Raw genomic sequence first — 72,089 nt, 5'->3', positions numbered from 1 at the left:
ATGGGTTAGTACATTACTGTCTGGCACACCTATATACTTGTTTCTGGAGTACCAATTTCCTCCCCAAAGTGTTACCTTTGTTTAATCTCGTATGTATTCCTTCAAAATATTTCTAATATAAACATTTAAATTCACAAAGTATAAAAACGTTTGATATATGAGTGAAAAAAATCACTGAAGTAATATTACAAGGCCTGACATAACAATAAAACATTGAAAGAATTGGAGAATTCTCAGAGGTTTTACATGCAAAAAAAAAACTTTGCAGGTTATCTCATCAAATTCAACAAATTATAGATTGTTTCAGTGGTGTAAGCCAAAGGCCACACAGTAGCTAAAAGGAAGGTCTTCCCTTGCCTTTCTCTGTAATATTTTGTATAAGTTCAAATGTACATATTTATTTCTTAAATGATGTCAATTATAAGTGCAAGTTTATTACTTTTTATGACTTCCTATTTAAATATATTCTAATTAGCTATCAGTTGTATGACTTGATGGTATCAGAAAAATCATCATTTACTAGACTGGCTTCTACATTAATCATATTTTTAAGAAGAAGTTTCATATTTGACCTTCTACTGTTTATATCAAAGACCTATCTTCTACAAAAGCTTGTTAATTTTCAAAGTAGTAAAAACAGATGATATTTACTAATCTTTTTTAATAGATCATACTCAAACAAAATTGAAAGTATTTTTAGAAAATTTAATGCAGATCTTTGATGGCAAATATGTAGCAGTATTAGTATTTGAGCTTTACTTTATTAATGATTCAAGGGTATGTGACAGTGTTTCTGTCTTTGTGTACATATACACAAAGGTATGTGTGGTATACCACAAGTATGTGTGAGTAACTCATGGAGGCCAGATGATGGGGTCAGATCTTCCAGCACTGGAGATACAGGAGGCTGTAAACCATTAGATAAGAGTGCTGGGAACTGAGTTCAGAACCTCTGGAAATGTGAAGGTGCTCTGAATCACCGGGACACCGCTCTGTTTCCAGCAGTGTTTATTTTCATTGCAGATTTTAAGAAAGATTTTACATTCTTAATTCAGAATTTCTCATTTTAATTTATGTATCATTGAACATTTTTCTCTTTAACATACATCTAGTCATGATCCTCCTGCAGCCTTTAGTCAACTATACCCCAACCTTTAGACTCCCCTGTCCTTCTTTTCAGAATACAGTTTTATCATGAATCCTTATGGTTAGTATAGTGAGAATGCTCTGCCTTTGATATTTGACCATAGATAAATAACTTAGTATGGTGGTCAAATATCACATCATTACCAAGGAAACTTATAAAGAGAAGGGTTTATTTTGGCCTTACTGTTGCAGAGGGGAACGTCTCCCTAGCTTCTGGAGATGGAAGTTGAGAGCAGAGTACCCACATCTCTAACCACAAAGGAAGAAGAGAATTAACTCAAGTGGTGAAAGTGTTTTAGAGACTCAAAGCCTGGCCCCACAAACATACTTCCTCCAGCATCCAGCACAGCCATACCTCTTAAACCTACCCAAACAAGACAACCTCCTTGGGACCGAGTAGTCAAATATATGAGCCTACTGAAGATAGATTCAGTCCATTACTTTTATTTTGGTTTTGGCAAATTCTTAGGACATAGGCAGAAAACATTATAGTAATAATAACAATAATAACTATTATTATTATTATTATTTCAAAATATCACAAGGATTGTCTCTAGCATAGCTGTTAAAATTTTTCCATTCTGAAGTTCTTGAGTCAGACCTCCACAGTTCATATAGCTGTCAACACTCCTGTCTTACAAGCTCTTCCTAGGATGGCCCAGTAAGTTCTAATAATAGCATTCAACTGATTTTCTACTTCAAAGTTCGATATTATCCGCCCTCCTCCAAAATCAGCACACTCAGATTCTTTATAGCAATAGCATCTCTCCTTGCACCAACTTCTGTAACAATTATTTTTCCTTTGCTACAATAAAACTCCACAACCAAGGCAATGTACATAAGTAAGGGTTCAACTGAGGGTCATGGTTCTAGATGGCTAAGATAGAATCACCATCATTGTTGGGAAGTGGGAAATCAACAGGCATGGACACTGGAGTTGGAAGCTAAGACAACTTACAACTTGAGCCAAAAACAGGAAGTGAGAGCAAATTCAAATAGCATGAGTCTTTTAGACTCTCCAGGCCTGCCTCCAGTGATGTACTTATTTCAGCAAGTCTAGAACTTCTAAACCTAGCAAGACAGGGCCACCAACTTGTGACTGAGTAATCAAATATATGAGCCTATGGGGCTATTCTCATCCGAACCACCATAACCACCTTAAATAGCTGTTCATATGCTTCACCCTATTACTTTCACCTTGTCACCTATGATTACGTGTGAGTCAAGAATTATCTTGAATCTCTTCTTGCTCTTAGGTTTCATCCTTTCACTAGTCCTTCCTGCTATCTGTTGGTTATAAATTCCAATTTATCTTTGTGGTATTTAGCAGTAAGGTCACTATCTTATTGTATCCCCCATGAATTTCTTTTTAACTTTAACCCTTCTTTCTCAGAATGTCCCAAATTTTCCCTTCTCCCCTACAAAGATATACACTGTCCACTAATATTATCTCTACTTTAAACTCCATGAGAAATTTCTCCTGGATAGTTATTAGGATCTTAAGAATGGTTTTAATCTTAATTAGGATATACTATATATACTAATTATGTACTGTGTATAATGTATAATATTATACATAATGAGTATATAATGAGTACATATATATGACTATATGTGTATTTATATATATACTAATTATATAATGACTGTGTATAACTTATCTTTGGGCATAAATATCTGAGCATGAGGCCATAATATTTTTGTGAGCAATTAGAAAAAATAATTAGACTCTGGTAGATTGAATGAGTATAGCCTTTATAGGGTCATATATTTGAATGCTTAGTCACCAGGAAGTAGAATTGTTTGGATAGGATTTGGTGGTGTGATCTTGTTAGAGTAGGTGTGACCTTGTTGGAGGAAGTACTTCACTTGGGGTATGCTTTGAGGTTTCAAAAGCCCATGCCTAGCTCCGTCTCCCTCTCTCTGAATGCTGCCTGTAGAACAGGATGTTGAGCTCTCAGTCATTTCTCCAGTATCCTGCCTGCCTGTGAGCTGCTACAGTCCCTGTCATGATGATCATGGACTAACTCTCTCAAACTGTAAGCAAGCCCTCAATTAAATGTTTTACGTAGATATAACCAACCGTCTTATTAAATAAGAAACACAGAACCAATGTAAAAGAGAAAGCCAAGAGGTCAGAGCTCAGAGCTAAAATCTTACCCTTCCTCCTGTGGTGCTCCTAGCTCTCCAAAAGAGAGCTACTTCCTATGTGTTTGTCTTTACATAGTCTTTCTGTTCTGCCTTCTCATTGGTTGTAAACCCAAACACACGACTGCCTTGTCACAGCCTGTAAGTACAGCCCTCCAAGTCTTAAAGGCGTATGTCTCCAATGTTGGCTGTATCCCTGAACACACAGAGATCTATCTAGCTCTGTCTACCAAGCCCTGGGATTAAAGGCGTGCGCCACCACTGCCACGCTCTTGCTATTAAAATACCACCATAGTTTTACTTTGCAAGAGTTACTTTGGTCATAGTGTCTCATCTCAGCAATAGGACAGAGACAAATACAGACTATTTGAAACACAATGAAATGCTTAACATTTTAAAACCTCTTTTAAGAAGAAACACAATCAATTAAGGGTAATAGAGAACTAAGGCTTCATAATCAGTATTTTACTCATTATTGGTAAATAGACTATTTCTGGACTGTTAATATATTTCTCTGATTGTTATCTCATAAGAAGGAAATTTTCTGTTAAAGGCAGATGAAATCAGACACTGGATAACATGGAAAGAATATGTTGTAATCAATAGTAATAATTCTGTAGGGAAAAGAGTGCATTGTGAACTTAACTTTGATTTATACATAAAGAATTATACATTTAAAAGAGAGAATGAGGAAATAAGAATGGGCTCAGTACAGGATGGAAAACCTTTCAGTCGAAAAGTAACTAGGGAAATCCAGGAGATGGCAGGTTGGGATGTTGATATTCCCAGAGACTGGGGGACAGGCATCCCATCTCCTGCTGTTAGCTGGACCACATAGTAAATGCTTCCAGAAGCCTTAAGTTTCCTCAAGCAGGCTTCTTAAGGATGGACAGAGATGAGGCCTGGGGTGGTAGGGACTCTGTGGAAGTGTTTATTGAAAGTCGTTACAGAGTAAGATTAAGGTCTCATCAAGAACAGGGCCCAGAAAACCCCGACAATAGTTTTGTGAAGGGGTTATGATATCTTTCTTGATATCAATTAAATCACTTCTAGTTAAGAGCTCTTTCAGAGATTTATATAGTTTTTTAATTTTGATGAAGCGGCCATTGTATTCTACTTCAAAACCTCTTTGTATTTATAAACAGAGCCCATTATAACAATTTCCCCTTTAATTTTTATTTTTACTAAAAAGTTTTGAAAGTTTAACCACTAGAATTAAATTGAAAAATGTAAAGGATTAAAAAAATGTATTGTTAGTTCTTTGACAAGTTCATACATCTAATATTGCAGTATAATTCCTCTTCCCTATCCTCTTTTCTTTTCCATCTTTATAACTGAAACCCCTCCACACTTGTTCCTCCTGGATTCATGACTTTTGAGTTTGTTGTGTTTACTTTACTTTACAATTACTTTGCTTACTTTACCTGGGGCTCTCTGTGTGACCATTGCATTTCGGACTGTTGAGCCTGTTAAGGTCACCAGTGGGCACACAACTGAAAGTAATAACTTATTCTCTATCTCACTGTATCTGTAGCAAATAGTCCAGCAGTGAGCATTTAGGGGCCATGAGTGTCTCTGTCCATGCCTGGCTGGCGATGTGTTCATTCTTGAGCAGACCCAGTGCAGGCATCCAGAGTTGTTGTGAGTCCACGCTTATAACAGTGATGCCTCGTCCAGAGGATGACATTTTCCATTTCTTCTCCCTGTCTTCCATATCTTAAATTCTTTTGCTCCCCTCTTCTATAATGTTTCCTGGGTCTTAAAAGAGACCAGATAAATAGCTTGTTTAGCGATGGGTTCCATTTCATGCATTGGTTACCCCCATAACTGTCATGCCATTATTGTATATGTCTTCTCAGTCATATCAGTTTGAAGCGCTCACAGCTGGGTAATACCACTGTTACTTTTTATACCAAAACAGCCTGTATAGCTCCTTCTGAAACTATGGAACAGTAGCTGGAAGTAGGAAATTTCTGCTCAGTTTCAGCTTGGTGTCTCTACAGTGCACAACCAAAGTGTATGGTGTCTTCAGCAATTGGGTCTTATCACCTAGCTCTGGCAGGTAACCGAGTGGAATGGCATTGGTTTGGAGGCCTCTATGGCTTCCCTGACTAAAGTCTCCAATTGACACTGGAATTTTTATTAACTTACATTTTCTAGAAATAGCTGGATTTCCAGCCACTCAGGGTATCTTCCTTCAAAGTCTATTCACATATTTTACTTTGATTGGATTATAAGATATTAGGTTTCCACATGGCTCTGGCAGATCACTTTAAATTTGGTTAACTAATACCCCACTTTACCTTTCATCTCTACTAGTTCCCCATCCTTCTTTGCTTAAATATTTCACACAGTATCTTCCTTCTCTAATTTCATATCACCTCTTTTCTGCTATTTTCTCTTCCCTAAAGGACATCTTCCCAATGGCAATGGCATTGATATGTATTGTTTGGAATGTCATGTCCTGCTTTGTCCCTGAACCAATCACAGTGGATTCAATGACAAGAATGAACAATGTAGATACATACTCTACTTAAAAATCTTCAGAATTATCTCTCATATATTAGTCAATATGTGCACAAAAAAGATTCAGAAGTTTGACTTGAGTTGAAATAATTTATAGATTTTGTAATTAATAAATTGTAAATTTATAAATTTTAAAGTTGAGTCATGTCTACATTGTCAAAATTAACAAGCTTTATAAATATCTAAATAGCTTTTTACTAGATGGGATTTAACCTGGATCTAATTTAATTCCAAATAGCATATCAAAACTACCTTTGTAAAGAGAAAATCAAAAAAAGTAGGTAAGTAGAAAAGCATCCAGCTATGTCATGGTAGGAATTTTTTTTTTATATGGATATATGTAAATGTGCCTCCTGAAACAGGTCTCACTTCTGGAGTGTGGAAAACTGGTGCTGATGCTATAGGCTTTATAGTCACAAATTTAAGAGTGATAGATCATCAGATCTGTAAACTAAAGCTACAGTCCAAGGTGTGGGATTCTGTTCACATCTTTCTGCATTTGCTCTTTTGCCACCATGTATGAAAAATTACAAGAGTCCGTAAAATATTCTTCCTTTGCTTCCAAAGGTGCACACAACACCTCAACAGTCAAAGCAAATTGGCCCTGGAAGCAAGGAAAGAAAGCTCTGTGTGCCACAGCTGTTTTCACTTATAGAAGTGTTCATTTGATGTTAGTGAAAATAACAAGGCATGATTTAATGGCCAGACCAGGTTTGACCCAGAAAGGAGCAACTTCATTGGACTATGACTAATATTACCCCTTATTTACTTAATAACAAACAAATAATATTCTACAGAAGTGATCATAATTTTTCAGCTGTTTGAGTGTGATTAAAAATGTGGTTTTCTTTTTGTATAATTTGGCATAACACCAAAATGGTCTGCTTAGAATCATGATAGTCAGTTAAGGCTACTATAACAAAACTACCAGGAGTGTGGAGGGAGCTGTGGGTCTTAGACAACAAATATTTATTTATTACGTTGCTAGAGCCCAAGAAGATAAATGACTCAGAACCAGACGGAGTCTCATTTTATTGTTCAGAGAAGGGCGTCTTCTTAATGTGTTCTCATCCTTCCCAAAACAAGAAATCAATTAGAATATCTGATGTTGCTTTTATAAGAATCTTATTCATGTAGCATGAACTAATTATCTCCTAGAGTCCCTAATTTTAAATACTGTTATATTTGGGGGTTTATATTTCAATATATGTATTTTGGTGGGCCATACATGTCTAGGGGTGGGACAAAAGCACTATGCACATAAAAAAGTTGCAGCAAAGTTCTTTATAAAAAGTGTGTATAACTCATCTGTCCCAAAAATCTTTGAAAAATTATCATCTTTTGTAGATGTAACCAACCATCTTATTAAATAAGAAACACAGAATCAATATAAAAGAGAAAGCCAAGAGGTCAGAGCTCAGAGCTAAAATCTCACCCTTCCTCCTGTGGTGCTCTTAGCTCTCCGAAAGAGATCTACTTCCTGTGTATATGTCTTTAAATATCTTTCTGTTCTGCCTTCTCATTGGTTGTAAACCCAAACACATGACTGCTTCGTCACTGCCTGTAAGTACAGCCCTACAGGTCTTAAAGGCATATGTCTCCAATGCTGACTGTATCCCTGAACACAGAGAGATCTGTGGGGTAAAGGCGTGCACCACCACCGCCATGCCCTTTCTATGGCTCTAATAGCTCTGACCCCCGGGGAACTTTATTTATTAACATACAATTAAAATCACATTTCAGTACAAATAAAATACCATCATATTCTTTACTTCACAGATATGTATAATAAGTATGAGCCAATGAGACTCCATTGCCTGGAGATGCTCATACTTTGACTATTAAACAGTATATGTCATTTTTCATTGATTAAGTACAATTTAATTTTCAGGTCATGACTGCTAATGCTGTTAATTGCTTTTCTAAGATGTTTGTTCATCAATATTTTGTTAATATGAATAGATTTCAGAATGATTAAAGATTGCATATGGTTTGTTTTCTAAGATTCTGTATTGTATCTGATGTTTTTAAGCATAAGGGGAGAATGTTAAGTAATAAATGCATTCAATATAATATGGTATGTAATCCTTTTCAGCCTTGAAAGATAGATTTATTGTCCTTGTATTTGTTGATTGATTATTCCTCTTGATACATAGCATTGCTTCCATTTTCCAAATTATATAGGTTTTAATTCCAGATTTGCTGAATTGCTGCTGTTACTATACAGCAACTGGGTGTTAATTAAAGTTAGTGGAAAAACACATTTTAGAATTTGACAATATCTACAAACTTAATATGAATATACTTATATCTTCCTATCTAAAATCCAGAACTCAGGTCAGGGTCACATGGATTGATTGAGGTGGTAGGGCTGGATTTGCTAAGCTTGCTAGGATTCATCAGGTGGCTATTAGTGGAAATACTCTTTGTAAAAAACGGGAATGATGACTTTATATTTCCATATGTACAAATATACTGTATAACAAAAGATATTTTCTGAAAATTACATGTGTCTTCTAGACACATGTGAAACCATATGGATATTTATTGGTCTCTGTAATTGTACAGACTTTCTTGTTATTTTAGTTCAATTAAATTATTTTCATTCAACCTTGACTCTGTGTCTTCATATGTACTAACTGAACATCAGAAACAGAAAGGATTTTACTGCTGCATTTACTGATAGATAAAGGAGATGTGAAGGGTATCTGCTGTGTCCTAGGCATGGGAGTACATAGGCTAATCCAGCTGACCTACTTGAACTCAAGACCAGATGTTTTCATGGTTGGGCCAAGGACTGGTTTTGCTGTGTGTTCAAAAGACTTAAGAAACAGAGTGTTCTAACTTAGTTTTATAGATGAATGATTTCAAGACAGTTATGTTACTTGCCTTGCCCATCTGATTAGAAAATGACAGAGCCTATTAGCATGTATATCCTTTAGTTAGTGGAAAACAACAATGACAAAACCCCCACAAAATCTGAAAGGACACCATGTCAGGTCAAGCCATTGAAGAAACAGAATTCTAATGAAATGACTATTTTTCTGACTTTTAAAATATATATTTCTTTTATGCCCTGGTTACTTCCCATGTCTTTAATAAATGACTAATCTAGATTCAGAATGTCACACATAGATATTCTGCGTTTTAACTATAAATCTTGGGAAGGATTCTGGGTCATTCAGAAACCACTAACTCCAGCATCAAAACCCAAGCAATAGAAGTCACACAAAGAGTGTCAACAAGGAAATGCTGAAGTCAAATGATGTCAACAAGTTAGAGAACTTCTTACTCACAGACAATGAGCATCTTTGTGAAAAATAATAATTCATGTTCTAACTCTTTGTAAAGTCACAAAAGTCATGTAAATATGTGGAATAAAACTTCAGTTTGTTTTAACCCATTTTTCACTAGTTCTGTTCATTTTATTTGAGGCATTGCATTTTTTTGTATCAGTTGAAAATTGTAGATTTACAGTTTATATTGTGAGGGACAATGACAATGATCATGAGCATAGGTTCAGCATGGGTGTTCAAGCTGTAATCAAATCTGGGAAGGACTGATGTTGAGGGTGATTCCACAAACATTTCTCTTAAGCATTGTGTGAACTGGCCATTCAAAGCAATCATTATCTGGTATAATGAATAAAATAGATATCACCTTACATACAGAAAATTATTTCATGGTCAAATTCAGTTTACTTTTCTTTTAAAACTAGTACTTTGAAAAGGTGTATTGCAGATGGAATAAAATGTTGCATTGTAATGGAGATAGGGCTATGAGAGGGAAATACATCTAAGCTGACCTTTCTCCTCCACAACACAGATTACATATATAGTTTTTGACATATGTAATCATAGAGTCAACATATAGAGTAAGGGGTTAAAAAGTTAGTGGATAGATGCTCCATTTACTTCTAAATATATGTTTATGTATTGGTACTCTCAATATTAATAGATTTTGGTATTACTTATCAAGTAAAATTTAAGATCATTTTAAAATGGCTTACTATGTAATCCACAATAAGCACGCTGCTAAGAACACATGAGTGTTACACAAATGCCTCTCAACAAAACCAAATGCCTTCATTTATAATATTCTGAGCAGATTTAGAAGGTGCGCAAAGAGGTCAATTAGATGTCGATGTTATTTGGAATAATAAGTGAACAGGATCAATTGAATTGATTGAGAAAGAAAAGAATGAGGACAGTAAGATTATTCACTTCAAGGTAGAAGTAATAGCTATTTAACACTGTGAGTAAATAGAAAAAAAACTCTTTAAAATGCGTAGAATAAAACTATAAAGGGAATTTATGGTCAATATAATTTATCTATCATCTACTTTATTTATTTCATAAATACCTAAAAAACAATACCCATGTTTCACGCACTTTTTTGAGGATCTATGGATACAGAAATAAACAAAGAAAAATTAGACAATACTATATATTCTTATTCTTCCCACCAAAGTTACAAGCAGTGGGAATCCAGCAATATAAAAAAAAAAGCAACAATATAATGTGATATTTTTCCTATTAGGAAAATAAAACCAGACCACAATTTAAATAAAATTTGGAAGGAGGGTTAAACTTGATTTGTTTATTTTAATATTATTTTTCTACTACAACAAATTACCAACAAATTTAGTTGCTTCAGGTAATACACAATATCTTAACTTTTGTTAGACTTATATTTCACCCTGTATGAAGTGGATCCCCTTAAGCTAAAAGCATAGGAAGCTTGCAGTCTCATATGAAATCTTTAGTGGAAGATTAATTTTTTAGCCCTTCCTAACTCATTGGTTATAATCCCCTTTCATCATCTTCAAAACTACAAGGTTCCATTTCTTGGATTCTTTTGTTGATAGGCCCACAAACCTCTTCTTCTTCATTCTCATACTCATACAGACTCCTATAATTAAATAAGTATAACAGGGATAATACGAGGCACTTCCTTATTTTTAGGATAAATGGGAGTGAATATAATTCCTTTTAGAATTCAGCATGCTTTGTTATGTGATCCAATAGATTTCCAGTTTCTGGAGACAGAGTTGAATAGAGGATTTTTTTTTTTTTGTACTTATAAACTGTATGGCCGTGGCAGGCTTCTTGCTAACTGTTCTTATATCTTTATTTATTTATTTATTTATTTATTTATTTATTTATTAATTATTTTATTTTACAATACTATTCTGTTCTACATAACAGCCACAGATTCCCTTGTTCTCCCCCTTCCTGCCCCTCTCCCCTTCCCCCCAGCACACCCCCATTCCCATCTCCTCCAGAGCAAGGCCTCCCCCAAGGACTGAGATCGACCTGATAGACTCAGTCCAGGCAGGTCCAGTCCCCTCCTCCCAGATTAAGTCAAGTGTGCCTGCATAAGTCCCAGGTTTCAAACAGCTAACTCACGAAATGAGCCCAGGACCTGGTACCACTGCCTAGATGCCTCTCAAACAGATCAAGCCAATCAACTGTCTCACCTATTCAGAGGGCCTGATCCAGTTGGGGGCCCCTCAGCCTTTGGTTCATAGTTCATGTGTTTTCATTCGTTTGGCTATTTGTCCCTGTGCTTTATCCAACCTTAGTTTCATCAATTCTCGTTCGTGACTTTGATGGCTTTAGTGTTTTTTTTGACTGATGAAACTCTTTCTTTTACTGTATCTTCAATGCCAGAGATCCTCTGTTTCATCTCTTGCATTCTGTTGGTTATATTTGCATCTGAAGTTCCCAATCTTTTACTCAGATTTTCTATTTCCAGCATTCCCTCTGTTTGTGTCTTCTTCATTTTTTCTATTTCCCTTTTCAGGTCTTGGACTGTTTCCTTTGTTTGTTTCATTGCTTTTTCATGATTTTCTTTCAGTACTTTATTGTTTTCTTCCAGTACTTTATTGATGAATAGAGGAGGTTTTAATTTTTCTATGACAATGGCTAGCCAAGACAAGTCTTACTAACATTTGAATGAATATTGTGATGAATGAAATGATCAGGAAAGCTCTGGAGGAAGAATAGTCTACACAGAGGGGAAGAATTGGAAAAAAGGCCTGAGAAAAAGACGTGTCAACATGTTTTATGGAAATTTAAAATGATGATGTATCTGAAATAAAGCTCAAGACAAGGAAATAGGTCACATGGAAGTTAGATAAACTACTAGCAGAATTTGGAGGGAAGACACTGCCTTTGACCCACCATTGGGTAAGCTCACCTTTGGGTTTACCTTCAAAGGAGACAAAAGCAGTGTATTTAGGAGATATTGGTCTTCCATACACTTTACAGCATTATTTGTAGTAATGAAGAAATGAAAACAGCAAACTAAGCCTTCATTATGCTAAGTGAAATAAACCAGTTACAGAGAGACAACCACTACATGACCTCTACGTACAAAGGCTGATCTGATAGGGGTCAAGAGTGTGCTGTTCAGTAGAGCATAGTGTGAAAGGATGGATAAGAGACATTTGCCTAGTGATCAGTAAATACTACGTTTTAGTTTCAGATGAGTAGGAAGCTCCAGTCTGTTATTAACAGCAGGAGAGCTATGGCTAATTACCATGGCTTTTGTATTTCAAAAATGACAAAAAAACATTTTAATTGTCACAAAAAATTATAAACGTTAGAGGACATGTATTTTTACTCTGATGCAAAAAATGTACAATGTATTCATACATCAGAACATCATGTTGTATCTTATAAATATGAGTGCTTTTTATGTTTTATGTATCAAAAATTAAATAAACATAAGAAACAAGTAATTAAATCTAGATAGTATTGGTGCTTTCTTTCTATTATTTCAGCTGCTTACATTATTATTTAACAGCAAAAAATCAGTCAAGGATTTTCTAATGGATGCTAAATTTCCAAATACAAAATTTAGTACAACACAAAAGTAAACCAAAAAGAAAGAACAAAGAAAACTTTATTAGTGACCAAGATTTGTGTAAAGTCATGAATATCTTAAGATAACAAATTTCAAGTAAAGATATAAATTTTTATACAGTTATAAAATATGAACCAGAAATAAATTTACAAATTATTGTATTTATTTCTTGATCTGTGCTTCATTAAACATATGTTGCTGCTTTATAATAGAAGAAGGTGGCTAGCATACTTATGCATAGCAGTATTTCAGTATAACCTAACTACCAATACTTTCAAGGCCTGGGTTTCTCTTTGAATTTTTGTTTGTTTGTTTTTGTTTATCTATTTTTTTTGTTTTTACATCCTGACCAGCATTTTTCTATGGTGATATTTTATTTGTGCTGACATGTGATTTTATCTGTATGTTAATGAATAAAAGTGCCTGGGGGTCAGAGCTAATAGCAAGCCTGTGGTGGTATTCTAATTGTACTGAAATGTGATTTTGATTATATGTTAATAAATAAAGTTGCCCGGGGGTCAGAGCTATTAGAGCCATAGCAAGAGTGTGGCGGTGGTGGCACACGCCTTTAATCCCAGCACTTGGTAGAAGAGCTAGGTAGATCTCTGTGTGTTCAGGTATATAGCCAGCATTGGAGACATATGCTTTTAAGACCTGCAGGGCTGTACATACAGACAGTGACGAGGCAGTCACGTGTTTGGGTTTACAACCAATGAGAAGGCAGAACAAAAGACTATGAAAAGACATACACACAAGGAAATAGCTCACTTTCGGGAAGCTAGAACCATTGCAGGAGGAAGGGTGAGATTTTAGCGCTGAGCTCTGACCTCTTGACTTTCTCTTTTACATTGGTTCTGTGTTTCTTATTTAATAATAAGACGGTTGGTTACATCTACACAAGCCATTTAGCAGAAGACTGGCAGTGGTAGCACATGCCCTTAATTCCAGTCACATGACAGGCAGATCTCTGTGTGTTTAAGGACACCACCAGCATGGAGACACACGCCTTTAATCTCAGTACCAACCATAGAGACCTGGAGTTCTGTATAGACAGGCAGTGACAAGGAGGTTATGTGGTTGGGTTTACAACCAATGAGAAGGCAGAACAGAAAGTCAATAAAAAGACAGACACACAGGAAGTAGGTCTTTTTCTGAGGGGAAGGACGACAGCGACAGTGAGGGGTAAGAAGACTGTCTTGGTCTTAGCTCTTGGCTGCTGCTCTGACCTCTTGGGCTTTTAACTCTGCATTTGGCTCTGTGTTTCTTATTTAATAAAACCGTTCAGAATTGCATCTACATTTTCCCCTCTGTCCTCTCCTCCTATTTCCTCTTCCCTACTTTCCTCTTTCTTCTCCCCATCCACCCCTCCTCCTCTGTTTCTCTTTCCAAAAGGGAGGGCCCAGCAGGGGTAGGTGTGAGGAGCAGTGAAGTTTTGGGCTGTTCCTGCTTGTGTGGTCTACACCTTTTTAATGTGCTCTTTTCGAATGTTCACAACTACTTGATCTTCCAACATGTGTGCCTCTTGTCTCAAAATCTAGCACAAAATTTAGTTATCTAACACAGAATTAATATAAATGTGTATGTGTGTGTGTGTGTGTGCATGTGCAAACACATATGTGTGAGTCTATGTGTGGTGTATAAATCTACATTCATGTATGAGAAAGAAGAATTTTTCACGTTGTGATCTCATCATCATAGATTTAACAGCAGCCCCTTGAAAGACTAATAGAAATTTCAGAAAAATTAAAGTAGTATTCCTAGCTTGGTTTCTGTTGCTGGGACAATGCTATGATCAAAAGAAATTGTTTATTTGGCTTAAAGGTTATAGTCTATCATTAAAGGACTCCATGGTAGAAGCTCAAATCACAATACTGAGGCAGTAACCTTGGAAGAACCTGGCTTACTGGCTTACTCTGCATATTTTTCTCAGCTTGCTTACCTGTAAACTCAGAACCACCCGTCTAGGAGTGATATCTCATACAGTGGAACTCCCAAATCAACCATTAATCAAAGAAAATGCCCTCAGATGTGTTCACAAACCAAAGTGATGGAGGTAACACCTCATATGACATTCTTTCTTCTTAGATAACCCTCTTGTCCAGCTGACAAAAACTAACCAGAACAATTCATCCCTTATCAATTTAATATGCGGTCGTATCACTATTAAACTATAGGTTTCCTTTCTTGTTTATCTCCAGTTTGTCTTGTTAATGTTACAATATAAAACCCAGTACAACTTTAAGAATCCTATGAACTTTAACATTTTAAAAACTTTAATAGTTTAATGTCATTTTAAAATATCCAAATCACTTAACTGTTGAATCATTTTGTTGCATATTTTCTTATTCCAAAAGTGAAGAACCAGGGTACAGTTATAATCAAATCAAAGCAAAATCAAGATCCAACTGTGTGGAAAACTCAATGTCCAGCCTTTTGGACTCTTCATGATCTATTGGGATCCAAATGGCTCACACTTTCCCTGTTCTTGGGAGCTGTCATCTACAGTGGTCGCTGCTTGTTCCATAGGCTCAGGCAGACATGAATGCACATGTACTGCCACCCTGTGTGGTTGTCTCATGTCCTTGCACCTCTAATATGCTAGGTTCTCCACTGCAAAGGAGGCTTCCTCTTTACCAGTGGCCCCTCCTAGCCTCTCAGTATGGAGCCTCAGTTGATCTCCTTGGCCCCTTACTGCCTTCAAAACCACTATCACGTGGGTGAATTTTACACATCATTTGCCAAGTTTTGCTTTCAGCTTGATGTAAAGCCTTGCTGCCCACCCAGAACTACAGCTTCTGTGTGTTGACCCTGAGGAAATATCTCTCAGAAGATTTCACTTTTGTGATGGCGGTCTCTTACTAGTCACAACTGATCCTTTAGCACCAGCTGACAAGCATCTATTGTCCTAGTGAATCACAGATTTCACTTCCAAAGATTCTTAATATTCCAATATATCAACAAATTCCAATATATCAACAAATGACTCTGAAGCAGTCTTTGCTTCCCTTTGAAACTTCACAAGCCAACCCTCCATCATTTGCATTTCTCTCAACAGTATCATCCAAGGTCCAACAACAGTTTAAGCTCTGAGCACTCAATGGCTTTTCCAATCAAAGGCTCAAAAATATTTCCACAATCCTTCCATAAAACAATATAGCCAGGTCCATCACAGCAAGACTCCAATCTCTGGTACCAGAATTTGTATTTGTCAGACTTTTCTAATGGAATAGAATTGATGGGATAAATATATACATGAACATATATGAACAAATATAAGGATATATGTAATATTCTTTGTATATTTCATATATGATACATATATGTAATCTATGTATATTACATAGAATAATTTATTAAATCATCATTGTTAAAATAGTAAGGACAATTGCTTCACACCTGAGAGCCTGCGAACTCAGTAACTGCTCAGTGCTTGAAGCTGTGTGACTCAGGCATTGGAATAGTTCCACCATGTCAGTCTTACACCAGAGAGGCAAACAACCTAGCACTTCCTCAGTCTATAGCTGGTATTTCAGGGGAGCCAATCAGGGGCTAAGAACCTGGAAGGGTCCTACAGAGCCATTGATCCTTCGTCAATGATGGAAGCCTGGAAAGGCTGTTTATGATATCAGTGAAGCAATCAGCAGCCCCAACAACAGAAAAAAATCAACCTGATAGCAAAAGGGAAGCTGAGCAGGGCAAGGGAGAAAGAAAATCCAGCAAGAAACAAATACTGCTAGCTCATTTTCTAATGTGGGCTGCCAGCAGAAGATGCTGCCCACTCTTGGGTGGGTCTTCCCACATTAGTTAAGGCAACCGGGACAGTTCTTCAGCTGAGGCTCCCTATTCAGGTAAGTATAATTTGTGGTAAGTTTACAGTAAATCCGGCCATCACAACATTTGTAGCACATTAAAAATGTGTACTATGTGATAAAGACCTATAAATTTTACAGAAAAATTAGCATTGTACCAAATATTTTTAAAAGATTACTATGGTGGGTAATGAGAAATTATGATGGAGACAAATAAGAAGACTATATCAAATATTTGCATTGAAAAGTATTGGTTCCTCTTACACAGCACCAGTAGTAGTGAGTACTTGGATACTAACAGTCCAGAAATCCTTATTTGAAGCACAGGAAATATTTTAGACCAGCTACAGTTGGATTCTTAAAACCTTAGATAGTATTAATTCTTATTATAAGTTATTTCTCTTCCTATATTACATATATTTAATAAGGTTTAATTTAATATTAAGCACAGTAAGAAATTAACAATAATTAATAATAGAATACAAAAATACAATATACATCAATGAAATTTCATGACACTCATTCCTTGGGACCAATATTGAAATAAGTGTAGCACGAATCTTAGCAGGTCTTGTTAGTAAAATCAAGCCTGAAGCCAGGTATTGGGGTGAATGTTGGAAGATCAGAGAAGCAGAACAAGCACAGCTACCTCGCCTTGCCAATTCCTCAGCTGATTCTGTTTCCTCAAACTAGATGCCTCTCAGCTGAACTGTGCTGCTCAAAAGCCTAAAAACTTAACCAGCTCTAGTTCCTGGTCCTCATGCCTTATATACCTTTCTGGTTTCTGCCATCACTTCCTGGGATTAAAGGCTCACTTCCTGGGATTAAAGGTGTGAGTCACCATGCCTGGCTGTGTCCAGTGTGGCTTTGAACTCATAAAGATCCAGACAGATCTCTGCCTTCGAAATGCTAGGATTAAAGGTGTGTGTGCCACCATTTTCTGGCCTCTATGTCTATCTAGAGGCTGTTCTGTTCTCTGACCCCAGATATGTTTATTAGTGTGCAAGATATTCTTAGGGAACATAAAATATCACCACAAATAAGGGTACATAATTACTACAGTGTTGTACCAATAGGTATCCATAATATATAATGTAATTACAAGTGTGTAGCATATATAGCATGAATACTCTGGACAACAGAGTGATCCAGATACCAGGCAGGTCACAAAAAATTGGCATAAGATTTCATCACACTTACTATATCTATGATCTGCTTATTTCTGGAATATTCTTTCCAGTTTTTTAGATCATAGTTAATCATGACCCTAGCCATGGCCTTTGGTTGCTCACCACAATTTTAGGATACAATTATAAAGACCCATTTCCTGAAGAAAATATACATTTTAGCTGAATGATGTATAGAAATCAAGGTGGAACTGAATTGGAAGTATTCTCCATGTCATTAGTTTTCATAGTGCTATAAGGTGCTGTGCAGGCTCCTGGCAGGAAAGTTAAATTAATGGTCTTACCTAGCTATGAACTCTATGAACTACGGTACCAAAATGCTTGGCAAGATATACCCACTTGTGAAATAGTCACATGGCTGGTATTTGATTGGGTTTAAGGTCCACTTCACAATAGGGTGTCCATGTTGGTCAAAACAAAATTCAAGGAAGGTCATAAGCCCTAGAGGGGCTTATTTAATACTGCCATTTATTAAAATGACATCATTTTAAAACTACCTTCTAATATATATGTTTATGTATCCTTAGACAATTGTAGCTCTCAGCATTAATTAGAGAACATCTCTCCAATGCATTGTGGTGAATAAAGAGGATATGATTGAATAGACATTCAAAATGAATGATGTATGATAAGTCCTCAGTCTTTTTTTTTTTTTTTTTTCCAGTGACAGGGTTTCTCTGTGTAGCTCTGTGCCTTTCCTGGAACTCGCTTTGGAGACCAGGCTGGCCTCGAACTTACAGAGATCCACCTGCCTCTGCCTCCCGAGTGCTGGGATTAAAAGCATACACCACCACTGCCTGGCAAGTCCTCAGTCTTAAACAAGTCATTGATACCATTCTTTCTAATGCTTGGCAAACATTTTGTAAGATGGGGCAGAAAGAAAGTAAGAACCTGCAGATGGGGAGAAGGGCCACAAAATGCCATCTTCTGCACTATTCACAGCCATTGTAATGACAAACTCTCCACAATTGTGGGTGGCTGCAATAACATGCGCAACAATGGGCCAACCAGAGCACGGAGGGAGGGGAGGATCAGGGTGCCCTACCTTTCACTGATGTACTATGTGCTGCTGATAGATTCAGAGAAAAGGAAAGTTACTGTCTTCAGTTGTGTATTCCTTCAAGACCCCAGAGGGGTTCCAAAAAAATGGTCACAAAAAAACTAAAAAGTCATGTGACTATGAGAAAAGGATAGGTAGGAAAGATGTGGAACTGATAGTGATTGGAGAGAGATATGAGTGGGTAGGAGAATGGAGTAACCAGACACAATAAATACACACATATCCATATGTACAAGTATATGTATGTAGATGTTTGTGTGCTCTATTGTCAAAGGACTAACTCAATAAATAAAACATGCACAAATAAAAGTGATGTTGGATGTTTCCCATATAATGGATTTCTTTAATACTGTACAGCCTCTTGACAACTTATTATCTAAGCAGATTTCATACATCACATTAAGGAGATCACTTTATGACTTTGCTATTTGTATGTTATGATAACTCTGTTTTAATGTTGAGATTGTTATTTCTGAGATAGTTTACTGTTATTCTATACTCAGTTGACTCTAAAGCAAATGCTGAATCTGTGAGAGCATTTCTGATTACCGCTTTTTCTTCTCTGTTAGATCTTAATTTGTGTTCATGTTCTGAACTTTAGAGTTTCATTGTTGCTGTTGAAATCTGTACTTAATATGATCCCAGACTGCCTGCATTTCATTAATGATTGATTTTGGGTAGGGCCTGGAGAGTGAAATATGATATGATATTTTTATATAATAAGTACAATACACCAGATTTATAAACCACAAACTATATGATTTTTGTGCATCTGAGATGTGAAAGTTTAATTTCTTAAAGCTTTTATTTGTATGTATATTCATACAGAACCCTGAAATACAGTAGATTTAGATGAATGTCAAAACTATATTCTTATTGATAGCTTTGTCTTAAATAAAGATGAATAAAATATTGGAAAAAAGAAAGTGAATCTGTGAATAAGTGGGTCTATTACTGTATGTCAAGGCTGAGCCAGCAGAATTTGCACATATCTCTAAATGCAAATGCAGTATTAAGGATGTCTCCAGGGCATTTGGCTTCAGTACTCAAGAAGATTAATTTTCTGTTTACTGAGATGTGTGAGATTACAGGCGAAGCAGTGGGGTTTTGCTGGGAGGTAATATTAGGAGTTGCCATAAACCATGTAAAACTTAAGATGACTTTTAGGAAACTGAATTTGAATACATGTATGTATCTAGAGCTAAGGAAGTTATGATTACAATGATAAATGATGAATTATGTATGGTTTACAAAGCCATGAAAATAGTTGAGGTCCTCAACAGTGTGTGTGTTTCCTCAAGAGTGAGAACCAGTGAAATATCATAGGTCTAGTCTTGAGGTAAATATTTGGGAATGGTTAACTCAGAAACATAACTGAACTTGTTAAAGGTACTTGGAACTTTAACTGGCACTAGAACCTTTGAGAATCACTTGCAATCTTTTCTAAGACTGCAAGCAGTTTCTTATAACCTTGTGTGATGGTTTGGATGGGAATAGCCCCCATTGTCTCATGTTTAATGCCTAGTCCCCAGTTAGTCCACTGTCTGGGAAAGATTAGAAGATGGGACTTGTAGTGGGTGTGGCCTTGTTGCAGTGGGTGTGGCCTTGTTGGAGGAGGTGTGTCACTGGGAGTGAGCTTTGAAGTTTTAAAAGCCCGCTCCAGGCCTAGTTTCTCTCTTGGCCTGCTACTTATGAATCAGAAGTGAGCTCTCAGCTACTTTTCCAGCACCATGTCTGCCTGGCTGCTGCCATGCTCCCTACCATGATGTTCATGGGTTAAGCCTCTGAAACTGTAATGAAGCCCTTAGTTAAATGCTTCCTTGAAAAGATGGCTTGGTCATAGCGTCTCCTCACAGCAACAGAACAGTGACTAAGACACCTTCTGGTGCTCATTGTCTCTCTGCAGCAAATGTTACCTAGTCGCTCATTCTGCAAATGATCCACTGTGGCTGCACCTTCTGTCTCTGCCAACCAGCAGAGTTTCTAAACTAGTCACTCACAAGCCATCTGAGGACATTTTATCTCTCCATTTCTCTCTTCACTATCACTATGTTGATTAAATTCATTTTACCTCTTCCCCCCAATCAGTCTAACAATGGCAGTTTTCTACTAGATTATATACTACTCAATTAGTAGAAACCACATTTACCCTACCTTTAACAAATTATCATGCTTTTTTAGGGGATGGAATCATGGAAATTGAAGATTTTAAGAAAACAACAGTAGAACTGTGGGGCAATTGCTTACTGGATAAGTGTGACATCACTCTTGCCCATTGTTTAGTTATAACTTAAATCTTTTATTAACCATTGGAGATATTAGGAGACTACCCTTGATATAGTGAGTTCTCTGTATTTCTGTTCCACAGGCTTCAAAAATTTCCATTCAAATCATTGCTCTATGGGTATGGAAATCTAAATACTTACAGGAATTTTGGGAGAGTTCTATATAATTAAAAAATAGCTAATTTCGTAACTTAATTCTGGAATATAATAGGATTTTTAGACATTGTTTTGCAACGTAATTGCAGCATTGCTAATCAGTGATGTAGATAGTGTATTTTGAGGCAGCATCATGCTTTTTACACTTTATATTTTCTCTTGACCGTTTCCACAGCCTCATATCCTCTCACCTCATGTATACAAATGGATAGACTTTGTTGCTCTTTTTGGAATATGATAGCATAGAGAAGATCCTGTAAGTTTTCCCCCTAGCCATACAGGAAGGTTTAGACATAGAAAAGATATCTAAAATATGAAAACAGGAAGTGAAAGTGGAATTCCAACTTGTCATGAAAACAGTGACGATAGAGATATTTTGAGATTTTAGAGAATACAATACATGCCTATGTTTCCAGTTTGGAAACCAGTTGTCATGCTCCTTGTCCAGATGTGAAATGACTACAGAAACCCTTCTTGTAAGAGATACAGTGGCCAAGCTCTCAGAGGTTAGAGTGTGGAGCCAGCTAAGTACCTTCTGGTCCTCAGAGTGATGCTGAAAAGAGAAAGGGCTCTCTACCTGCCAGGAGAACCACAATTGGGTATCTCCCCAGGACTTTAAATTGTGTCATAAATTTTGAAGAAGAGATCCAGAGCTGGAGAAATGGCTAAGCAGTTAAGAGCACTGGCAGCTCTTCCAGAGGACCTGGGTTCAATTTCCTTCACCCACATAACAAGTAAAAAATGTCTGTAACTCTAGTTTCAGGGTATCTGATACCCCTACAGAGACATACATACAGGCAAAACACCAACACACATAGAATAAATAAATCATTGAAGGAGAGATAGGATGTACATACAATTGCATTGATCCCTATTGCTACTTTCAAAAGACAGAATAAATTAGGATGGGTCTAGCTTAGTACAAAAATCCTTTGTGTTTCTTGAAAATACAAAGGAAAATTGCTAAAAATACAAAAGATGTTTAGAGGATATATTTAATTGTAATGCATTTTAAAATGGAAATAGTCATGAGATTGAATAACTCATTCTCATATAACAATACCCAGTAGCTATGAATGTATTTGTTTTTCAGGCATTATGTCCTTTGTGAATCCTGACAATTCAAAAACTCTTTTTCTAATTGAAAATATAGTGGAGTTAGATAATGTAAAGAAATGGAATTTCTTTTTGTCATGAATTTAGTGAGTAAAGTTTGTTTTGCATTTTATGGAATGCAATTGCCATGGCTGACACCCATTACATTTCATTCTATGCATAAGTTATGGTGTGACTATAAATTTCCATCCTAATGTATTTCTATTGTTACATTTTGCTTACAAAGTTTTTAGTGTCACATCATTTAATTGAAGTCAAATGATGTTATTTACCTTTTAGTGATGCAGAAAAAATTGCTTTTATAAGCTATTATTATTCAAGTTGAATTTTCTCAGAGAATGGAAGAAGTCCTTAGTGCAGAACATTTTACATACAAATTTAAAACAAGTACTAAACCATGACATCCCCTCTGCCATACCAGTAATGAAGACAGTGTAATAGCTGAGATTGTAATGATTATGTGCAAGACACTGTTGAGTCATCAGATGACACAAGAGTCCAACAAATTACCTCAATGTGAAAGAGCACTATCTGATATCTATGGACATTACTATCAATTTGTATAATATATTCAGTAATATATTTCATGACTTCTGAGTAACTGATGAATAACAGGACTTGTGCCTTTAGTAACTTCTGGATTTGAAAAATTAACTCAGAAATGCACCTATAAATTGTTTTTCCTGAGTGTGTACTTTATACTTATAAATGATCCTGTTTGTGATAGTCTAAGTTTCAAGCAAAACCCAGGAAAATCAATGGATTGTGGATTCTATATGTCACTTCCATATGTTTAATCATCTGCCATTAAGCTCCAGTCCACCCATTTCTTTGACTCCAAACACCCATATCAGAATTACCAAAACTGAATCCCAGATGAAAGTCTCAAGCAATTCATTATTCGCTGACATTGCCTCAGTCCCTAAATGTCAGTTTCTGAGCTCATATCAACATCCTATTTCCATAGGGTAAGCACTTGTGTTTTACATAGAAATAGTGTCTTTCCTGGATTTATTTCCAGTGAACATATACTCCAGGATGTCTTTAAGCATATTAGTTAAGACTTCTTTTCTCACTTAAGGCTTTTTAAATATACAGTCTATCATGTAGTAAGTCTGTGAAAGGTGAGTTGAACATGAGTCCGCTTAGGTATTTGTCAAGGTTCTTACTGGCTGGCTATGATTTTATCATCTTTTCTTTTTTGTTGGTGCTATGGATAATAGTTTCTAATATAATTTGCAGAAAAACATTAGAAAGAAAAGAATATAGTTTCAGAATACTACAAAGAAACTATGCCAAAGAGGCAAATATCAAGAGAGAGAAGGAAAATAAAAAACCCAAGAGACATAAACAATTCACATTCACTAGAGACAATTACAGTGTAATTAATAATCTTTGGAGGATTTAAGTTGTTTTGGCTTTTCTTGTTAGTTGTATATTCATATAGAGAGCTAGGCCTTTTATTGAAATCATGCATTTATTATTTGTTTTAAAAACTTTCCCTTATTGTTTCAGAAAGAGTATGGGTGCTCTTTGAGATATGTGAGGCTATTATTCACTAATGGGATGGGTGAGGCTGGGACTTCAGTGGACATAATAGAATATTCTGGGAAATAGGGTGGAATGGGCAGTGCTGAAATATCACCAATGCACTGAGCTCACCAGGGTAGCAAGAGGACATGTTGAAGTTTGAGATTGCTGTAGTCACCAGGGTGATGAGGTGACAATCTCAAATCTTGTAAATTCACTGCCTGCACTGAAGTGATTAGCAGGGTTAGAGACATAAGGCACATTGACATTACCAGGATGATATGCGAGCAAGAGCATCCCAGGTATGCTATGCTCACTAGGATGATGAGAAGGGAGTCTTCAGTGTGTAAATAAGTGAATGAGTGCCTAGAGATTAACAGAAAAAGAATCAATAAAACTGTATTTTTAAAAGTTAAACAAAAGTTAAAGGAAATTATAAAACACTGAAATCTATTTACTTATTTTACTCAGAAAAGAAGAGTCCAATGAATGATATTATTCCATAAAAGAAAAGACATTGGAATTGGCTACCAGAAAATTATGGTGGATCATAAAATGATTACTATAGTCATCAATTATTTACCAAAAAGTTGACTAACCTGAAGAAAATTGGTATTTTCTGTAAATATATAATTTGTTGATTGAATCAAAGAGAAATTGGAAAGCTAATAAGACAACTGGGAATAAAAGGATTTATACAATAATCAGAAAGTCTCAAACAAAGACATTAATGGGGTCAGTGTAGCTGAATATTTTCCTGTGTCTGCCTAGTCTGCAGCCACTCAGACACAAATAAACACATAGAGGCTTATATTAATTATGAACTGTATAGCCTAATATCTCAGGCTTCTCTCTAGCTAGCTCTTATGTCTTAAATTAACCCATTTCTATGAATCTATACTTTGCCAAGTGGCTTGTGGATTACACAAGCAGTCTCTCTCTCTCTCTCTCTCTCTCTCTCTCTCTCTCTCTCTCTCTCTCTCTCTCCTTTTTCTCCTTTCTCCCTCTCTAGTTAGAATGTCCTGCCTAACCTTATTCTGCCTCACAATTGGCCAAACAGCTTTATTTAATCAACCAATCAGAGCAACACATATTCATAGCATACAAAAGACATCACCCCCCATAGGTGAATTTTATCAAATATTAAAGAATTAAAGCCTATCCTCAAGTTTTTACAAAAAAAATCATCACTACAAAATGCTTCCAAATGTATAATATAATGCTGCCATTTCTCTCAAAGCTAACAACAGGACACTACAAGAATAGATAATTATAAGCCTCTATCCACATTAAACATAGAAGCAACAATTTCCAATAAAATCTTAGTAAAATGGTCTCAGAATCATATTGATATGACCACGAGTTATGGTCAAATAAAATTTCTAGGATAAAGGATGTTTTAAAATAGTCCAATCCAATAGCCCAACTAAATATAACTCACCACATTAAAAGAATAAATGGCAATAGAATGACAATGCTCCCCATAGACTCATCTACTTGAATACATTGTCACCAGTTGGTGGAACTGTTTGGAAAGGATTAAGAGGTGTGGCCTTGTTGGAGGACTCCTCCAACATGGACTCTAAGTATGTGAAACCACAGCTCCAAATGCAAAGTTTGCTTCTATGAGTTGCCTTTGGTCATGATATTTTATCACGGCAATAGGAAAGCTACTAAAATACTTTATATAATGCATATATTAATATTTGTGTATTTTAAATATTCATTAGAGAAGTAATGGAAAATGACTTTAGAAAAACTTAAGGAATATGTTATAATATTTTCATTTCTGATGGTGATATGAATGAATACTGTTTCATTTTTATAATTTTGTTTTCAGATATACTACAGATGTCATGAGATATTTTTATTATTTATAAAAAGCATACATCAATGTATATTCATCACTTTTAAATTTTCTGCATGATCTATTTATTTTTGTTAAAGTTGTTCACCTGGGTTTTCTTTATTCATCAGTTTAATTCATTCTGATATATATATATATATATATATATATATATATATATATATATTTCAAACAGGAAAAGTTGTATACGTGTGTGTTGCAATCTGTAGAACAGTGAGAGAGAAAATGATTTTGTAATGTAATTGAGAAGCCATTTAACAAAAATAAGTTTCTGATAGATTTGGATTTATATTGCTATCCAAAAGACGAGTTACAGTGCTATAAATAATGTTCAGCATGATGATGAAACCGATGTTTTTTGACTAGTTATCACTACAATGTATCAACAAAGCCTCATCACTTTGATACACTACTCAGATAGATATTATGTGTTTTTAACACAAGTAGTTTGAACATTCATTAAACTAAATGCTGATATACTGCTTTAGAACCACTCAACAACACCAGCAAAATTCCCTGGAGGATTACCTAATTTTTAGTTAGGAACTCATTAAAATGTAAAATCTATATTCCTCTTCCATTTTAAGCCTTCAAGTGCCAACTTCCTGAAATGTTCAGTGAAGCAGAATAATCATCTTCCTCTTACATGGTTTTGAGTTTTATTCTTCTTAATTTATAAAAATATACAGTGAAATAATACAAGTAGAAGTTTCTTATGTATAATATATTTTCATTAATTCTTTGAAGATTTCTATGGTATATTTTGATTTGACCCTATTGCCCCTTACTGCTCTCTCTAACCCCTCCCAGATTCATTCCCCACCTCCTCTCCTTCTAACAATTTTTTACCTTCTTTCTTTTTTCCAGTAACTTCCTGAGTCCAGTTTGAGCAGCCATGTACTCAGAGGTGTGGGGCCATCAACTAGACTTTGGTCAACCTACCATGGACCACACCCTTTATGAACACTGACCATCCTTCCCTAAGAATTCATCTACCATGAACTGATGTTAAGTCAGAAGTGGGGGATTCTGAGCTTCCTAATCCATGCTAGACTTTTGACTGGTCATGTGAAGGCAATGAGCTCATGAGTATAACAACCCTTTCATGTCCAGAAGACACTATTTTAGTCTGCTTCTCTTAGATCTCTGGTTCTTTAAATCTTTCTGTTTCCTCTTCTCCATATATCCCTGAGTATTGGTGGGGAGGTTAATATAGATGTCCCATTTGTATCTGAGTACTAAATTGAAGTTTATTCTCTATTCTTTGACCAGTTACATGTTTCTGTGTTCACCTCCATAAATTCCATGAAGAAAATTCTCTGATTATGTTTGAGAACTGCTCTAACCTGTGGGTGTAGAGATAGATATAAGTTAACATCTTATACAGTTTGATACTGTATCCTTTTAGAAGGTGTGTATTGCCAAATAAAGCCCAGTACCAGGTGTAGGATACCTACTCTGAATTACTGGTCAGGTGTGTACTGGATACCTCCTCTACAGTACAGGATGCTGACACTGCTTTTGGTTACCATTGAAAACACAAGGGTAAGACTCTATTGCTAGGGATGCTTTGGCCACAGGACACTAAGAAAAGAGTTTGCTACTGACAAGAAAGTTTCTTCCTATGGGCTTTAATAGTACTAGAATGTGCCATATAGGCTGCTGCTGGTGTGTGTGTGTGTGTGTGTGTGTGTGTGTGTGTGTGTGTGTGTGTGATCATCAATAATTTTACTCAGCTGTGAATCATGTGAACTACAAGACTGGTATGGAAAGATATGTCCAGTGGCATGAGTTATGGGAGTAACCAACTACTTTCTGATTTGATTTAAGGCCTGCTCCACAGGAGGAAACATGCCTGGTAATGTAAATCTGGCCAGGAACATGTAGTTATGGAGCTCAGAGGCCCCAGGTGGAAGTCTACTATTATTTTGTTAAATGTTTGGCAGGTTTATATTTTTAAAAGTGCCAGTTTTGCCTTTATTTTAAAAAAACAAACTTGTTTTTCTTAAAAACATATAAGACTTTACAAATCAATTTTTGTTGTGGGTAAGCATATAAAGAAATGTAATCATGTCAGAACTGATGACTGATGCTGTGGCTGTGCTTCATTTCCCAACCCTAATGATGCATATGAATATGCAGATTCTTGCTTCTTTACTACACTTTTAGTGTAGCTTCAAAAATATATGAAAATGCTGTATGTAGATGTTTGGCTAGATTCCTATTTTTTGTCTTTTGCTACATTTTTCTGAAGTACAAGAGTATTATAGATTCATTTTGATACATATACTGTTCTTTTTCAGTAAACTTAGAGTGCATCCTTTCAAATGTCTAAATCACTAACAGAATCATAAAGCAATCTGAGTTTTTTTTACTTCTGATTTCCTCAGTAATATAGTTAATACATCATATATTTATATATTCATAACATCATTTGTTTTTCTCTTGTGATCAATGCTAAATATAAATAACCTTTTCTGAATATATTTGTGGCACAAATAATTATGACTACTTTACTCATGGTCATTCTATGAAGTGATTACATTTCTTTTTCTGTTTTTGTGTGTGAAAAATGAAAGTTACACAGAGGGTAGATATCAAGTTATTCAGTGGGTTTCAACCTTGGGGGTGTCAAATGACCCTTTCACAGGCCTAAGACATTCAGAAACACAAATATTTACATTACCATTCATAGCAGTTGCAAAATTAGAGTTATGAAGTATAAATTAAAACAACTTTTTGGTTGGGGCATATTAAAGGAACATTGAGAAACACTTTAGTCATTAAAGTCATTGACTTTAAAGCTTTCAGAACCCTCAAAGAATCGTCACAGTTTCTTTACCTCTAATTTCTACTATACACAGAAACGGCAATGTGTGTTTACTGCTTTTACCTCTAACTGCCTCTGTGTCTCCAGTGATATTTAAGAAACACTGCCTGAAGGATTCCAGCACTGGTAGAGCATAAATATTACAGATAAGGTTCCTACTCTAAGTGTGCTGTTCTTATAGGATAAGACATTGAACATTAGGCTAACCAATGATAACAAGATTTGAGAAAGTGATGAATGCTTCAAAGATAGGTTAAAGACTAATAGATAGTAGTTTGATAAGAAAACCATGGAAAATATATGTAACATTTATAACTCTGAAGGTTGAGAGAGAGACAGACTTCCCTCTCCAAAAAAAGTTCAGCGAATGAGTACTCCAAGGTAAATCCTAGATAATTAAGCTTAAAGTTCAAATGATTTCAGAGCAGCTCAAGGATCTCTTTTGATAACCCATATGAAATCATACATGATTTGCAGACTGGATTCTAGAAATCACTCAGGCAACAGCTACATGCAGGAAGGGAGAACAGTCCCTATGGATTTTATAGGGATAGCATCCATCATCTTTTGCACTTGCAATACAAATAAGAAAACATTTAGGCAAGTTTAGAAGTATTTTACTTAATGGAGCTAAGAAAGTTAATTTGAATATTATGCTTTGATTGCTTGGCTCCTTTGAGGTCTTACTAAGGAACAAGATAAAGTAGCAGAACCATTCATGCATTTCCAATCTGAGCACCAAACAGACAAGGACCAACCCCTGGGCCAATCCACCCTATTGTGCTTGCCCTGGTGTAAGAGTGACAAGGTTTGATTTCTCCCAGTGCCTCTGCTCTCCCTGACTTTCCTGATACATTTCCCCTTTACTTATCCTTGAACTCACTATTTAAGGATAACAGAATAAGAGACTTTCCAGTTTTATTTTCAGTTTTTACCACAGACATATGAAATACAAAAATTCCCTTCTTTTGTACTATAAATGTGACTTGCCCCCGAATGTTACTGATGTATTGCCTTCCATGACAGGCTGTGACTTTAAATTGTGAGACAAAAAAATTTCCTTGGTTAATTTACTTGCTTTGGTTAGAAATTTTTAGCAGCAAGTGAAAAGTAACTGATACAGACAGGTAGCTAGTATTTAATATGCTGCTTCATATGAAAAAACATGTTACCTATTACATGCCTGGATAGTCTGTATCCTATAGAAGTAATGGAAGCATAAAAAATAATGAGGTGGTTATATACTATGAAAGAAGATGAAAACTTGCTCTTGTTAAAAAAAGTAGAATTTTCTTAACATAGTGTTAGAGTTCTGAGCATTTTAAATAAAAGTATATAAAATACATATTTTTTATTTTTATGATTTATCATATACTGGGAGGCTTATTAGGTTCATAATTAGACAACTTTCTTGACACTAACTAGATTTTCATTTGTTGTCCAATTATTGCTTCTGTGCCTTTCTACTGAGAAGTTGATGTTACGATGTCACCAGAAAAATACACTGCATATTGAGAAAGGAGGAGTCAATGATTTCACACTATTAATATGCACACTATTAACTTGTCCTTCAAGTCTTACTGGTATCCAGTTTGTTGTTATACTGATCGTTGTTAAATCTGAACATAGTGGAGATTTTAATGAGGGTAGTTTTGTGATTCTCTTGGGTAAGATCAATTCTAAGCCTGTAGGCTGGGAAGCTATGTTTGGTCTGCAGTGAGCTCATGAAGGAAGAGGTATAGGAAAGGGTAGAAAACACTGCAAAAACAAAATCAAATACATGAGCTTTGGCAATCTTTGAGAATGTGTTATAATTATAAGTGCAATATTAAATATAAAATTAATGTTATCACATACAAAGTATTGTTATCTATTAAATATACAGTAATAAAATATAGTATTTGATATATTCCAGACTTATGGTTGAATATCAACTGAAAAAATACCATCTGTGTCTGTTCTAGGCACTGGTCCTCTTGAGTGATTCTGATATCTGCAGAGGTTAAGACTGGGATGGTTGAATAAGAAAGGAAACACTAGGATTGTGTGTAGCACAAATTTTTAAAAGTCTTATTAATAGAAAACTAAGCACCAGGTATTGATTGAACACTGAAAGATTAGAGAAACAGAACAAGCCACATCCAATCTCACCTGCCTGCCCAACTTCTAAGCTGATCTTGTTTCCTCAGACTGGAAGCCTCTGACTCCTCATCTGAATGGATCTCAGGTAAACTGCGGCTAAAAGCCTAAAAGCTTAACCAGGCTCTAGTTCCTGGTCTTCATGCCTTATATACCTTTCTGCTTCCTGCCATCACTTCCTGGGATTATAGGCGTGTGTCACCATGTCTGGCTGTCTCCAGTGTGGCTTTAAACTCACAGCTGAATGCTAGGATTAAATGCATGTGCTACCACTGCCTAAACCTATGTTTAATATAGTGGCTATTCTGTTCTCTGACCCCCAGATAAGTTTATTGGTGTTCACAATATATCAACCACAATTATGGGCCTTTTGATATATTTCATACATTATTGTAGATGCCCTAAGACAAGGATTCTTAATCTTTTTCTGCTCATGACCCCTGAGGAAGTTTTGCACAGTTTCAGAGATATATACCTATAAACCAGACATATCAATTTATTTATGGTAAATCACAAAGATACTTATTGCCAAATAATCCTTTGGTGTAAATATATTTTTACTACTCATTAAAGATGAAAACAAATTCTCATTTAGAGATTGACATTTATTTCCAAACAAAGAGTTAAAAATTTGACTGGATATTTGATAATGGAGGACACGCACCATCTCAAACCTTTTCCAGAGTCAATTTATGTTTTGATTTCATAATTGTCAAAGAAAATAGACAATGCCACTTCACCTGAACCCTGAGTGCAACATTGCAAAATCATGTTTAGGGCCATTTCAGAAACTGCAAGAAATCCCAAAGCAAAACTCATTTTATATTGTTTATGAAACTCAAGTCAGAAACCCCAAGACTATTTTGAAGTTAAACATTCTAACAAAGTAAAACCCGAAGTTGCATTAATTCGACAGCTACATGCTGAGGAATGCAGATGGGAAAATGTTAAGCATCATGTCACGCCATGACATCTGTCATTAAACCATTATGATTCTGTAAGGGCAGAAGACTGTTATGTAAAGCGATGTCACTGCAGTCCATGACATGTGACAGTCTCCAGTGAGAAGAGGTGTCTCATGGAATGCTCACTGCATTACATGTCTCAACAGCCCACACACTGAGAAGTGAAGTTGTATCTTTAGAACCAAGGTAGTGGTGTAGTCACATGATGCAATCTGGCTGAGTGCTGCCAGGGACATCTCATATTCATTAGCTGTTTGATTTTAAACTAATGGTTAGCCAATGTGTATTCAGAAACATTTCACCATGGCCCAAATTCGCAAGACCCTCACATTCAGTTATATGAGCTCCATATGGTAGTGACCAACAGCTTAATGAGCTAGATGTTAAAACACATTAGCTCTCCTTTAGTGCAGTGCATTTTGCTTAAGAAAAAGAGAAGCACACAAAGCTACCTTAATGTTTTATAATAAAATCTGCCACTTCTTTTTTTTAACTTCACCTTTCAACTCAAACATGTTGTGGCAGTTCTTACCAATGATGATGTAAAACTTTTAGCCATCAGATGGGCCTAGAATCAAACAATCCAACCTGATTGGACTAGTTCTCAGTGCACTAACCCAGTCCAATGCATTTGAAGTATGCATTACGTGAGTTTGATGTTTCCTTCTACTTTCTCACTGGAAATGGAGTACAGCTCTGTGAGTCTGTGAGCAGGGACAGGGCTCTCACTCAGCAGCACCCACAGCCTGACCTCTGTATTAGGTAGGGCCGAGGAATTCAGAAATCAGACCTCTGGAAGCCCAGTTATTTCCAGACTCTGATTGTGAAGCCTCGAGACCTGAAGCACTATATAAAAAGTTTCAAAAATACATTCCTTGCTTGCTTGAGGCCCCCATATTAGTCTTCATAGCAAGAAATGGTTAATATATCCCTCAGAGCTCTATAAATTATAGAATTGTTAAATCACAGAAGTACCAAACACATTGAGGATAATTCAGACTAATAAGATTAATCTAGATCTGGTTCTTATTTATAAATTTAGAAATATGTAGAACTTCTAGGCACAGGGCACACATCTTTTTGGCTGTGGTTCCCCCATGCCATCAAGGTTTCACATGACAATAAGGTTTTGCACTGCATACATCAGGGAAATAATAATTGAGTCTGTACTTAGTGCTGACAAAGTTTCTTTCTTAGTGTTGATACATCTTTTGTATTTTGGTATGAAAATTTTTTCACCCACTTTTTTCTTCATATTGTTTCCAGTTTTTTGTTTGTTTAGGCATGATGTAGTCTAGAATACTACTTTTGACTAAAATACTTGCTTTTGGCTACAGTATAAGATAAAAAGTTTTCTCTCCCTAGATATGAGCCCAAGGACCACAGTGCTTCCTGGGCAAACTCAAATGCTTTCCCAGTCTGGCTGTAATACTATATTATTATTATTATTATTATTATTATTATTATTATTATCATATAACACAATAATAGTTCTTTATGGCCATTTTCTACCCAGCACTCATTTAACTGTATTTGAGCACAAGATGTTTTTATTTTAAAATTCATAATTATTTCATCTAGTTCAGATTGTTGATTTGTTTGTTTTATGTGTCTGAGAGGAAACTATGGAATTCATGCATTTACACAGGACACACCCTATATTTGACATGTTTAAAGGACATTTGGAATATACCCCTCCTCAGCCTCTCTCTTGCTTTGCAGACTTATTCCTCTGTCATACACATAACTGTAATACTCATAGCATGCTGTTTTATGCTGTATAGCAATATTCCAAATTACATTAGGAAACAAATCATAGAACATCAATGGCTTAAGCAGGGAGTTATTTATTGATGGTTGTTTCTATAAAACCTGGGTTGACAGCCAGAAAGTAAGTATGCCTTTTACTCTGCTCCATTCTTTCACCCACAGACCAAGGTTAACAAACTCTATCTTTCTTCTTGACTGTGACTAAGGTTCAAGTCTTCTCAACTGCAGATCAGATGTATAGGATGAGCAGCTACACCAGTATATATTGTATGTTCACAGTTTACTACTCATACATGATTATAATTCCATTACATACTCTAAAACATCGGTTGCATATGATAGATATGTATCATGGGTGTGGTGTCATGCATCAATAATCCCAGCACTTGGGAGGTCTAGGTGGTCCCATGAGTTTGAGGCCCCCGAGATACAATGGAAATGAACCTGGTACGGTCTTAGCTTTACTATCAAACAAATGAAATTATATGCTCTTGTTAGACATAATTTCTGGTCACATGATACTAAAGTGAAATTGTAGTCTTCCATAAGTCCAGAAAGCAAATGTAGTAAGTACAAATCTACCAAATAGATATTTGACTGTTTTTACTTTTAATTTTAACCTGACCGGTCTGTCTAATCATTTACCTGTCATCTCTTAGAGCTTGTTCAATGTTAGTATATAAAACTGTAAGCTTAAAGACCCAGTTCTGTCACATTCTTTGGAAATAACTTTGTAATTTGGCCTTGCAACAGATGGCATGTGCCTCTTTGCCACTGTGTTGTTTGTGAGGAAGTACAGACACAACAATGAAGTTCTAAAAATAGAGCCTCATGCAAGTTTAAAAGAGTATGAGATGCTCACTCAGGTACATTTAAGAGGGTACAAGATGCCCACTCAGGTACATTTAAAAGGGTAAAACATGACCACTCAGAAGCCATTCATCCTTTTCTGTGTGTTTCTTTTCTTTTCTTTAGGATATTTGACTCAATTTTTTTATTTGTTGGAATCAATTTACATATTTTAGTGTAGCTTTTACTTATAAGAATGGTGACGAAAATTATTTGATGCTCATATTAATAATGATTCCATCTGACAAAGTGCCATCTCTGTCATATCTCAAGACCATGAGCTAATTTGTGTTTTACATAGACTATGACTACTACTTCACTTGTGTTATTGGTGCTTTCCTTTTAATTTCTGTCTTTTTCTGCTATCCTGTTAATTAACAGGATATGAAATAACAGTTTTTTTTCTCTAATAAAATTTAATTATCTTTATCTGATAGTAGGCAAACTCAGTCACTTTATAATAATTACCAAGTTTATTCTTTGTTTTGCCTTCTGTTTATGGTGCTTTCTTCAATGGCTATATAATTTATTATATTTGCTATGTTCCTTTGATATTTATTTGTTCTGCTTAGTATGAAAAGCTATAATTCCAAGGACTTTTCTTCATAGATATTACTTTATGTATGTAATAATTTAGCTTACACATCTTTAAATAATATTTATTAATATCCCACTGTGATCATTACTAAAATTAGTAGAATTCATCTTTCTCTTCAGTACTTCACATACTTCTGTTTATTTTGTCTTAAATCATTTTTCAATTTAAAAATTGAATTGTGAGACTGCTCTCTGTTTCTAGGTCTGGTGGGCTCCGGAGGACAAACACAGTTTCTAGGCCTCGGGCCCCAGGCGGTCGGGTCCCATTATGGTGAGTGAGTAAGGGATTGCGAAATGGGAGGGAGAGAAAGAAGCAAAATGATTTGTGTGCTGGGGAGAAAGGCAGATCTGAAGAGGTGAAGATGGTGAGAAACAGGCTGAGGTACATAGCCAGCTCCTCACCCAGGGCAATGGCAATGTCTGGGCCTGGGCTGCCAAGCGCCATGACTTGATCCATGGCCCTGATGCAGTCTCGGTGGTCTGTGTTGATGTCCATGGCCCCGTTACACTCAAGACCCTGTGGATTCCTAGAGTCTGGGCCACTACCTGTGACCATGGTCATGTCCAGGGGTGTGGCCCACAGGGGCCATACCAATGGTGGATTCCTGCACTGCCACCCAGGACCATAGTGGGGTCAGCCCAGACTGCTGCTGTGAGGTCAATCCATGGCCTTGCTGTGGCTGGGCTCTGAGTTTATGTCCATGGCTCTGGTGGCCACCGAGAGTCATGTAGAAGCCTCAAATCTAGACCAACACCTGAGGCCATGCTGGTCTTAGAGGTTCAAGCTGTTGCCAGAGCTATACAGACCAGGGCCATGGTGTTGTCCAGTTTGGACCTGTGACCATAAGCCATGTCTGAGTCTGTGGTCCTATGCAGCCAGGGTCTGTGTCAATATCCATGGCCCCTGTTACCTTGGGTCTGGGCTGCTACTTGGGGACATGTTGGTGTTTGGGGACCACAACATTAATGGGACCATGCCTATTTGGGTGATCAGCATAGTCAATTAAGGCCACAATGACATCCGGGCCCATCAAAGACCAGCTGTTGCCAAGGACTGTCTGGGTCTATGGTCCTACTGTAGCCTGAGTCTGTGCTGATGGTCTTGTGTTGCCACCAAAGGCCACACTGATGCTCCAGGATTTGGGCCTCCCCACCTGTGGCTTTCCTGGTGCCCAAGAGCTGTTTTGCTACTAGGCCCATACAGATCTGAGTGACATTCACTGCCACCAGGGACCAGGGCACCATATGGGCCACAGCTGGGTTTATATTGATGTCCACAGCCCTTAGTGCCACTGGGCCCGGAGCTACCACCTAAGGCCAGGTTAGTGTCTGAGGACTGGGCCTCTGCTGGGGCCATGCAGATCTCAGTAGTGCCACCTGGGGCCATGGTGTTGTCAAGGCCTGGGATGCTGCCAGGGGCCATGTCTGGGTCCATGGTCCTGCCACAGCCATGGTCTGTGTTGATGTCCGAGACTTCTGTTTCCACAGAGAGCATTGAGAATAGGGGTGCATAGAGTTGGCCCTGCCTCACACTAGCTGTGGCACTAGAAAGAACTGGCCTTGCCCCTCACCAACTGCAGCACTCCGGAGAGTGGACCCTGTACCTCCCCAGGGCAGAACAGTAGAGCTGTCCCTGCTGTCCTGGGTGCCGGTGAGCTGACCCTGAAGACACGTCTGTCACATGGTGCCACGGGCAAGAGGGAGAGATACCCCTCATCCCTAGCCACCTACTGCCGGCTGGAAAATCTAGTCCTGGAGTCATGAGAACGGGAAAGCTCATCCTGTCCGTCACTGGCTGCAGCGCTCAGGAGAGTGGGCCCTGAACCTCAGCAGGCAGCACAGTAGAGCTGACCCCGTTGATGGGGGTACGGGTGATTGGGTGCTGCAAATGCTCATGGGACATTTGGTGGAGTGGGAGAGGCGGAGATGACCTTCCCCCCTCCCTGACACCTTGCCTCCTGTGGTGAGTAGGGGAGCTGGCTCTAAGGTCATGAGAGTGGGAAAACTGGCCTTGCCTCCCACAAGCAACAGCACTTGGGAGAGCAGGTCCTTAACCTCACCCAGGCTGCAGAACACGGTGACATAGATGGGGCAACCTCTGGGGCTTGTTGGCTGCCAAGGTCAGGATACGATAAATGGCTTCACAGAAACAGGGAGGAGAGTGACAGAGGAAGGTATCCAACACACTTCCCTGCTCTGCCTCTGCACATGAATGCACACACACAAAATCAACACATAAACTTCAGGAAGAAACACTTAAAATGTTTACTTCCATACATTATTTTCCCTGATCCAATTTGGAATATTTTTGTGGATATTGGATATAAATGCTTCCTTATTCATCATTCACATTTCTAATGTTTTCCAATAGCATTAAAAACTGTTCATACATACCTATTATGTTTTCATTAGAATTGTAATTTATATTGTTTGCCTTGCATTTATAATCACACTATCTCTCTGTTTATAGTATTTGAATAATTTTATTTTTTTAAATCTTTTTCTACCTTAGCTCACATTATTCTCCTTTTATGCATATACTTTTTCAGAGCACTTTTATTTATATTTCATATTCAATAATTTTGTGATCAGATCTACAACCTACAGAATAGGGTTGGCCAGTAATTCATCTGACAAAGGTTGGTTTCTAGAATACACAACTTAAAAAATTGAACATCAAGAAAACAAACAACCCAATAAAGTATTGGCATAGAACTAAACCAGAGATCTCAAAAGATGAAATGCAAATAACTGTTCGATATCTTTAGCCACCAGGGAAATGCATATGAAAACTACTTTGAGATTTCATTTTACCCCAGTCTGAATGGCTAAGACTGAAAACACAAATGATGACGATGAATGCTCCCGGACACACCAGGGCAATAGCGCAGTTGAGCTTACAGTGATCACAGCAGCATGCACAAAACCTGTGTAGACCCAAGTTAGAGCAAATCCGTATAATCAGAAGGGAGTAGGGCACACAGTCTCACCCCTAGAAATTGAATAAATGGCAACTGTCAGCTGCTGGGAGAACGAGAGACAGTTTTCTCTAAGTATTGTCTCTAGTTGACCATGCTCCAGTGAAAGATCATGCATCTAAGGATATTTGAGCATTACAGATTAGTCTTGGAGGGAAACACTCTCTCTCTCTCTCTCTCTCTCTCTCTCTCTCTCCTCTCTCTCTCTCTCACACACACACACACACACACACACACACACGGGTGGATAAGGAAGTGGGATGGATCTGAGAAGAATTGGGAGAGGGAGGGCAAATATGATCAAAACATGCTGTGTGAAACTCAGATAGTTAAAAATTAAAATTAAACTCAAATAGTTAAAAATTCCCGAGGAGGAAAGAAAAAAAAATAAGCCATTCTGTGTCCACATGGAGCTCTGACATAACAGTGGACTTGCAGCTACTGGTGGGGAGAGGATCTTCAAAGAAAGAGGAAGAAAGCCAAAATCCCAAAGTTTAGGGGAAAGCCAAAATGTTGTAGAAAACATTCTTCGAAAAGTGTTAGACAAAATAAAATGAGATGTGAAAATGGACTGACTTCAAAAGCTGTAGACTATAGCCATGAAAGCAGGTGCAGCAGAGGTGGGGACTCTGGGAAGGAACAATGCTATATCTAATTAAAAGACTAATTATTGTAGTGGGTAGCCATTTCAGCTTTGACCTGGAAGTTCCAAACCCCACTGAGGCTTCGGACAGTCATGCCTACAAGGCGGGCCTGGGAAAGGACGCTGAAGACCCTGATGTGTGGGCTCTCTTGGTTCCTGGACCCTGGACGCTGGAGGTAGACTGAGCAGAGTTCTCCAGAGAACACCGCCAGACTGTGCCACACCATTCCCAGACCCTGTAAACTATCCCTTCACTTGTAAGTTACCACACAAAATAAACCTCCCTTGTAACTACATGGAGTGGCCATAATAATTTCACCAATAAATTATTCTACCTACCTCCTTAGTGTAGCTTAATGTGAGCCTGCATTTCTTGGGGTGATTCCTTTGCCTGGTGATTGGCTTAGGCCAAGTAGTTTATTACCCACATAGGTACTCAAGGCAAGATCTTGGAGCAGGAATTGAAGCAGACTATGGAATAATGCTGTATACTGGGTGGCTTCCCCTAGGACTTGCTCAGCGGCCTTTCTTCAAAGCTCTGATCTATGTTCTCTTAGGATGACACCACCCACAGTGGGATTAGCTCTTCTCCATCAATTGTCAATAAGAAAATGTCTCACAGACCTGGCCACGGGACAATTTGATAGATACGATTCCTTAATGAGATTTCTTCTTCCCAGATAGTATCTAGATTTGTGTCAAGTTGACAAAAACCAGCCAACTCATTAGTACCTTTAAAGGAGTCTCATGACTTTTCAAAATTTTATACTGAAAAGGTGGGCTAACATGGGAAACTACTAATAAACCCTAAACAAAACATACAAAGTCAATCTTCATAGAACTTTTAAGTACAAGTGTGCATGGTCATTTAAGAAAAGATCCTTTGAATGATAAAATTGGGGACTCAAGGTCCTTCTTAGTGATGCAGAACTGTGTTCTTTCATTTCTCACACACAAGTTTCATCAACTTTCTTCAGCTCAAAATAAGTAAACATATTATTTTTAAGTCTTGATGAGCTGCCTTTATTACTGCTTCATTGAATTAATAAGCTTTCTGAGATTTAATACAACTAAAAAGAACAGCAGTTCTTGAAGGTGTTCACAAATAATAATAACAGAAGTCATTCTCATGATATGATTTCAACATTCTCCCGCATGTGATTTCAACAAGTCTTATTAAAATATTACTACTTGAATTAAAGACAAAGATTGACATCAATCCATTAATAGTAGTAGAAAGTCATGCCTCACTTTCACCAATAGGGAGGTCATCTGGACAAAAAATAACCAGGCAGTTCCTGGTGTAGCTTGCAATATTGCATCTTCCTCCTGCATCTTCCTCCTGCACAAAGCATTTTTTTTTCTTTTCCTTTAAATCTGGCACCATGGAATATCAATAACTAAGATCCAATGTTTTCCTCAGGTCTTGCTTGTAATGAATTACAGAAACAATGAAGAAGGCCCATGATATGTCAGAGTACTACCATCTGTCACTTGCACATGCAAGTGGGGCATGGGACATGGAGACAATGAGGACAACTTAGTTTTCGCTTCACCAGGGAGCTGTTCAAGGCAAACTTCCTGCTGCCCTGAGCTGGAGAAATGTTTTCTAAGATTCTCTGCTCATTTGAATGCCAACTTCTGTAGTAACTATGGAAGTCAGTGTAAAGGTTTCCAAAAGACTTAAAGTTGGACCAAAGTCCAGATTCCCTTCTAATGATCCAGCAGTTGCAGTACAATCCATAATGCCTTTCACATTCCAGAGGAAGTAACTCAATACTTCCTCACTCTGACTTCCAGTTCACTTTTCATTTGAAGGACTGGTGGTCTCTCTATTCCCAACAATTCAGGTATGCATTTACATACCTGATATTGCTGTATTCCACTTGTCATTTTGAGGAATTTAAAGTGAGAGTTTTTGCAGATCATAATTTTCTTATCTTGCCATGATATTTATTCATATGAAAGAATAATCACTGTTGTTTTGACATATTCAGGGAGAAATTTTCAGGATGTATAGAATAACAAAATTACCATAAAAAGTTGTAGCTGGAAGTTTTCCTGTGTCCTGCTTGGTCTGCAGCTACTCAGACCCAACTAAACACACAGAGGCTTATATTAATTAAAATTGGCTCAGCCATTAGCTCAAGCCTATCACTGACTAGCTCTTACATTTAAACTCAGATCATTTCTTTTTTTCCTTTTATTTTATTTTACAATACCATTCAGTTCTACATATCAGCCATGGATTCCCTTGTTCTCCCCCTCCTGCCCCCTCCCCTTCCCCCCCCACCCCCCGTTCCCACCTCCTCCAGGGCAAAGCCTCCTCCAAGGACTGAGATCGACCTGGTAGACTCAGTCCAGGCAGGTCCAGTCCCCTCCTCCCAGGTTGAGCCAAGCGTCCCTGCATAAGTCCCAGGTTTCAAACAGCCAACTCATGCAATGAGCACAGGACCTGGTACCACTGCCTAGATGCCTCCCAAACAGATCAAGCCAATCAACTGTTTTACCTATTCAGAGTGCCTGAATAGGGAGGCATCATGATCACTGACTTCAAGCTCTACTGTAGAGCTACAGTAATAAAAACAGCTTGGTATTGGCATAAAAATCGACATGTGGACCAATGGAATCGAATTGAAGACCTTGACATAAACCCGCACACCTATGAACATATAATGTTTGACAAAGAAGCCAAAAGTGTACAATGGAAAAAAGAAAGCATCTTCAACAAATGGTGCTGGCTTGACTGGATATCAACGTGTAGAAGGCTGCAAATAGATCCATATCTGTCACCATGCACAAAACTTAAGTCCAAGTGGATCAAAGACCTTAACTTAAATCCAGCTACTCTGAACCTCCTAGAAGAGAAAGTAGGAAGTAGTCTTGAACGCATTGGCATAGGAGATCACTTCCTAAATATAACACCAGTAGCACAGACACTGAGAAAAATGATCAATCAATGGGACCTTTTGAAACTGAGAAGCTTTTGTAGAGCAAAGGATACTGTCAACAAGGCAAAGTGACAGCCTACAGAATGGGAAAAGGTCTTCACCAACCCCACATCTGACAGAGGACTGATATCCAGAATATATAAGGAACTCAAGAAATTAAACTCAGACCATTTCTGTTAATCTATGTGTTGCCATCTGTGTGCCATTACATGCTTCAGCCTTCCTCTTCCAGAATTCTCCTCTCTGCTTGTCCCACTTATACTTCCTGCCTGGCTACTGGCCAATCAGTGTTTTATTAAACCAGTGTATAAAAGCATTATTCCACAGCATAAAGTTTATAAGTAAATTGTTTATGCATCCAATAATCCACTTATCACTCAACATGAATGTAAAAGTAAGTAGGATTTTGAAATATAGACTTACATTTTAGATATAAAGTGTGTAAATTAATTACATGAATATAACCAGCATTTGCCTGATGTATTACATAAAAGTATAAAGATATTTTCAGGACAATAAAAATTAAAATACAATAAAAATGCTGCATATCTTTGAATAATTATGGACATCTAATCTTTTCATTTTTCGCTTGACAGATTTAAAATATGACCCTAAACATGAATTCTTAAAATGCAACATAAAGACCAAACAACATAATGAATACAACTTGATGCTTATTTGAAACACATATTTAATATGCAATGTTGCAAACATCATCTGCAAACTATTAAATTAATAAAAATATGGGGCTGTGTGGTGGTGGTGCACACCTTTAATCACAGCACTCAGGAGGCAGAGCCAGGCAGATCTTTGTGAGTTTGAGGCCATCCTGGTCTACAGAGTGAGATCCAGGAAAGTCGCAAAGCTACACAGAGAAACCCTGTCTTGAAAAACCTAAATAAATAAATAAATAAATAAATAAATACATAAATAAATACATAAAACAATGGGGGCAAGTGCATTTTCCTGCAGAAATCATCATGTTGATGTGTAAAGTATGCTGACAAGTCTTCATGCTTCCTGCAGCATTAATACTTAAAAGCACATTTTTATGCATTATAGGTTACACATACTTAACATTTTTATTCTGGGATCTTGTTAAGAATTTGTATATTTCTTTAAACAAATGTATTATTTCTAAAATATAAGGAAAAGCAGTAACTCACATAACAATGTCTGTTTGGATTTCTTTTTATTTGTAGACAATTTAGTTTGCATATCTTTTAGAAATAAATTTGTGGCTGTCAGTCATATTTCTCAACTCTTACAGGCATAATACTGGAAAATAATATTCTCACTGATAGTCATTTATATTTTATGTACACAAGACATGTGAGCCAGAAAATCTCAATTTTTTTTAGAAATGTAAAAATATATAAAGCAGATTCATTATTTCTTTGGAGTTATTTAATTTCTTTTTATTTTATAATCTAATATTTTTCATGGATTTTGCACATAATTTACAACTTACCTAGATGCTCATATCAAATAGCATCTTATTTAAATAAAATTATAAACAATTTTAATAAAGAGTAGTTACTTTGATTTTAAATCAGGTTCTGAGATATGGCATAATAGTCTTAGGTTATCAGTTATAGAACCAAAAAATGAAAAATTTGTTCAAAGAACATTGTATTGTGTTAGCTGAAATTGTGTAATGCAGCTTGAAATTTCTTGCTTCTTAAACCACATCTTGTTCAACATGTCACATGACATCCCTGTCTTTTAAAGAATCCTTTTTGTAGTTACATTACTTAGACCATGAAAGGCACTAAAGAGGATGCTGTAACTAGAAAAGAGAGTAGTCTACCTTTATCTCTCTCTCTACTTACTATTTGCCATATCTACTTCTCAAAAACAATAACCATTTCCAAGTCCTTTCATGCATCTAAACAAAAAGATAATTCCTATGTATCATCTGAACTGAAATTTAAATATAATGAATTAAATGAAAAAATTACTATTTTTTCTTAGACTACAATTGTGAAACCTTGGATATGCAATTCCTGGCAAAAATAATATTTCACTGTTATAGAAAGTTCTTTTTTCTACAGTCTCTTAATTCTGTGAAAAACCATAGGGCCTATGACCAGAATTATTACAGACTCTGTGGAATTCTGTGCTACGAAGGTAGGCACAGAATAATATAGCAATTACTATTGCAGTTGTTGTGTGTGTTCTGCAAGAGTGTTTTAAGAAGTACTGTTGTTATCAATATTTTTATATATTTTTTACAATACTGGTGCACATTTTGGAATGGCATATGACAAACATTTCCTTTGTAATTTAAGTGTTTGTGTGGTTCTTATTATATCTACTTTGAAATATTTCCTTTTGTTCTTTATTCGTTTGCTGTGTTGGTACAGAATGTGGTTGGGTGATGTTTAGGGAATTTTTAATAGTTTTTTTGTATGCTATATATTCCCACCTCATAATAATGTACTTAATTTCATCTACAAATCAGACATATCATACAACAAAGGGTCACATCTGTTAACAGGAAAGGAAGACATGGACTTTTACCAATAACAATGTGTTATCTAGTGGTTTTTACCCACATATGACCTTGCATAAATCATCTCTTGCAACGTTTTCCAAGAGCAGAGACATTCTGCAATTTATTATGTTGTGAATAAATTCATCTCCTGTATTTAACAGGAATATTTAAATGTCATGATTACATAAAATTTACTTTCTGAGATGAAATAATGCATATTCTATCAAGGAATAAATCATATTATATATAAATTATATAAAGCTGTGTAAATAGAGTTCCACTAGGAAACACGGTGAAATGCATTGTCTGTAACAAATACAGCAGTGTGGAACAGTCAAAAATAAGATTATAAATATGAAATAGCATCTACATTGACATTTCTTTATAAATATTGAAAATTATGCCTTTCATATAATTTCTAAGCAGGGAAATATTTTATATTTAATGAATTGAATGAACTGAGGCATATACTGTTAGGAGATTGCCTCCTTAGTAAAATCATTCATGGCCCAAGGAACAGCTAGCTACCATCAACAAATTGTGACTAGGGAGATGAATTATATATATGAAAACATATATGTTTTTCATCACTTTAGAAACTTTAAATGGTTCCAAATTAATAAAAATAATCATCTCATTACAGTGAACTAGTAGAAAATGGGACTTTCCATGCTTGATGAGGCACTGGACCAAGGTAAATTTCTGCTAACAGGAAGACTCAGGTTAGTGTTGGGCCCTTTGCATGGGTGTGCATGTCAGGAGGAAAAGCCCAGTGGAGGTCTCACTTCCCTGGAGTTCACTCATGGGTACTGTGCATGTGTATCTCATAGTTATAAGAAAAACACAGCATTTTCATTTCTCAACTTCACTTTGTGTTTCATATGACTATATGTTTGTTTTAAGAAATAAAGGATAGGAAAGCATATTTACTTTTGCCACCTCTGCCTGGCTGTAAAATGATAATTTGGAGACTAGATACTCTTAATAATTTTTCCATGTTATGTGCTGTTTGCACAGCATGCCTGGGAGAAAAATTCCAATATTTAGTTTTATAAATCAAGAAACTGGGAGGGTGCCCATGATCTCTTTCTCAGTGTGTTTATTGATTAGAACAGATAAATTTTTATAATTTTTTATTCTCCCACATCACTGAAATTATTGATTGTTTTAGAGGTTTTCTGATAGAAGTTTTCAGACATCTTATGTATAATATCACATCATCTGAATTAATTAATTAATTATAATTTGGCTTATTTTCCTGTTTGTACTCCTTTTAATTTCTTTCCCTTGCCTTGCTGTTCTCATTAGTACTTCAAGAAATATATTGAAAATGAGTGGGGATTGTGTACAGCCCTGTCTTCTTCTTGATTTTAATGGGATTGCTTTGAGATTATCTCCATTTAGAATAAGTCATTTTTCCTTTATTATGCCTAAACACCTGATTGGTCTAATAAAGTACTGAATGGCCAATAACTAGGCAGAAAAGGGATAGGTGGGGTTGCCAGGCAGAGAGAATAAATATAAGGAGAAAAAGAGAAGAAGAGGGAGGTGTGAGAATATGAAAAGAAAGGAGGATGTGAGGGTCATCCACCCAGCCACACAAACAGCTATGGAGTAAGAAGAAAAGAAAGGTATATAGAATAGAGAAAGATAAAGGCCCAAAGATAAATGATAGAGAGGATAATTTAAGAAATGCTGTCTAGAAACAAGCTAAGCTAATGCTAGGCATTCATAAATAAGAACAAGTCTCTGTGTATTTATATGGGAGCTGGATGGCGGGCCCCCCAAAGAGTGAAAAAGAAAAACTATAGTGGAACTCTATTCTCATGGCTTTATTGTTTTAATAAATCAGACAGCAAAGTTTTCTTTTAAAAAGAATATTATGAGAGATGATTAAAGGTTTGAAGAGCTAGGTGAGGTGTAAAATAGGTCAGAAAAGAGGGAGGATGATTAGAGTAGGAAGTCTTTTTTTGCTTTGCATACAAGCAAGCATGACAGGACAAGCTGAAACAAATTCTAAGGGCAAGTAAAACCAGAGATAATCTTGTGTTTTTCTCTAGCTACAATGAGCTTCAAAGGCACAGACCCAAACTGGCGGTAAATTGGGATTCCCATGGATTATGTTTTTATCCAGCTGAATGTGACAGTGTGAAAGAAGCAAGGGAGTTAATGGTGTCTACAAGGCAGTGATAGTAATTTGCTTTCATAGAATGTTGTGCAGATTAAGAAGACAAAGGGACTTACTATGGGTGAGAGACAGTGTGAAGATCAGCACAGCGGTAAGCTGCTCCAGTGTGGGACTTGATAGGAAGGGCTGGAATAGTCGAAAGGTGAACTGGAAAGTGAAGAGAACATCGTCAGTAAGAGATGCTTACAATTAAGATGAAAAAAGGTACAGAAGTTGGGAATGACAAGGTCTGGAGTAAGATTATGGACGCGAATTTCTGCTTTGAGGCAACCATAAACATTACAGGCATAGAGAAATCCAGGAAGCCCAAACTTTCGTTGATTGAAGAATCATTTCAATGTATATTTAAATTAAAGTACTCAGAAGAAAATAAGGAAACAGCCAAACCTTACAAAAGTAAGTAAGTGGCTTAAAAGCAAGTCAACATAAGTAATAAAGAGGATGAAGAGCAGAGGCGACTGAGACAAAAGACAATGGTGGAAATTTGAGTTAGGTGGGCAGGACAAGCATCTGAGCTTGTCAGCAGTGGGATGATTACTCACCAACACACTTGATGGTATAAAGGCCATAGGCAAGGCACTTTGTGTGTTAAACAGGGAAGACTTGTGTGCAAATCAACCAGATTTCTGTTATATCAAAAAAAAAAAAATCAAATTCAGGGCTGGCGAAATGATGGCTTAATAGTTGAAAGCACTTGCTGCTCATGGAGAGAACTGGTGTTGGGTGAGAAGCACCCATGCTGCAAGCCCTACCCTCTTGTGATTGCAGCTCCAGGGCGTTTGATGCCCTCTTCTGGGCTCCACATGCACTTTAATTCATGTAATGTAATGAATGTCAATATTCATGTGCGGACACCACACACACACACACACACACACACACACACACACACACACACACTAAAATAAAAGTAAGCTTTTATGTTTTTATGATTATAATATGACTGCATCATCATCCCCTTTCCTCTTTCTTATATCTTCCAAGTGTTTGGTAGCAGGCATAGGCAGCCATACCAAAGTAGAGATGCTCTTAAACAACAGTACTCTCCTTTCAGTTATGCTGAACAGCACAGTTGATGTGACCAGCTCTTCAAATTTACTTTCACTAAGCTTTCAAATTCAGTTCGACATATCAAATAATTCATTAACAGATTGAAAAGAACCTTTTTTCGTTAGTCTCATTAATTCCACACTTTATCTTACTTTAAGTAATGACTTCTTGAATTCCATGTGCATAGTCACAGTGCATTAATGAGCAGACAGTTTCAGAAGTAGGGAAAACAAAGGATTCTGAAATTGAGGTATGTCAAATATACTTCAAGAACTCAAAAGGTACTATGAATCTGAGATGCAAATTACTCTTCTGAAAGACAGTAATTTGTCTTAATCTATTACTTGAATGCCTGTCATATAGGGCTTCTTTCTATTCTATTTTTATTTTATTGAAAATAATGTTTTTCATACAATGTATTATGATGGTGGTTTCCCCTCCCCCAGCTCCTCTGAGATCATTCCTATTTCCTCTCTCACCTGCATCCATATCCTTTCTGTCTCTCCTTAGAAAACAAATGGACATCTAAGGAATAATAATAAAATAAAATACAACAAAAACGAACAGATGTGAATAGGACAAGACAAACAAAAATAAGAGATCAGGAAATAGCATAAGAAACACATATAGATACAGACACACACACATATGCCAACAGAGGAATCCCATAAAGACACAAAACCAGAAGTTACAGTATGCAGCAAGGGAACTTTAAGGTAAAATAAGTAAATAATACAATATAATATAATTAAATAAATAAATAAATAAATAAATAAATAAATAAATACGGGGCCCTGAGATTAAGAACCTCCAAAGATGTCAATGAGTTCATTTTCTGTTGTCCATCTACTGCTGAGCATGGAGTCTGCCCTTAACTGCTTTGTTCATATAATCCCTCCTCTCTTAATGATTGGACTCCTGGTGCTCCACCTGGGGCCTGGCCGTGGATCTCTGCATCTGCTTCCATCAGTCATTGGATGAAAGTTCTATCATGACAGTTAGGGTGTTCAGCCCTCGGATCACCAGAGTAGGTCAGTTTGGGCTTTCTCTCGACCGTTGCCAGTAGTCTATTGTGGAGGGATTATATGAGCAAGAGATATTGAGACCATGATTGGAAAAAGCACAGGGACAAATAGCCAAACTCGTGGAAACACATGAACTGTGAACCAACGGCTGAGGAGCCCCCATGGAACTGGATCAGGCCCTCTGGATAAATGAGACGGTTGATTAGCTTGAACTATTTAGGAGGCCCCCAGGCAGTAGGACCTGGACCTGTCCTTAGTGCATGAACTGGCTTTTTGGAGCCTAGGGCCTGTGCTGAGACACTTTGCTCAGCCTTGGTGCAGGGAGGAGGAGACTGGACCTGCCTCAACTGAATCTACCAGGCTGAGCTGAATCCCCAGGGGAGACCTTGCCTTGGAGGAGGTGGGGATGGGGGCTAGATTGGGGGGAGGGGGGGGGGGAGGGAGGAGGAAGGACAGGGGAATCCATGGCTGATATGTAAAATTAAATTAATTATAAAATTTAAAAAAAGATGATTTGTATCCCCAGTGAGACTCCTCTGGGGAAAATTAATTTTCTACTTGCAATGGTTATCAATTGGAGATAGTTTCTAGGTTATGGATGGGGGCATGCATCCACTTTATCTCTCATTGCTGGGACCCCATCTTTCACAGACCTGTGCAAGCCCTGTGCATGCTGCCACTGTCTGCTGTGTTTAAAAGGCTTTGTTTCCTTGATGTCCTTCATCCCTTCTGGCACTTACAATCCTTCTGTCTCTTCTTCCAAGGGGTTTCCTAATCCCTGCATGGAGGAATTTGATGGAGATATCCCATTTAGAACTGAGCATTCCAAGGTCGCTCACTCTCTACACATTGTTCAGCTGTCAATCTCTGTATTTGTTCTCTGATTATGGCAGAGAAAGACACTGATCTATTAGCATAGAAGATTGTCACTAGGAGTAATTTTATTGCTATGCTGCTTTAGCAGAACAGTAGTATTTGTTTTCCCCTAGGTCCTTGGCCTATCTAGTCTCAGGCTCTTTGCCACTCAAGCAGTGTTGGAGATAGAGTTCATCTCAAAGAGCAAGCCTTGAATAAAATCATATTTTGGTTAGTTAGTCCCATAAACTTTGTGCCATTATTGCATTAACACATCTTGCATACAGATTAACATTGTAGGTCAAACAGTTTGTAGTTGGGCTGGTGTTTACCTTTCTCCTTTGGAAGCATGAAGAGTACACTGACCCATAGAAGTGAGGTTCTAGGTAGGCACCAGCTTCAATTCTCTGTGTTCATTGAGTTGTGTAGGTGTTGTCTTCACTAACAGAGTCAGTTTGTGGAGAGCAACAAGAGTCTTGACAATAGCTTAGGTTGTTTGGGAGTTCCCACGGAACCCCTTTTGCCAACAACTTGGTATTGGAAGATCCTTTCAGTGACAGCAGTTGGGCCTCCATCTACACTGTTATTTGGCAATTTCATTTATATCACCTTTAAACATGTATATATTTGAGAAGATTTTCTGTATTAGGTTTGCATACCTTTCAAATGACCCTTAATTTTAGCTGTTCCTCCCCATATTCCTTCCCTAGCTCCTCTTCCCCTCTCTCCATCTGATTTTCTCATTACAGGCCCTCTTACCTCATCCATATTTAATGATCTATTCTGTTTTCCCCTGTGGCGATATTTTATTTGTATGTTAATAAATAAAGTTTACCTGGAGATCAGAGGAAATAGCAAGCCATTTTAAGTAAACACAAAAGTCAGGCAGTGGTAGCACATGCCCTTAATCTGATCACTTGGCAGTCAGGGTCTCTGTGTGTTAAAGGCCACACTAGGGAACAGAGCCAAGCTTGATGACACATGCCTTTAATCCCAGTATGAACCATAGAGACCTGGAGGTCTGTACAGACAGGCAGTGACAAGAAAGTGGGGTAGCTGGGTAGCTGAGCTAAGAGCCAATGAGAGGGCAGAACAGCAAGGCAATAAAGACCCAGGTATACAAGAAGTAGCTCACTTGGAAGCTGCAGTATGGTGAGGTAAGGTTAGCTGGTGGCTACTCCTGTTCCCTGATCTCTAAGGCTTTCACCCCTATATTTGACTCCATGTTTTTTTATTTAATAAGACCATTTAGAAATTTGTCTATATTCCCCTTGTTAGGGAGATCCATTTCACACCCCTAGTACCTTACTTGCTACATAACCTCTGTGAGTATAAGGATTGTAGCTTGCTTATTGAAGACTTTAGCAGCTCACATCTACATATAAGTGTAGTTAGAAGGTTTCTCTGGTCCCGCCAGGCCCCCACAGTCACAGTCCCATGGCCTGCTTATAAAATAATCACTCAGAAGCTTACATTAATTATAACTGCTTGACTATCAGCTCAGGATTATTACTGACTAGTTCTTACATTTAATTTAACCCATAATTCTTATTTATGTTTAGCCACGTACCTTTTCTAAGTTCTGTCTTATCATCTTGCTTCCTCTGTGTCTGCCTGGCTACTCCCGACTCATCCCTTCCTTTTCCCAGAATTCTCCTTGTCTGCTTGCCCCACCTATATTTACTGTCTGGCTACTGGCCAATCAGTGTTTTATTTATCAACCAATCAGAGCAACATATATTCACAGTGTACAAAAAGACATCCCACAGCATATAAGTGGTATCATGTAGCACTTCATTCTATCACGCTATACACACACTAAGGCGTATGAGGCATATTCCCACTTGAGAGGTGATATTGCAGAAACTGGAATGGAGGGATCTCAAACATTGACTTATGGGTGTTTACTGGAGACAGATTCTTTGTAGACAAGAGTGGATAAGTTTTTACAAACTAATAAAGTAATTTCTTCTCAATCATCATTGTATGACTCCTTATATTAAGTTAAGAATCCCTAAAGCTGAAAAGGGGGCTGAGTGTGCAAATTAACATATTAAGGAAGCATCATAATAGAAACACAAGTTTACAAATCTAGTTTGAGCTCCAACTGAAATGTGAATTTGATCTTTCTTCTGTGTAACCTAGTAAGGGAAAGAAGACAGAAAGAGAAAGTTGATTCCAAAGAGAACAAGAGCTAGCACTTAAAAAAAATCATATCCTGTGATGTCTGAAAAGTGCAGAAGAAAACAGGGTAACCAGCAAAGAGGAACCTTCATTCACAGTTGTGTATCACTGTAACAGTCACCATCTTTTGCCAAAACTGGAGCCTCTTTGATGAATGTTTAGAGCTACACTTATCTGTGTGAGTAAGGATAAACGTTTAGAATATAAATATAAATTCTATTGGTTTAGAAGAATGGCAGCAGTAGGGAGCATTTTATATTCTTCAATCATTTATATATGGTTGTTAGTAAATATTAATGATTTGTTCATAGTTTTTTGGAATAGTTTTTGCTTCTGTATGCTGAAGTCATATATTCCAGTTACACATTAGTCTAAGCTTGCTTGAGGCTTCTTTAATTATGCAAACATTTTGTCTCTGTATGTATTCAAGTATATAATCACAGTTCTAAAACTTTTCCATGTTCATGCTGCTTAATTTACCCTTGATGTAATGAATATAAATTTTATTCCTCTCCCTCTCACTTTTTATTTTTGTCCTTCAGGAAATTAGGTTTAATTTGATGGATTGAGGAGCCCATTATCAATAAACATATAATTCCAATAGATATTCAATTGCCTCTATCTTAATTTATTCAAGGTCTCATATTTTCACTAAGGATTCAAGCACTAAACTCTGGCAACCATCAATACATTTGCATGATCTGTTTCTAAACATTCACTCCTATCTTATTTTCACTTATTTTGCCATCATAGCACATTCATACATTTATTCCATTTTTTTGCATGCTATTTTCTCACTAGTTAGGCATTTTCTTATATTTTTATTAGTTTGTTTTAAACCATTTACAAAATCAGGGGTCAAATTCCATAGTATTTGGCAGTTTGTTTGTACAGATATGCAAGATCCTGGGACTGATTACCAACTACCATTATGTAAAATTAAAAGCAAGTATTGTTTGAATTTTCACTGAATGCACAAAATGTATAAGAGAAAATTATGCTTTTTAAAAATACTAATTTTCGTCCAGAATTTTAAGAGATTTTTCTATTAATTGAAGATAAATGCAATGTTTTCAATTATGTTTGAGGTAGCTGTGTAGTTATGAAATAACTCACAATTATACTTCATTTATGTTCTCTAAAAGTTTCACTTTCTTGTGTAAATTTCATGTGTGTGCATGTGTGTACAAGGCAAGCACTCTGCTCCTCAGTCAGAAAGCTTTCAGCTTAATGCTGGTTAATTGTCAGTTGTTCATTTTTAATTTTAAGTAAAATATCATTTATTGATGCATTGTCTCTTCTTTGTGGGACTCTTCACATCTTTTTGATTGGTTAAATTCTTGACTTAGTGGAATCATTTTTAATTATTTAACACAGAACATACAATTTTTGTGTTTCAGACAGACCATTAGAAACTCTCTAATTTCTTCTTCTCAGATATAACAAACAAATATGATAAAAATAAAATATAAGGTAAAACAGAAACCATAGGAAGAATAAAAACAACCTCACAGAAAGAAAAAAGCCCCATGAAAAGGCACAAGAATCAGCCATCCATTTTTTCACACTATCAGGAATATCATAAAAATACTAAGTAGAAATCTAAAATATAGAGTCAGTGGATCTGCTATAGACCTTGTTTGCTCTGGTCTTCACCATTGTTAGGAGACCTCATAAGGATCATCTTCACATATTTTAGGAAATTTCCACTGCACTTGATTTCCATACCATCCCTCAAATGTCCCTCAATTCCAGCTATCTCTCCCCATATTCCCTCTCTCAACTCTAATTCTTATGTTTGTGTTCCCACCCCCAATGCCCTGACCACTTGTAAACCTTTTCTATATCTCCTCACAGGGATATCTACTTGTACCCCCAGTAATTTCTTGTGTATCTAACCTCTCTTGGTCTATGGATTGTAGGTTGGTTGTCATTCATTTAATGGCTAATATCCATCTGTAAGTGAATACAAATTGTATTTATCTTTCTGGGTCTTGCTTACCTTACTCAGGATGATTTTTTTCTAGTTTCATCCATTTGCCTGAAAATTTCATGATGTCATTGATTTTTACTGCTGAGTAACACCACATTGTGTAAATGCACCACATTTTCTTTATCTGTTCTTCTGCTGAGGGACATATAGGTTATTTTCAGGTTCTGGCTTTTATGAATAGAGCAGCAGTGAACACAGTTGATCAAGTATACTTGTGGTAGGGTGATGCAACTTTTGGATACATGCCCAAGAGTGGTCTAGCTGGATCTTAAGGTAGGTTGATTCCCAAATTAAAGGATATAATCAATCAGATAAAGTGGCAGCCTATAGAATGGAAAAAGATTTTTCCCAACTCTTGATCTGATGGAGGATTGTTATCAAAAAATATAAAAGAACTAAAGAAACAAGTCCAAACAAAAAATAGGGTACAGATGTAAACAGAGAATTCTCAGTAGAGGAACCTCAAATGGCCGAGAAGCACTTAAAGAAATGTTCAGCATCCTTAGCCATCAGGGAAAAAAATGAAAGAAAGTAAATACTTCGAAATTTCATCTCATACCTGTCAGAATGGCTAAGATCAATAACACAAGTGGCAACTCATGCTGGCAAGGATGTGGAATATGGGAACACTCCTCCCTCAGTGGTGGGAGTGCAAACTTGTGCAGCCACTATGGAAATCAATATGGCAAAAAGCTTCTGCATCTCAATAAATTGGTTAGTTTAAAAAGTCACAAAACTTAGAACCATAAAACAAAAAAGTACCAAATTTGAATGAATATTGTCATTTAACATAGCAAATGTATATATGTCACTGTTTACTCTTTCCATTTATAAATCTAATTCATTCCTACTTACAAAATCACTCATAATTTCTGAGAGAACACAGTATGTTTCAAGATTATTAACTTGATAGTTCTCAGTCTGATAGTTTATTATGTGTTTTGAAGAAAAAACATATAAGAGTAAAAGGAGGCCATGAGTCTGTTTTGATAGGATATATAGGTTCAAGGACTTTGCTTGTCCATTTGATGCATGTAAGATGGCAAATGATGTCACTACTTACTGTTTGCATCACAGGTAAGAAGCAGATTCGTCACCACTGGTTAAAGGCATGTGCTGAATGAGAAGTAAAGTGTTGTATACTGTGCTGAAATTTGAAGTAACAGACATTTTTATTGGATTGTGGACTATTTTTATATAGTATACACACACACACACACACACACACACACACACACACACACACACACACACATTTATTTTACCTGAAAAGTAGAAATGTTTTATGGATATTTCAGAATAACTTTTTAAATAGCACAGTGTGTGTGTGTGTGTGTGTGTGTGTGTGTGTGTGTGTGTGTATGTGTGTGTGATGTATTCATTGTGATCCCATAAATTACACCTCACAATTGCATTTCTTTAGTCTTCACATCTAAATATTTAAGGGGATAGGTATGTTGTAGTGATTTTGTCATGGACCCAGCCATCATTTCTCCCAGTTACTAGCTCATCTCTTGTGGCTTCTCCCTATTACATGAGCATTGAGAAGTACATTGTTGTCATGAGAATGAGTACGTTCATTATACTTCAGAGGTTGTCCTTGAAAGCTGGTGATGAGAGGCAGAGATGAGCCATTGGGATAAGCTCCTGGTTTTCATTAAGGACCACCCAAGGTGAATTAGGAGTAGCTGTAGTAGTAGATGGCCATAGTGCTTAGCTGTTTGTTTGTATCATCAATAAAAAATAAGGATCAAAATGACTTGTTCACGAGTCACATCAAGTAGAATGTGTATAGAAATAGAGGCATATAAACTTGAATGTACTATAGTTTTATTTTTAATGAAAATATTTATTAAACATGAGTCACTAAAGTGAAAGTGCTGGAATGCAGGACTGATATAATTTGGGGAGGATAACCTAAATTAATCAATTAACTCTTTAAAGCATAATTTACATTCATAAATTTGTGTTTCAACATGAAAATGTTTTTCTTTAAAATATTTTAAATCAATTAAATAAATTCAGATATCACCATATTCATTGCTGTGTATTAGCAGAAAAAATAAAGATCATGCATTACAGACTTGTTTTGGATAATGTGATACTTAATTTTGTCTCTAGAGTCTCATTTCAAAGGTGATATTGGGAATTGTTAGAAATAATGAGTGTGCATAATTTATGTCACTTTTTCTTCATGCCTCAAATCTGTCTTTTGGAGTAAGGAATATTTTCACTGTTTTTGTGAGTGGGTGCAATTAACTGATCAAAGTCTTGATATGGATATTAGTTAATTAATATTCTATATTTCATAGCAATGATGGGATGCAGTAGTCTCTTTAGCTTCGCTGTTCTCATCCCAGGAGTCTTAGCCCTCTACCTCTCCCTGAGTCATTGGATCCACCAGAATTTCAGTTGCTAGCTTGAAGAGGTAAGAGTTAGTCCATGTCTTGCTTACTTTGCAACTGAAACTTGATTGCAGTGATATTCTACTGTGAATGACTAAGAAGGCAGAAACACCTTAGTGTTGTAAAGGAAATAGCTAAAGATTTAAGGATATCAATATGTTGCAGTGAATTTATCATGAGCAAATCCACCATTTACCACCATCACTACCCCCAGCTGCCAGCCTCATCTTTGGAACCTCTCCTTTCCACAAGACACCAAGAAAGGACATGGATTTCAGGATTCATAGCATCTTTCAGTACCCCTGAAGGGTTTCCCTTGGAAGTTTGTGAGGCCAGGCAGAGATGAGCAACTGGGATTATCTTCCTGATATTGGTGAGGACCACACAAGGCAAAGTAGGACAAACCATCTAGACATTTGTAAACCTTTGAGTCTTAATAATTATTCTATTTATAGAGTCACAAAGATAGGACATTCACAGAGATCAACCTTGTTCTCTTTAACTGAACAGTCTCATATATAAGGAGAAAAACTTTGTGGTACTATTCTGAAGTCATGTGTGCTTACCTACTTTCCATATCTAAATCATTTCTGCTCACTTTAGGTCTCTTTGTATGACTGGGAATATGTGTTTTTCAGATAGGTTCTTTATATATTCATGTATAACACCATTTATTTCACAGATATACTTTACTTCCTACCTTTCTCAATAACCTTTTATCAGAGTGTATCAAATATTTGAAGGGCTATTGACCACTGGCTTTGAGATATGGTAGTATCTTTGGGCACTGAGTAGCAATATTTTCTTCAGACTTTGTGAATTGCAGAAAAACAATTAAAAATGAGTTTGATATTGAGCCTTTCTTAAGGGATCATGAAACATTTCTGAGTCATTTAGTGCTCAAGAATGTACCCAGCATCATAACAAATAACAAGATATTAGCTGGCATCCAGAACTTTGGTTATCAAGGTAAATAATGAAATCATCTCTCAAGGAACAGAATATTAAGAATAGTAAAAAGATATCTAAGAGCACATTTACAAAGAGCTCACACCTCATGAATATGAGTCTGTGTATCTTCAATAGGTATGAAACATGACCCAATGTGGGAATGCTGACAGGCTCAAAGATGTTATCACTGTAAATATTGATAAAATGCCTTATAAAATACAAATATGAAAGCAACAGCCACTACTCATATGCCCTTTGCTCAATCCTGTGCTTTATTAATTTATCATTGTGGGTTTTTTTGCCATTTTCCATGTTTTTATTACTCTATATTAAACATTTATTACTCTATATTAAACATTTTGTTGTAGTTATCTTAAAGATTTTACGAACAATTAGGGAAGAGTTTGGACCATAAGAGAAGACACACATCAGCCAGTTACCCATGACAACTGAGACAGTGGTTTCTTCCTTTCAGGGAGAGGAGCATGACTTATCTAAGCACTAATTGTGCTATGCTATGAATGAAAAGAGGAGCATGTATAGAGGGTGTAGTCATCGTATTAATGATCTCCTTCATCAAAGTCTTATGTTTGATAGAGGCATCTTCACTCAGGTCCCACTATCCTCTGTTCTCATTGGCTCCCTCCACTGACTTTCCCAAAGCCCTACCCTCTCCATATGCTTTGTTTTCTTCACTCAGTTCCAACTTCTGCTTTCTTTTATATGTACTCCATTAACTTATCCCCTCCCCCCATTAAGGTTTCTCCTTCACATCTTATGATCCCTTTTCTAGTTTTTTGTGTGGTGTGTGTGGGTATGTGCATACACACACACACACACACACACACACACAAACACACACACACACATGCACAAAGACAGACAGTCAGAGAGAGAGACAGACAGACAGAGATAGAGACAGAGAGAGGGAGGGAGACAGATCTCACCTATGTATTTGCAGATGTAATTTTAAATGCAGGTTTTACATATGAGAAGAAATATGAGGTATTTTTTTCTCAGTATGAATTTTTCACATAACATAATTTCTAGTTGCATCCATTTTCCTGGCAATGTTATAACTTCATTTTTCTTTATGGCTGGATAAAATTGCACTGTGTATGGACCATGTTTTCTTTATCATTTATCTATTAGTGGACATCTGAGGTGTTTTCTGTTTCTTGGTTATTGTGAACAGTACAATAGTGAACATGACTGTTCAAGTACTTCTATGATATGTGCTTAGATCAGTTTAGTGATGTACCCAAGAGTGGTATAGCTGGATCATGTGGTAGTTCTATTTTCACATTTTGAGGAACCTTCATTTAGATTTCCATGTTTTTTTATACAAGTTTACATTCTTCCCCAAAGTGAATAAAGCTGCCACTTTGCCCACATTCTGAACAGCATTTGTTGTTATTAAAAGCTTGATGAGACCTGTTCTGATTGAAATGGGTTATATTCTCAAAGGAGTTTTAATTTGTATTTTCCTGATGGTTAAGGATTTGACTCGGACTTTGTGTCCTAGTTAAGGTCAGAGAGATTCCAGAAACAAAGAACCCTTCCTCAAATATTTTAACCCATAGTATTTGTAAATACAATAATTCTAACTTTTTGCCCATTGGAATATTTTCACAAAGAGCTGATAACTTAAATAACATTCCAATTATACTGTTTAAAAGCATTTTGCTATGTGTATTTATTAACTCTGATTTTAGAACTTTATTCGTATTTTGTAGAACAAAAGGACTCTTATTCTACAGGCATCGTCTCTCAAATGTGTGTCAAGTAAAATGATTATAGAACCAATAGATGGTGTCTATGACCTTCAAGAAAGGCTCTGAAACAGGTTTAATAATTATGTTGAATCTTTTTTATTAGAGAGGTAAAATTTTGTGGCAAAGCAGAGGATAGAGAAGCTAGAGAATGAAGTGTATGTGATTTATCTGCCTTCTTCTCAAGATGTTCAATAGACTCCAGTAATCAGGTACGTCAAATTATGCCTCCTCCAAATCTTTTTGTATAATACTGGCAGTGGGTGGCCACTTGAGAGGAGCTGTAGTCAGCAACAGAACTTATGGAATATGACTCACCTGATAGCAAAACTCTGACAGTGCACCCTACAGAGGCAAAGCACCCAGTGGGGGTGTTGTCTCCAGAATGACCCTTGCTTCTGAATGTTCTTTCTCCTGCTAGCTGCTATCATGTTCTTACTGGGCATGGTGTGATTTGTAGCTGAAGTTTTTCTGTGTCCCGCCCAGTCCACAGCTGCTTAGACCCAAGTAAACACACAGAGGCTTATATTCGTTAAAACTGTTTGGCCATTAGCTCAGGCTTTCCACTGACTAGCTCTTACACTTAAACTCAGCCCATTTCTGTTGATCTATATGTGGCCATGTGTTCCCTGGCTTTACCTCTGTGCCATTACAAGCCATTCCCTGGATGGCAGGCTGGTGTCTCCTGACTCAGTCTTCCTTTTCCCAGAATTCTTCTTGTCTGCTTACCCTGCCTATACTTCCTGCCTGGCTACTTGCCAATCAGCGTTTTATTAAACCAGTGTACAAAAGCATTATTCTACAGCATTTTCCATTTTCTGTTTAATTAAAAGGAAAAATTTTAACTTTAACATAGTAAAATTACATATAATATTAGGAGGTATTATTGTAAAGGGCGCTCACAAGCCATCCAGATTGTACAAGAACAGGGTGATAGGAATTCCAACCACACCCTGATGGTCGTGCATGCCTGCCGGGACACTTAGTCATTTCTGCCTTGTCACTTCCGGGTCATACTCCTGCATGACCCATGACCCATGGTTGCATGATCTATGCACATGCTTGGAATAGCCATATGGGCCTGTGTGCGCCTTTGCGGCTTGGCCTTTAAAAGGCAGGCCCCATGTCCCCCTCCCCACCCCCTTCTCCCACGCGTGTCCTTTCAGCAGGCCTGATCACATCTATCCTTTTCTCCTTGTCTTAATAAAACTCTTGTTAGTGGATTCTGTCGTGTTTCATGACTTTTCCTCACAGGGTAAGAGCACAGCAGAAACCATCACAGGGCACAACAACTGCTCATCTTCCATACTGAAACAGCAAAGAGCTGCCTGCCAGTGCAAAGGAACTGGCTGAAATGAAAAATCAATGATAAAAGAATCATAATTTTGGGGTAGAGATGTTATGGTGGGAAAATTAATGCAAATTAATACAAAGGAAAATGTTTAACTACTTGTGGGTTTCTAAAAAGCATGTAATTGTGTGATCATAATGTGATTTCCTCTTGTGTAAAGATTTTAATTTGTTTTTGTTAAATAGATGACTTTCTTTGAGGTAATCTTTTCTTGCACAGAAATTGTTGTCTTAGGTGGTGTAAAATGGATGAGGAAAATACAGAGACAAGAGAGAAGAATAAAGAGAAAAATAAAATGAAGAATTAAGCTCTGCTCCCTCCAAGTCTCCTGTGTGTTTAGTAGCCTCAAGTCCACATCTCCTCCCCAGTTTCTCTGACCTGCTGAAGCTAGACTTCAGCCTAACACCTCATTCCTATCTGACTCTTTCCTTCCATTATAAAAAGTTTATGCATTTTAATAGGTGTTATTGTTTGTAAAGTTTCAATAAATACTACCACTAACGTCTTTTTGGCAGTTAGGCAATATGCGATGAACAAAGAAAGACACTGAAAGCCAGCAGAGTTAAGACTGCTTTAAAAATGCCTTTAGGCAGATCCTTCCAACAAACAAGTTGTAATGAAGGGTTCAGCTCTCTAGGATGCATATTGATTCCAAAAATCCAGTAGTGTACTGAGAAATAAATTGCTGATGAGCTTAGCCTAATGATCTGCTAGCTTCTTTATTGAATTAAAATTTGTAAAATGCCTATTTCATTGTTGTGGACTGTGGGAGCAGTCAATAAGACATTGTTATCTTCTATTCTCCTTAATCAATATTTGAAAACCAAATGAGTTGGAGGTCAAAGGTCACTCATTCACATTGCACAAATTATTAGTTTGAGTCTAGTGACATAAAAGATACCTTTCAATTGTGGAATATTTTGATGAAAAATATTAATAATTTTATTTTAAATGCCTCTTTTCACTTACATTTTAAACTCTTCATTGAATTCGAATACAACTTATTACTGGAATTGTAATTCATTCTCCAATGCCTTGAAATTTATGCAAAACTCAAATCTTCATTGATTGTAGCTCTTAACTTCAGATGTCGAAATGTAAAGCATGTGACTTCACACAAATTTCCTGTTACTTTATGCGCACACAACATAAAATTAGAGATTAATTGGGACTGTATGAAATTTATTCATTTCATTGATAGCACTATGGTTTGATAAAATATGACATATATTTTTAGGTTTGTATTCACTGGAAAGTACACTGCTTTCCACAGCTGTCAGATTTTAAGGACATACTTACAGTAAGTTATAAAATATGTATTACCATTTTGTAGGGAAAGCAAACATGGGTTCATAGAATACATTATGAGGGCTGCAGCACTTAGGAAATAATGTGGCTTACGAAAGTATAAAGAACAAGAAATGAGTTTATTGCTGTTCATTGATTTTTTTTTACACTCTGTTGAATTATGCATCATGGGTGCTAAATGTGTTAATATTTTATATATCTAATGTTTCAAAGTATGTCAAATGAAATTTTAATTTCCCTTTTGTATATATGAAAACTCTCTCAGTGTTTCCACAATAAATACAACATTGAGTTGAGAGTGCCAATTTTAACATATTGAAGCCCAACAGCACCTCTGCTTTTATAGATAACCTTTGTAGCCATAGCTACTTTTATTTTCTATTTCTACTGCAATGATGCCATGTACCCCCCCATCAGAGGCACTGCAGTTTATATCTCACAATTCTGTTTATTGAGGGGGACAAAAATGTAAGTTTAAGTTTTATTTAAAAAGATGAGACTAATAATTTATTTCTTTCCCAAGGTTCTAGAAAAGCATCCTCTTACTTTCTCATCCAAGTTGCTGACACATTTCTTTGTACTGGTAGCAACAGACTTTTCCAATCTTTTCCACCAGTGGCCACTCTTTTGTTTGCTATTAGAACCTTCTTCCATTTTTCCAAGCTAAACATGATGTCTTTTTGTTAGCATTCTCTGACTGATTTTTTTTTAACCTCTGTCTTCTTCCTTTAAGAGCTCATCTGAATAAACTGGATCCCCACAGATAACCCACTTTCTCATGTCCAAATCCGGTCCCACTGTCTGGATGCCTCCCAAGCAGATCAAGCTAATCAACTGTCTTATTTATCTGGAGGGCCTGATCCAGTTGGGGGATCCTCAGCTATTGGTTCATAGTTCATGTGTTTCCTTTCGTTTGTATATTTGTCCCTGTGCTTTTTCCAACCTTGGTCTCAACAATTCTCGCTCATATAAACCCTCCTCTTTCTCACCAATAGGACTCCTGGAGCTCCACCTGGGGCCTGACCTTAGATCTCTGCATCTGTTCCCTCAGTCATTAGATGGGGTTTCTAGCATGACAATTAGGATGTTTGGCCAGGCGGCCTTTGAATACTTCAGAGATCTATTCAGAGGGCCTGATCCAGTTGGGGGCCTCTCAGCCTTTGGTTCATAGTTCATGTGTTTCCATTCATTTGGCTATTTGTCCCTGTGCTTTATCTAACCTTGGTTTCAACAGTTCTCGCTCATATAAACCCTTCTCTTTCTCGCTAATTGGACTCCCAGAGCCATGGATCTCTTCATCCAGATTCCTCAGTCCTTGGATGGGGTTTCTGGTATGACTATTAGGGTGTTTGGCCATCCCATCACCACTATTTTGCAATAAATCAGTTATGCCTGGGAAATGCTGTTTCCTTGTAGTCATCTACTTCCTTTGTTTATAATATTTTCATAACCTCTTATGCAGTCCTCTTTGAGCACACACACACACACACACACACACACACACACACACACACACACTGTGAGTTTCTGTGATATGCATTATCAGTTGAAAATGAAAGCTTTTCTGAGGAGGGTTGAAAGATGCAGTTCTGTGGATGTGATAATAAGCTACTAGTAGTCATGTCATACATGTCCATTTAGCAGAATAATAGTGCAGGATCTCTCCTATGGCCTATGCCCATCCTAGCCACAGGATATTATTGGCCATAATAACAGTGACAAGTATTATAAGGACACCAGTCATTTTATAATAGAGTCCATACTACTATTCTCATTTAATGTAATTATCCATTTTGTAGTCTCATTTTGTAGTATTAAGAGTTAAAGTTTCAATATATGAATTTGGGGGGGGGGTATAGTTATCCTATAGCAAATTACTTGCAAATTACATTAGCAGCAATGACCTATGTGTAATTATGTAGCTAATTAATAATAAATCGAAAACAGTTAAAGAATGGAAGTATTAGTGCAACAAGAATTAGAAATTGTAAAACATTTCCCTCTATAAATAAACTTAAGATAATGTTACATGCTCACCTGGGTTTCTTGATTGAAATGGCCTACCAAATGTCAGCCATAGTTCATTTCTTATGCAAATGTAGTTACTCCAAGATCATTATCATAAAATGTAAGAGAAGAATGAGAGAGATGAGAGAAAAGTTAAAAGGAAGAATAAGAAGTCAATACAACAGACCACGAAATAAAAGTTTAGGTTTTTTGTACAAATGATGAAAAAATCTAAACAATAACAAACTGCCTCACAGTAGCTCCAAAGCTTAATGTCAACTTGAAAATATAACTTTCAAACTTAAGGAAAAGTTCACTTCTATCCTAGAAACATGTATCTAATATTGCTTCCACATGAAGGAAGAAAGACCTGCTATGGTTTATTTTCATGTTCACTACTTAGGAAAAACATGGAAGAGATATCTTTCCAAAATCTAAAATAGAAAATAATAGTAATAAACTTCATACAGGAATATTGGAGTCTGGCTAGAGTTTATAAGAATGCAAAGTCTCAGGGACAAAGCTCTAGAGTGGGCTTAGAAATCTTTCTTGTGTTGACTGAACAGATGTGATAGGTGTTTTGGGAGATAGATGCAAGATAACAAGGACCTTGTTATCCACTGAGTATTCAAGCATTTTTAATGCAAATTCCTATATTAACACACTTTCAAAGTGTCCTTTCCATTTTTTAGCAGAAAGTTTTATATTATATTATATTATATTATATTTATTATATATATTATATAAGCTGAGCATTCCCAGAGACATCCTTATATACCATTTAAACCCTGAGCTCTATGACTTTGAGCTCAGTCACAAAATGAGTCTGTCTTCTTTTCCTCCTAAATTATACATTATCTTAATCTGAATAGCCTCAGAGCAGAACCCCTGAGCTGGGGATGCTCAGGCTAGGGCCTGCTTCTAAGTGCCACCCCCCCCCTCTGTGTATAGTTGTGTATACTTTTCCTAACCAAACAAAACAGCAACAACGACAAAAACAGCTCTTTGTTTACTTCCTCCAGGGAGAGAATTGCTTTGGGGATAGCATCCATGCTGTTTTTTCCTGCTGCAGGCACCAAATCGTTCTGTCTATTTTACTTCTTGTCCATGTTTGTTTGGGTTTTGGACCGCATTCAGATACAAATCCATTGTGTTCATTACAAAATTATGCATGTGAAAGCACTGAGAATTTTACTCCCAGGGAGAGAATGTGAATATTGATAGGCATGTAGTAAAAAACTAAAATCTTTAACTTCAGCCACAGAAATTTCTATAGCTAATAGTGTAATAGAAAGGGGAAAGAAGCAGTCATTACATCACTGACTTATCTGTAAATGAAGTTTCAGTCATACTTTTTCTTGTATACAGATTTCTGTGGAGATATAGTGAATATCTTACTTGATTGGTTTTCTTAACTCGTCTAGTTTACATAACTACGCCTTATCCTTGTAGACTCGTTGGTGTTATTTGCAATTCTACTTTAATGTCTCTGGAGACAGAAGAGTGTATCCGGCCCCCTGGAACTGTAGTTCTAGGCAGCTGTGATGTGTCCAGTATGCATTCTTGAGACTGAACTCTGGTCGGGCCAATGGAGAACCCGAAAAGGACACTTTCCCGCCCGTTGATCTGCCGTTAGGCTGTTCAGTGTGCTCCGGGCGGTGGACTTCACTGCGGTGGACTTTGGGCGATTCAGGGTCTCTGTGCCACTTCTGCTCCTTCATATGACTTCTCACACATATTCCTATAAATGGCTAAATAACACTCGTTGGTTCACCAAGTCAGACTTTAGTCTGTCTTCAGTTTCCCTTCGGTGGTGAGTAGATGATGTTCCTCTTGATCAGGACTTGTGTCTCATGACAGGTATTTCCAGGATTACTTCTCATGGATTGAAGTAAAAAAAAAGAAAAAAAAGAAAAAGAAAAAGAAAAAAAAAGGTATATGGATTTCAGTTCACTTAAATTATATGTGGGTTGTTACTGAAGAGGGATTGCATGGATCTATGCCATTCAGAATAGTAGTCTTAGCAAGAGATTCTTCTCCTTTTGGAATCTTAATTTCCCAGTTGGCACAGCTTGGATTTGCAGCTTCAGTCTTCTTCATGTGCACCCTATTTCAATATGTTTTTCAGCATATATTCTTTCCCAAAGAGGCCTTCTGTACAACAAATTTGTCCCAGGAGAAGTAAAGATTTGTTTGCAGATTCATGAACAAGGTTCATTTTTGATCTACTAAAACATTTGTAAAGAAATTTCCTGCATTGCTTTTCTATAACATCACCAAAGTTTTATCTAAAAGATTTCTGTTGTATTGAGGCTGTCATTTTAATGCTAATTCCATAATAAATGAATTTAAATTCATTGGATATTCTTTCTCCTCCAAATTTCCTAACAAACTTGCTGCATATTTTTAGGATACATATAAAATTTTGCCAAAAGCAGTTTCCTACTTTGGACATACATGGCCTATAATTCCTTCCCTTTGTATATTCTGTTCATTTTATTTAACTCACTTGTATAACCTGAATTCAAGTTAATAAAGTATTCTTCAAGAAAGAACAGTGGAAATTGAATCAATAAATAAATGTGTAACACTTTCTCTTAGGCTTTATGTGCATTTATTATTGTTCATAATTTAATATTTATTGAGCACTAAGAATCACACTCTAGTAAGCGCAGTGAAATAGATGCTATCTTTTCCAAGCAGACTCATATTCTCACAGAGAATGTAATTTATAATAGTGTCAAACTTAGCCTTCATTGTTACATAAATCACTATAGAAAGTAAACCATAAAGTTTGAACAAACTTTGTATTAAAGTTTATTTTTTGCCCATACAACCTTAACAAATGACTAGACAGAGAATAATATCTGGCTAAAAGCATGACATGCCAGAGCATTAACTAAATTATATGGCTTTGATATCTGCAGTATAACATTATACTTTTGAACTCCAAGTGAAGTCAGTTAAAGCTACATTGACAGGAAAAGATGTCTGACTCAGACACAGTCATTTTCATTTCTCAGCATTCCAGCTAATCGTTGTTACTGAAAACACTGTTTTAGATTGGAGGTTTTGATACCCTTTTAACTGAGAATTTGGTTAAGTCACAACTTTATTTAAACTCAGTCATGATCCTGCAGGCGTACATGCTCTTTCTTGTTTTTTACAAATTAGGTATGACTTGAGTGGACCAGGGCTGCCCAGAATAGATGGAAAACTTACCGCCTAAAACCAAGACTTAACTTTCTGTGTTATTGTCACCCTGGTCCAAGTTGGAACTTAATTCTTGATTATGACCCAATGCAAATTAAATCCTGCTGATGAAGCAGCAGGGTGATAGCTACCAAGAGCTTAGCATTTTCTTCTGGTCATTTTTCTTCTACAGAAGCTGATGTATTTCCTATTTTACCTGCAGCACTGGATGAAAAAAAATACAAAAAACAAAAAACAAAAAACAACAACAAAAAAACCCCAAAAACTTCAAAACAAAACAGACAATAATTTCTGAAAATTCAGACAAAAATTCCACTGGCACAATTATTTGATATTCTGTAAGTCAAATATTTTTAAAAAGAACTGGATTTAGGTTTCCTAGATTTCAAACTAAATCACCTACTATTCTAGGAATTGATAATCTATCTCAATCCCACAAGCGTGATCCTTATTTACTGTAAAAGAATTAACCAACAATGGACTAGTTTGTAAATAATTAACTGCCTGTCAAGCTGAGTATGCCCACATGCTTGAGGAAGGAACAGCCCTTAACAGACAGGAGTAAACATATCCTGTGAGATGTTTTCACCCTCAAATGATTGTTTCAGACTGTCTTATTAATAAAAGATTTATTGCACTTCATATGAAAAGCTTGCAAGGAAGTGATTATGGATACAGTAATTTATAAAGTGGATCTTTCATGTTGATGAAGAATCCTCATTTTTACAGTTTTATTGCTTAGTTTCATAGAAACACCAACTGAGCCACTCTAGACATCACAACCAGAAATGCCCATGTGTTTGCCACTGCTAAGACAATTATTTGTGTTTGGTAAATAGAAGCAAGAAATTTGTGTGTGTGTGTGTGTGTGTGTGTGTGTGTGTGTGTGTGTGTGTGTGTGTGTGTGTATCTTTTGCACATATATATTTGTGAAGTTATGTGCATGAGTGCTTGCAGGATTGTATGGACATGTATGTGTATAAAGGGCAGGCATGGAAGTCAGATGTCTTCCTCAATTGTTCTTTACCTAATTTAGAGGACAAGGTCTCTCACTGACTATGGAGCTCTCTAGCTAATTCCATCACAAACACTATATTTGAGCATTGTCTATAGCTTAGGACAAATCATCATTATGATATAAATATGGAAATTTGTATACATTTGTGGTAGTTCCTTTTTCTGTACTTGTTTAGTATTCTTCTTTTTGAGGAGAATTACTGCCATTCTTGGAGTAAGTTTTTCCAATTTAGTACCTCTAGATTTGAAGTGATTTAGGGCCATGGTTCCTTTTATGTAACATTTGGTAAATTAATGTCAGGCCACAATATTTTGTGTGACAAAAAATAGAACAAATGAGAAAGATTTTTAATGCTTCTATGCAAATTATGATGTACACACAGTGAGCAATGTATAATATAAAGATTATAGTTTCACACCTCTATATGGAGTTTGCTTTGTTTGTGGCAAATGCTAGCCGTTTGGGCAAGAAACTTCTCTTGCCTTGACTGCTGACAATGTTGTCCAAACTGGAAAAGCACAACACAAAAGAGACTGCTGAACTTTGCCAAGACAAGGTATGACAGTCCTTCAAAAATTTCTGCTTCACAGAAAAGTCTGTCAGATATACTAGGCCTGTACGCTGAGGATGGAAACTTGGCTGTCCAGGCAGCCAACTGTTTCTTTCATTTCTTTTGGTTTAGAAAGTTGTTTGCTCTGTGTTTCCTGCTTACTAGTATAATAGTATATCCTTTGGGATCTTAAATGGATTTGAAGAAGAGATAATCATAGTTATAGTTTTCCTTACTTATGATAGAAGATGAATTAGGTACAGAACTTTGAACTCACCAAGATAAGATAAATAATAAATTATATTCACAATGTTTAGTTCAAAATTGCCAAATACAATTGGGCTAAAAATTGTGAATCTAATTCTTCCATGATAATTGATTTTATTATATATAGTTTTACTGTGCTACAGTTAAACCTTTTCCTTTTCACTTAGACAAAAGAAGGGAAATGTTGTGGAAAAATGACAATGTTTTTGTACACTGTGAGATGTGTCATTCTGACTAGTTTAATAAGAATCTGAATGGTCAATAACTAGGAAGGGTTTTCAGGCACACAGGACACTGGGAAGAAGAAGGGGGGAGTCACCAGCCAGGTAGAGAAGAAGCAGCATGGGCAGCACAGAGTAAAGTTAATAAAGCCACAAGACAAAAAGTAGATTGATAAAAAATGAGTTAGTTTAAGTTATAAGAGCTAGCTAGTAACAAGCCTAAGTTATCAGCTGAGCTTTAATAATTAATAAAAGAAAGAATTTTAGCATCAATTAGAAAGGTGAGGTACCTGAGAAAAATATTTGTTTTACTCCATTTTTGAATAAAATAATAGATTAGTGTGGTTGTTAGAGACACCATATGCCAAATGTTGTAAGAGTGACATGCACACTGTCAAAACATGTAGTGTTTAAAGTGAGGTGTACCAACTCTAACCATAATTCTAACAACAAAAAAGACCCAAAGTCCATTTATTTCAACAAAAGAATATTAAAATATAGCTATAACTTAACAGCTTAAGTTAGTAGAATCATCTACTGATAAATGATTAAAAATGTGTGTTTGAGTATTGATTGCTTTGTTTTAGGAAAACACTAAACAAATATGCCTTGGGATTGTTTAAATTGATTTAAAATATTCCCTGCTTCTCTCTACATAGTAAAAATACCATTTTTAATACTGAGTATCATTGAAACAGCTTAGATACACACAATATCATCTACTATAAATAATAGTGAATATATAATATTAAGTATGCTGACTAGCAAATGCCCACTGGCTACATGAGCAGTAATTTAAATACCCTTTTATTCAAAATGTCAGGCTTTTTTGTGGTTGTTTTTCATGGATAATCATACTTAAATGTTGCATTTTTTGAAGTAAATTAAAGAATAAAGTAGAGTTAGAACATATGTAGACTTCTTGGCTCTTTTCTTCTTCAAATGTTATTTATGGAACTCCTTTTCAGCTTTTATCTAGCATATCCATTTTCATTTCATTTTTCAAATTATTCTTTTTTACTTTAATAAAAAATATCGGTAAAATGAGTGAGAAAAAATATTCCTATAATATAAGAAATTGAGAAACAGTGCAATAAGGAGTAGGACTTTGGATATTCTAGTCTATGGGATTAGTGAGTAATCCCATACTACAAGAACCTACAAACTGAAGTTCAGCTTTAAAATGAAAAGAAGCAAGAATTAATTGTGCAGACTATATCTGCAGTGATTTCAAGACAAAAGACATCACTGTCTTTGGAAGGCAGTACTCATAACCCCAGGAACTCCACACATCTTTTCATTAACCTGGCTGGTTTGGGAAAAGAGGAGAAAAAAAACTGAATGACTGAATTTTGAAACAATATGGTACAGAGGACCTGTAAGTATTGCAAAAGTGAAGAACAACACATCGGGAGTGGGAATCATGGGACCTGGAAAAGGAGGTTTCCAGAGAAACTGCTTTCCCTTCACTTTATTGAAGGTTGAGCATCCTGTGTGTCTTGTCTTACAGAAGGCTAGTTAACCAATACATTGTCTTATTCTAATTTCTCCACAGTGGCCAAGTTTCTAAAATGTTAAACTAGGTATTAAGATGGTGCCAGAAGAGTGAAGAAAATAGAGGAACCAAGTGAGATGAGAATAAGAAGAGCTTTTATGAATCAGAATACAAAATAAATCCTGAGGAACTTATAGTCCAAAGTTAGAAGGCTACAAATGCCATCTTCTAGCATGAGTGGTCTGCAAAGCAAACACACCTACTAATGAGTGAGTTCAATTAAGTCATTTGATATTCTAAGACAGAAGGATACCCATGACACCCAGTGTTCAGACCACCCTTTCCTTTTATTATAGCCTGGGATCACTATCCTACAGAATGCACACCTACAGTAAACAGGTATTCCCAGTTCAATTGAAGTGATCATGACAAACCCAACAAGCATTCCCAGAGACTCATTTCCTAGCTGACTTTAGATTCTGTCAAGATGGAAGTTAGCACTAACCATCACATGGTTAATGGTGTTCCAACACATCAGTCAGTTTTACGTTACCATAATAAAATACCAGAGGGTGGGAGAATTTGTTAGGAAAAAAAGACAGTTATTTCACAGTTCTGGCTGCTTGTGGGCCTGAACTTGGTATAGGCTCAGCTCTGACAAAAACTTCAGGATTTGATGGGGTGACTGTAATCAGCACAATGGTAGGAGGAGACCATTTCACCACACAGAGTTAAGCTGGGGCCTTCATAACCCCGCAGGGCCCCCATCTTAGACATCTAAATCTTTTCTACAGACTTTTTCCCTAGTGATATTCCACAGGGTTCCATCTTCTACTGGTCCTACAAAATTGGCTTTGCTATACAGAATACCATACTTCCAACAAGTAGACTTCCGTGGGACACTTAAGATCATAATCTGGGCACTTAAGTACTATTACCTATTAGGCCATTCTCTCTCGCAAATGAAATAGGGTTTATATGCCTTTAAACTAACAGATTATTATTCTAGTCTCAGATAAAAGGTTTGAAAAATACAGATGTGTTTTCTGACCACATTCTGTAGGTAATTATTGTGGAAGGATAGCCAAGCAATTTAACAAATATGGGTTTTATTCATTTTTGAAGGCAGTCAAGAGGGGAAAGCATGAGACACACTGTGGTTTGGAAATGATTTGTATGTAAGCCCAAATGTTTGTATGTTAGAAACTCATTCCTCTGGGCAATATTAGAGAATTAGGAGAAACCCTAACAGGTGAGGCTTAGTGCAAAGTGATGAGGTTATGGGGGCATTTTCGTTAGGTATGGTTTAATGCTAATCTTATAGAATGACTTAATTTCTGAAAATCTGAATTGTGACAGGATAAAAAAAACAAGCCTCTCCCAACTCTGTAATTTCCTGTCTCACCGTATGGTCCTTCCAGCCTGTATTCTCACCAATGAGCATACATCCACCATCTAGCTGTCACCAACGCCAATAGAAACCAGTGCTATGTGCTTGAACCTATGTAACTGTGAACTGAAGAAACCTCTTTTCTACACATAGTATCTGGGCATGATTGCTTTGTTATAGTAACAGAAAATATATTAAATCAGGAAAAATATAAGCCTTTATAAATGAGCAATATTTTAAGCAATGAATTGAATGTATTAGTAGCTAAATTCCACATATTCTAGTTATTATCATTTAGACCAATTCTTTCTTCAGTAAAAGGTATGTAAACAAATGTAAGACACTAGCTTTCCTGAGCAGTGGCCCTTTATTCTGAAGACAGGACGTATAATTAAACAAAGACTATGTTGTGTTGACCTTCCAATATAAGAAGTGGAAGATTACACTCAGTTTCCAACCAAGAAAACATGAACAGTGAATCACAATACTGTTTCTTTGTGAGTTCTGACTGAACTTCAAGGTTTCAGGATTGACACGTGAGATTCCATGACTATCTATGATGTATAGCTGATGCCAGTGATAACCCTTATTTTCTGTTTATATTTTGGGGATTCAAAAACAAGCTTTCTTTTCCTAGTTGTGAATTTTGGAGGATGTATTATGTGTGCGTGTGTGTGTGTGTGTGTGTGTGTGTGTGTGTGTACATGCCAATTTGAACACACAAAAAAACCCAGAATAGGTATTGAATACCCTGAACAAGAGTTACAGGATAATAGATAAAATACCAGCTGCCTTAACTGTTTGTCAAAGACATTGCAGCAACAGAAGGTTTTTCTTAAATGACTTCCTAATTATTTGATCACTCTTGCTTTAGCTCGGCTTTTGAACTCTGACAAGAAAGAATGCTTCTAGGATAGAAAAGAGACT

Source organism: Peromyscus leucopus, chromosome 17, assembly GCF_004664715.2.
Source record: "Peromyscus leucopus breed LL Stock chromosome 17, UCI_PerLeu_2.1, whole genome shotgun sequence".
Lineage (NCBI taxonomy): Eukaryota > Metazoa > Chordata > Mammalia > Rodentia > Cricetidae > Peromyscus > Peromyscus leucopus.
This window is presented reverse-complemented; position numbering follows the sequence as displayed.